The sequence below is a fragment of the Lepeophtheirus salmonis genome, chromosome 14 (assembly GCF_016086655.4).
Source record: "Lepeophtheirus salmonis chromosome 14, UVic_Lsal_1.4, whole genome shotgun sequence".
Taxonomy (NCBI): domain Eukaryota; kingdom Metazoa; phylum Arthropoda; class Copepoda; order Siphonostomatoida; family Caligidae; genus Lepeophtheirus; species Lepeophtheirus salmonis.
This window is the reverse complement of record NC_052144.2, coordinates 2502164-2574252: the sequence shown is the minus strand read 5'-3', so window position 1 is coordinate 2574252 and position 72089 is coordinate 2502164. Positions and strand designations below refer to the sequence as shown.

The 72089-nt window shown below is 31.2% G+C and overlaps 2 protein-coding genes and 1 long non-coding RNA gene across 11 annotated transcripts; 2 read left to right on the top strand and 1 right to left on the bottom strand.

Moving 5' to 3' along the window:
- Nucleotides 1-11347: 11347 nt before the first annotated feature.
- LOC121128898 (Cyclic-AMP response element binding protein A) lies at nt 11348-20444 on the top strand. Of its 9 annotated transcripts, none has more exons than XR_011783692.1 (6): nt 11514-11867; nt 14967-15180; nt 16090-16466; nt 16794-17370; nt 18015-18496; nt 18922-20444. XR_011783692.1 is itself a non-coding variant. In XM_040724489.2 (5 exons), the coding sequence occupies exons 1-5, from the start codon at nt 11742-11744 to the stop codon at nt 19356-19358; spliced, it is 1731 nt and encodes a 576-aa protein (XP_040580423.1). In that variant the 5' UTR covers nt 11348-11741; the 3' UTR covers nt 19359-20444. The 9 variants fall into 9 exon arrangements, 5 of the variants coding, with proteins under 5 accessions (XP_040580423.1, XP_040580426.1, XP_040580424.1 ...); XR_011783693.1 differs by having other exon boundaries at nt 11533-11867; nt 18370-18496; nt 18922-19869; XR_011783695.1 differs by lacking the exon at nt 11514-11867 and adding an exon at nt 13897-14259 and having other exon boundaries at nt 18922-19869.
- Nucleotides 20445-21740: 1296 nt separating this feature from the next.
- Nucleotides 21741-22836, top strand: LOC121129781 (uncharacterized). Its single transcript, XR_005868504.2, has 2 exons — nt 21741-22509; nt 22566-22836. It is a non-coding gene; the product is annotated as an uncharacterized lncRNA (long non-coding RNA).
- Nucleotides 22837-29240: 6404 nt separating this feature from the next.
- On the bottom strand, nt 29241-49936 carry LOC121129489 (protein snakeskin). Its single transcript, XM_040725214.2, has 3 exons — nt 49347-49936; nt 41986-42117; nt 29241-29850 (listed from the first exon to the last, which is right to left on the bottom strand). Exons 1-3 carry the CDS (start codon nt 49488-49490, stop codon nt 29638-29640), a joined length of 489 nt encoding a protein of 162 aa, XP_040581148.1. The 5' UTR covers nt 49491-49936; the 3' UTR covers nt 29241-29637.
- Nucleotides 49937-72089: the final 22153 nt, after the last annotated feature.

Sequence of the window (72089 nt, the reverse complement as noted above, 5' to 3'; positions counted from 1 at the left end):
GAGGATTCTATATCTTTGGTTAAAATAATATTAAAGATAAGGAATTTCCTTTTATATCTTTGACCCGGGATGATTGAGCATCCCAAAACATATATTGCAGATCCTCATCAATTATGAAAAAATAATAATTATCATAAAATCAACATTCCTTAACGAATAATCATATCCGTTCTTTGTTTGGTTCTTGGATTTCAACATAAGTTTTTTTAAATAAATAAATTATATAAATAGATAACTGTTCTTCATTAATCTCTAAGAGTCTGGAATAGAAACACTAATTGTATTCTTCAACTAATAGTTATCGTAATAAATTATTCAGACTCATCCTTTGGAGGACCCGGCAATTTTACTTTTAATTGCTGGAACATTTAATGGATTTCACATTAAGCTAGGTTTTTTTTTAGCTTCCAAATAGCCTATCTAGATATAATATGAGAAAAGAAATAGAATCGACCTGATAAACATGGTGGGCATGCACATTATAAGCGACCACTTCCGTTTTCTTTTACTTTTGATACATTTTTTCCATATCTCAGCTTTTATAATGGGTAAATACACTATCTTAAAAAAATTATATTGTATTTTTGGACGTAGAATGCTTTAAGATACATTTTGGAATGCTTAAATTCTATTTTACTATAGCAATGATGTAAAAATACCTAATTTTGAGACAAATTTCGATGTAAAAGTTACAAGTATTTTATGATAATCCCAATCTCCTAGAATCTTGATAACTGGTTATATTTGTTCATCATGAAATAGCATAACTCACTCCCCCATCATTATTTTTCTTAACTCTGACCAAATGATCTATGCAGTGTGTGTCCCATCCATGTTTCAGTCCAATTAAAGCCCAAAATACCTCTAAAGTTGACCACAAATGTCCAACGGTTATTGTCACTATGTTATTTTGAAAAAAGGTAATGTAGTCATGTTATTATTCATTGGCTACTGCTTCTTCTGAAGCTATAAAACCAGATTTTTTCAGCTCACCCATTATCTCTGTTGCTTCACATATGTCGTCCAACATGGTGATGAGGTCTCATTGTGTTTTCGGTGACTTTGTTGACCTTATACAGTCCAGATCTAGCCATCAGTTTTTCTGGGATGGGTTACTCGTTGGTACTAGAGGTCTTACCTAACAAACTATTTTATTTATTTTGAGGCATTATTCACAATTAGATCATATACCTCTTGTCCTGAATTTATTGGACCCCCATCCCCTTTGCATTTTTTTTAACAAGATATTAACGAAATTGTCGTATCTTTTTTTCTTGATGTTTCTGCGTCCATTCAGTATCTCTATGATCAAATATTTTCAATATTGCCATATTAATCTTTTCAATTACTTCTGCACGGTATCAGAGGTAAACATGAGTTCATCTTTGATTCTCATGTTTCAACAAAACGATTCGATTTTTGAGGAGATTATGCTGCTGTTCAGACTATCGGTTGGCAGATGTTCCCGTTGCTTATATGACAATTTATACATATGTCTCTTTCTTTATCCTCCCCATTCTCCCAGTATTCTATGCTACACTGTTGCTTCGCCGCTTCTACTACATCTCTGCACATCTATTTAAGAAGGAACAAGTTCTGTAGATGGAAGTTTGTTGGTCAAGTCTATATGCTTCCATTCTACATACTATTCTTTAAATATTTTCATCTTACCCTCCTGTATTTTTTTATACAATTTAAAGAAGTGCCCGTCGTGTACCTAAGTAAAAGAGTGAAGAAAACTAAAAGATAGCTAGGACTGTAGGTCTATTTGACCATCGTATCAGTCCTTAGGACTGATGAATGGTGAAAAAGATGTTACCCATTAGAAAAAAGATTGAAAATTGGAAAAAAAAGAAGACTGATTAGGAATTTGGTCCTAGGACCTATCCATTACTAATATGTTTACGTACACATGTTCACAGATAACCCCTTGTTAATTAATAACAAAGAATAATGAACCCAATAGAATAAACTTGATTTTGTACGTATACAACGGCTAAGGATATCTTGAGGGCGTTGATATCGCATACCTTTACGTAACGTCAACTGTTGACCCCCCTCCCCCGCACTTTATGATGTGCATATGCATATACAAACTAAAAAATCAAGGAAAAACAAAGTAGATAAAATATATATATGCTGTGTACAAGTTGCGATCTTGTAAAAGTTACAGATTGTACAAGTTACAAACAAAAAATAAGATGAATAATTTTAGATAAAGGATTTACAGTACTTTGGATGAGGATTTTGCAATAATTGGATATTCCATGGTTGATCCATATATTAATGGCGTAGTTTTTGACAATATCATTACAAATTACTAAAATATAAGTATTGTAAGGCACCTCATAAAGTTTAAATGCCCACAGTTATATTACTGATAAATACATAATAAAATAGTATCAACGGTTAGTTGGTAAATAGAATGCTCAATGTTGCAATTAATTAATATGCCTATGCACTGTAGGGAAACCCAAACAATTTTAAGACGAAAAAGTTTCAACTTGTACAATTTGTTTATACAAGTTGCAACTTGTATAAACAACCACAGTTGATGAGAACTTATGCGATAACAAACTCATTGAAATATTTTGTCGCTCTATGAATTATGATGTGTACTTACATTATATATTTTTTAGAGAGAGTCAATAAACGATAACCTGTTTTCCCAACATCTATCGTCTTTGATCCAATGAGTTTCAATTAGTTTATATTAATAACTTTATAAAAAAATGCAATGAGTAAGACATACATGCAATTGAATTTAATGGTTTATGTGCATGAGTCTATTTGAATTAATTTTGCATTACTTTTATTTTGCCTACATACATAAGGAAGAAAAAAAAAAAAATCAATAACACAATCTAGATTCTTTCATATTATCATGTGTCAGAACAGTTGATCAGTCGACCACTCCTGTGAGGATGATGACTATACGTTCTTACATCATTTTTAACTCTCTTTGTTGGCATCCCTCCTGTTCTTCTCAATATAATATACCATATTTTCCACTTACTTTAGGGACGTATAAGGAATGATTAACGGTATTTCTTTTTTGATACATTAAAAAAACATACTTACATTGTAGATAGATAAAAAGTCTTTGATTACCCATCAATCATTGAGCACAAATGATAACAGAATTCTATGTAGGAATGATACAGATTTTTATGTGGCCGATACGGATCATTGTGGGGTAGTAAGAAAAAATTAATTGTTCAATTCTATTTTTCAAATTAACTATTGAGAATCCAGTGTAAATGTTTAATGATAAAAAAAAAAGCGAAAATAGAAATATTTTAGCCATCCCATAATTTTTCTGAACAGAGTAGCAAAGCAGATTCCAACATTTTCATAAGTTACATTTGATTTTAAACAACTTTTTTTGACAATAAATGGTTACTTATTATTTTTTTTAATGAATAGATAATTATGGGAGTTAAAAGCTATGTCACTAAGGCTATAACCCAAGTATCCAAACAAGGCCCACATAATCAATATTTATACAAAGGAACAGTCTATGTAATAATTGTTTTTTGTGTATTTTTTTTTACCCCTAGAGACGACGAAATGCCATCAATATAAATTTTAAACTAACAAACAACCTCTATGATCTTTAACTTCTTCATTGATTATGTATTAACAAGGTGAATTCTGCGATGGGAAGAAAAAAATTGCATACGTAATGAGGGAATATGATATCTTAATGCCATCCGTGGTATCATAAGTAGCGATATCTAACAGAGAAAAAATATTTCACATAGCCAATGAATCTACTCATGCTAACAGGGGGGTTTTTCCACATGGTTTACAACTTTAAATGAGAGACATCTTAAATTTCATACTGGGTTGTCCATGGAAATTCAATAATTAATTAAGATTGAGTGATTGAAATTAATCCAAATTTTGATATTTTAAAGCAAAAACAATCATTACAAAACAAAACAAACTTGATCTCACTAGCTTACGTACAAGTAGAGAAAATGACACCTGAACCTGATCGATGAATTTCCATTCGCGCACTCCTAGAAGTTGTGCATCTCCAGGACTACCGTCTACGGCATCATTAAGTCCAAAACGTTTGAGAGGAAGAAGAACTCTGTCAAAAATGGCAAACTGGACCCAGAGGATTTAAAGAAAACAGTCAAGCCTAACCCCCCTCAAGTCATGAGGGTGCATCCAAGAGATTTTGGGGTTTCACATCAGACTGTCCCAGAGCATTATAAAGAAAATGGGTGGAAAGAGCCTTGTGAGGATGAAGAGGCCACTGTGACACCAACAATAAACGAAAACCATCTCCTCTGTTACAAAACTCTTTTGAACACTTTTTTGACACTTTGTGCCCCCTACTTATGCCTTGAAAGCTACTGTCAGCAAGAACTGAGACACCATGACAGAAGACTACAACCGCAGTGGGTATCGGCCCTTAGACCACCTGGAAACCATTATTGCCAATAAGGGCTACTACATTAATGATTAGGACAGCTCAGGCACACATTTATTTATAGTATTAATTTTGATGAAATTATATTGTTAATTAAAAAAATTATGTCTTGTTGAAGTTTAAAATCAAATTGTTTTTTTTTTAATGGACCATTGGTATATATAGCTAGAAGAATGAGCACCTATATAGGTGCCTGGAAGCCATCATTACTGCTAAGGGTGATTATGAGAGCTCAGACACACATATACAGGTATAAATATAGGTTAATATATATCAGTTGATTTGCTTTTAACATTTTTCTCATTAAGGAAATAAATCCTACAACACAATAATAGTTTCATTTTTCTAAAAAAAATTAGATCAGAAAGGTAATAAGATTGTTTCTAGTCCGTTAGTGGTTGCACTGATAATATTTTCATCGCAAAAATAAAAGTACTACTGTAGGAGATGATAGTTTTATTTACAGGACATATTCATTATTATACAATATATATAGACACACAGTATATCATCAGACATCATCAAATATATTCGTCTTAGGGGATGTGGCATACCATTCTAAATCACAAGTAATTTTTTTAGAGAGTTTGATTTAATCCAAAAAAGTCGAGTCTGAAATAACTTTTTTTTGTCAGGTTGCAATTTATCCAAAATAATGTACTTTTTTTCAGGAGAAATTTTGAATGAATTTTTGTTTTTAGTACAAGTTTTGACACTTTTGACAAAAAGGATAAAATTTGAGGTTTTTGACAGGATGTTTTGGATTTTTTTGTTTTTGTTTTCAGCAGATAATCCCTATCCTTATGAACAATGTACCGGGAGCAAATCTCCCCTCTTTAAACCGAGACCGACTAGAGTCCAAGAAGTCGTGAGACAGAGTCCTCAGCTCGTCTTCAGTTACAATTATCAATACTAATCATTCGAAATAAAGTCGGGTGAACAGTAGGATGTCCTCTTTTTAAAACTTTTCCGAAGCGTCCGGGAACTTTTTTTATATAAAATTAATTATGGTTGCTGTTTTTCGTAGGATAAGTAAATTTTCATTTGACTTAAAATAAAATTTAAATTCAAAATTAATAATAATTTTCTATCCAAATTTATTAATTAAGTAAAGCTCTTTCCATCCCCTTTTTGATAGCTCTCTTTGTAGCCTCTTTAGTGGCAATAAAGGCTTCCGAGCTTTAGTTAAAGACCTGACACCCGCTGTCTATGTATTACTCTGTCGCCACGTTCCAGTGCTGGCTGAAAGTGGCTTTGAGGGTTTGAATCAGGGCCGTAGGGGGAAGACAAAAGTGAAAAAGAAGAGTTCATTAGACTCATTCAAAAGAGTCTTGCAACTGAAGAGATGAGTTTCTTTCATTGCTAGTGTCAAAAGTGGCTTCTACACCAAAACAAGGCTCATCCCACACACTTTGTTCATAGCTTTCTAGACAGTCTGGTGTGAAACGCGGATATCTCTTACATGTGCCCTCATGGACTTGAGGGGATTGGCCTGGGCTGTTTTCTTCAACACCACTAGGTCCAATTTGGCCTTTTGAACAGAGCCCTGCTTCCTTTCCAATGTTTTAGACTTGCTGATTGCGTAGACGATTCTCCTGGAGACACCTAACTTCTTGGAGTGCGCAAATGGATTTTTTTTCGATCACTATCAAGTGTCATTTTCTCTACTTAAACGTAAGATGGTGAACTCAGGTTTGTTTTGTTTTGTAAGTAATTTTGTATGCTTTTATATATAGAAATATGAGTTAATTCCAATCACATAGCCTTCATTATTATAGAATTAGTAAGTGTTCAGATTTCAATGGACCACAGGGTAGCACATGCACAGGAACTCCTCTATTGTAGATCCTCAATTCTACTCTGAGTTCAACAGGAACTTATACTTATAGGTAGAGTTGTATAAAATATGTCCTTACCCCGTGATCAATTTTTTTTCTAGTTGGCAATTTGAAGAGGGATTTTTTTATTTTCCAAAGTTACTGTAATTATTATATAACTTTTGAAAAAAAGAACATCTAAGTATAAAGTTATCACTAGCGCGTACGCTCATGAAAGACGGAGAGTAACAACGATGATTTGTTAGGGGATTGTAAATGTAAGTCGTTGTTCGTATTCAAGATCGTCATTGGAATAATTCCTACTTTACTAGATATGGAATAAGATCTGTATTTAATTTCCTTGATATCATAGCTTCTTGCAGCTTATATAATAAAATGTCATACTTAGCAAAGTTGCTCTTCTCCCCAGCATTCTTCAAATTGTCAGAATTATCTTGTTAAGTTTCCACATACCAAAAAATGCTTAGGATTTACAACTCTAACGATTAGTCATCCTACACACAGAGTCTCCATTACTCCACAATTTACTCAAAATTTAAATTTTCAACAAAACATTTACATATTTTTGATTTTGATTGAGTCCTTCAAACTTGATTCGAATTGGGATTCCAAAGTAGCTACTTAATGAGAACTATGACTATGAGTCCCCCTAGCTCTCTTCAAATGAAAACAAAAATTGTATTTGATGTGTTGAATTCGTAAAAATACATATGAAGGAGCGTTTTTACCCAGTTTTATATAAAATGTACATATCTATAGACCTTAAATAGAAATTTCATCGTCAGATGTTGAAACTAAACATATGCATAGCTGTCGTAGATAATACTTACAATGCATATTATCTTCAATAAGTTTGCAAAGCGGATTGCAATTCATTTTTCTACAAACTGGGAGCATGGGTATTAGACTGGTTCTTAGAATGTGTGTTGTTGTTTTTTTTACAAATGATGGAGGAACATAGTCCCAAGATGTTCTTTGGGGTATAAAATGAAAAATATATCATGTTTGATCCATATTAATCAATGTTTAGAACTTGAGCATAGCTATTAAGATTGTACATTTCTCAACGATAGGAAAAAATAGTAGATACAAGTAAAAAAATGCAGCAATTTATATTATATAATTATATTAGAGGAATAAACAATCTTTCAAAAGTTTTCATGTAGGCTTTCCTTAAAGAACTATTTCTTGTAAAAAAAGAACAAATAAATATCACTGTACCGCGTATAGTGTGCGCTCTTTTTGACATTTATGTATAACATAAGATAAAAACTTTCAAAATAAATAAAAAGTACATATTTGTAGTAAACTAGATAACAGTACTTCTTCATTAATTAATTATGATAAAAAACTGCGTACTATAAGCGGAAAAGCAATATATTATTTGTCTTTTTTTTTTTTACAAGAAACAATTATTTTAAGAAAAAACTATTTAGCAACTTTTGAAGGATTATTTGTTCATCTCAATTAATTATTTTTTATAAATTGCTGTATAAATCACTTATACTGACTATTTTTATGGGTAAGAATGATATTATTTTCTATATATAAAATTGCGAAATTTATAATTTCAAAGTCTATACACAAGTTTTAAACATTGATCACTATAATGTCTCATCTATAAACATCTGTAAGAGAATGTGTGTGCGTGTCGATGTCTTTTATACGTTCCAACACCATTTAACCTAGGAGGCTGAAATTTTTGCACGGGTCCCTTTTGTTAGCTTCAAACAGCTAAAACGGGGTCATATAAGGGGGGCTTATGTTATACCCAAAACACAAAAACTGTTTTTTTGCAGCTCAAGAATACTGAATAGAGGGTTGAATTATTTATCAAAAAGAGATTGACGTTTCAAAAAACAACTATACGAATAACTACGTTTCTTAAATTTATTCAAAGACAAAAAAGTTATGGGCAAAAAAGAAATCAGTGAAAATTGCAATTTCGTTTATTTCAGGTGCAAAAAAAAAAAAAACTTCCAATGAAATATGGGAAAAGTAAATAGAATAGTTTGTAAAACAGTTTCTGGAGATTCTTTTGCATATAAATTTTTCAATATAAGTAGATGTTTAACCGAAATATATGTCCTTTTCTAAATAATTTTTAAATTTTTTTCATTTTTTTCTACTTTTTCATCTAACGTCAATATTCAATTTTTTTTTTAAATAAATGCCACAAAACGATACATTTTGGAACATAAAATATTGGATTCTAAACTTTCATAAATAATTTTTAATTTCCGGAACATTATGTTACATCATCTTTGCAATATTTGTAAAAATGAACCAGTTATCGAGGGTTATTTTTTCGAGAAACATTATTGTTCTCGAACTTATAAATTAAGTAATTTAATATTTTAATAACTTAATAAACTTATAAAAAATAGCTTTTTTATTTTTGCAAACATGAAAAAAAATATTGGTAGGTTTGTGTTTCTTTTACAATCCCAATAAACGTTATTAAAATTTTTTTGCAAAATTATTGGAAAAAAGTTTTTTTTTTTATATTCATAATAATAATATTAGGGCTACAAGAGGCAATAATAAGAATTTATTTTTTTATGGGAAAAGGGGGGCTGCAGGACGAAAATTTTTGGGTTATCTTACTATACGGATTGATATAGTGTCAAAAATCTAAGATAATTAGAACTATCAGGATCTTTTTCGACAAAAACGAAACATTCACATTATAATTAATCGTATATATAATGAAGTATTTTCTGAATATTTTTTTAATTTTCTCAATTAATTTGACCATTTTCAATTTGATTTCCCTTTAACTCCTTGGACCGAGCAACACCGGATAAACCTTTGTTACTATTATATATTTCTTAATTTTTTACCAAAAGGAACAGTTTTGGACTGTGTTTCCCAACAATTCCGAGAAAACCCATTTTAAGTACTAGTCCAAGGGATATACATGGTATTTTATTTACTCTCTAAATATTCTGTATGTGCAGATTGTAATTAGCAGTTTTACTACGAAATGAAGCTCATTTTTACCCATATGGATGGAAAGAAGAAAAAGGTTTCTCTTTCTCCCCCCCCCCAACCCCTCCTTCATTCATCCATTCATTCCTAGAATTGCATGTATTACCTAACTTAAGAGATCTAACTTTCCTCTCTCTCTTCCACATTTTATACTTTCATGAATGCCTTTTCCTTGGTAGTACGTGACGACTCATGATGACGCAAAATGATGCAACAGGAGTTGCTTTCTCCAACTCTCGTCATCATTTTATAAATGGTTTTATTGCCAAACAAAAAAAGAAAATAAGAGTTCTCTTCCTACAGGAACACTCTTTTTACATCATTGTCTTTGTATGACGCAAGCAGCTAACAAAAAATAGGGAGGGGGGGAAGTATTTTTTTTCATAACATATTGTTCGGAGCTCTCACACCGAAACCATAGTGGTTTTTTTAGACTAAGTATAACAGAGAGTTGTAATGTAACTTGAGTATTGTTGATGTTAGCCACTTTGGGATCCTAAAACACCAAGTATAATGGAAACCCTTTTTTCATGAAATATTGGATATCAAAAAGGAACCAAAAAATAAAAAGACTTGAACCTTTACCTTCTATATAAAATCTATCGCTCTATTTTCTTACATCTTGGTACTCTATTATTTCAATATTATAGGTGGAAATCAACTATTTTAATGGAATGAATTTGGTAATTTTTCGCTAAAAATATCCTTCTTTTCTCGTCCCTAATTGATCAATTAAAAATTATTAATGATACAAATCATTTCATCTATAGGGATTTTAAGTACATATTACCTTGATTATATTCAAATATATTTTTCTAATCTTAAAGCTATTTGATATAGTTTAATCAAGCTTGAATTGGTTTGTTGTTCACTTTTTGAAGTTGAAACATCAATTGAGGGCACCCAAAATGACGTTTCCTTCAATACGTCATAAATTGCGTTATTATATAAAAGAAAACAGAGGGCTGAATGAAAATAGTCAAGGAATTACAGTATTACTTTTTTTCTGTAAGTTCATGAAACGTCGGGTTCCTTAATAGTTAAGCCGATTTTCAAATTCACATGAAATATAACTCAATTTAAAATTACAGGAGGACCTAAATCTATTATTTTCTTGTTCAACCAAAAAAATAAAGACAAGAATCCAAGCAAGGTTATAGATGCATTTGACTAATTTCAAAATAGTAAACCCACTCCCTGCCGGACTCTGATGCTGAATATGGTCACCCTAGATTTCAACTCATTCCCTTAATTCCATCCCCTCTTATAATAATTTAGAATTACAAACATACATCTGCTGAAATTCTATCAAAAATTCCCCATGTAGCGCCCCCCCCCCTTTTTTTTCTCTACTGCCAGATGTGTCGTACTTGTACTCTTTGATTTAACCCTGACATTGTCGATGGACCGATACAGAATAATAATACAATCATATCGTATAAATGTCACTAATAAACAATAATATGCACCCTAATAGTTGATTTTATTAACAAAAATTATACTCTGATGAAATCACTTTGTTCGTTTAACTATATGGGAGTGATTTTGTAATAATATTGGGCTAATTTTTGACAACACTTTGATCCATACTGTAATATATTGCAAATGATGATTTAAAAAACATCAGACATTGCAACATACTTACTTCGTGGAGTTCTTTATCTCCCCTTCTTATAAAATAATGAGAAAGGAGGGGCTCCTCTACTCCTGCTGCTCAAAGTCACAAATAAATTATGATTACTATAATTCCGGTAGCAGGCCTACTAGGGATTTGATGAGTAGAACATTCTACAATTAATTATTACCTCTTATTTAGGTATGTAAATCATACGTTATAATATGTACACAATAGTAGTAAAGTGAAGCAGCATTTTCTTTTTCTAATTAGCAATATTCTGGACTCAAGTTAAGTACGTAGAGTTAAAAATGGGTGGAGAAAGAATAGGAAGGAAAGGAGAGAGAGAGAGAGAGAGACAGGGAATCCCAAAATGAGGCAAGGAGTTTTTTGGTTGGTATCCTTTAACATGACGTTGCGTACGTGCAAAAGAGTGAGTGAGTGAGTGAGTGAGTGAGTATTAAAGAAGAGGAGGATCGTAGAAAAAGGGAGGCGAGTAGCTGCTAACTGCTAAGAGATGGAAAGAGGGAGAAAAAAAAGAGAGAGAGAGAGAGAAAGATGTAAGTGAGTGAGTGTGCGCGCCTCCTGCTGATGATAACGGGCGTGCTTTATAAGATTTGAACCCGGTTTACTGTGAGATCCCTCACTTCATATTTAGTCATAATTAAAGTCAATTCCCTTTGCATGTTCCTCTGGTTTCATGAAGTAGTTGTAACTAGAAGTAGTAGTGAGTTATTAGAGGATCATCACCTACCTACTCGAATCCGAACCGAACCGAACTGAACCTCATCCCATTTTAGTACTTTTAGTCTTCTTTTATAATACTAAAAAAGACACTCTCTAAACACACAACATGAGTTCATTTTTGAGTGAGAAAAAGGACATATTAAGTTCGTCTCTCCTGGAGTGCGGCCTCTTGGGATCTTCGAATCGATACTTTCCGGATCACGGGATCAAATCCCCAGAGAATCCATTCATGGTAAGACAATCTGTGTCCAAAATATGCCCAATTTTGAGAGATCATAATTAATAGAGAATAAATTCATTATTGACTATTATTCGTATTGGTGATGGGCTGCGGCGGGAACTTAGGACTCAAATGTCGTATGACACTCGTCTACAATGATGTCTCAGCATTATTTGGACTCCTTCCTTTCTTTTGGTAGCAGCATTGAGCCCAGAAACGCCAATAGGAACCTGATTTGACATTTGATGGAATTCTTGCCATCCTGGGTTTGTGGGACCCAGTAGAACGAGCGCCCTTCTATCTCATAGAGATTAATATCTCCAAGAATAAGAAGCCTTAACAAACACAGCTAAAAAACATTCATGTTGTCGTTTTCAAAAAACAATCCCATCTCACTGTAGGAGAGAGAGAGAGAGAGGCCATAATATTAATACAGATATATTTTCCCGTCACAAATGAGGAAGTGACTCCATTTATCGATCTTGATCATGTATATACCACAACCTTACTTCTATAATAAACATCTATGCTTATTTACTAACGAAATTATTTTCGATTTCGTTCAAACCACGGTTTTTCTTTAGCAAAAAGTTCATAATTAGTAGGGGGAAAAACCAATTGGGAATAACCCCACTTCAAGATAAATATGAATGTAGTTGTCCATATTTAGACTATATATTTAGTAGTAATATGTTTATTAAATATACATATATATCAAAAAGTTGTCAAACGAGTTTCTTTCCTACTAATCAAATCAAAAATTTCCTTGAGTTCACTTTATATATATAACATTATGTCTTAAGAGTGTTACATTTTGTGTATATTTACACAAATATTTGGTGAGGTATATCTATTGTTAATGAAGTATACCACACTCCCCCACCCCTCCTCTAAGCCCCAATGGATCATATTGTAACCTAATGATTTATGCTAAAAAATAATATAATAAAATTCGCAGTATGTGAGTATATGTAATATTTGTCCCCCACGCTGATCGATCTACATTTTATAGTATCTTTAAATTACTTTTGATTAGTGCAGTTGGAGGACGTTTTGTTTTTCCTTGCGAATAAAATGCAAGTATAATAGTGTATCTTACTCTCTCGGTTGAGGTTTTTAAAAGATGGAATTTATAATAGAAATAATTTGAATCAGTATTGCTGTGCTTATTTTTATAAAATATGTCTTCTATTATTCTGTATAATAATTTGTCTAAGAAATTCGTCTTCTTGTCTTTCCCCTTCTTTAGCTTTGATAAGTAAGAGGGGGAAGGGAGGCTGTTGAAGCAACAAGTGGTGTTGTTGTTGACATGGAGGAAAGATGAAAAACAGAGAGAGAATAGGGGTTGGTGGGTCCGTCCTTCTCCCCTTCTCTTCGTTGGATCTTGTTATTTACACCCATAATTTTCTTGTTGTTTTTGTAAAACCTTTTCGTTATTATTTATTTAGGTTCATTACTAATATGTAATTGTTGTTATTGGTTGTGTTTTTCTCATTAATATTATTAAATACCCTTGACCAATGATGTTTTTTATTAATAAACTTGCCACACCCTTTGGTACTGATGGCATTGATCTGTATAAACGGTATCATTTGTATATATATAAGGACTTTTTAAGAGTTTAATATGCATTTATATATATTTTTCTCAGATATAACTCACTCCTGCTTTGATTTTGGCTTTAAAGCAGGAGGAGAGTAAGTAAGAGAAAATTGTATATAATATATCTACCTGGTGAATGTATGTATGCTTAGTTTTAACTTATAAAATAATTATATATATATATTGTATGAGAGAAGGAATTAATGTTTGAGGAAGGAAGGGAAAAATGCCGGCACCTGTGGTGATGGAGTGGTGGTGGTTGGTGCATTGCTAGTACCATGAAGGCGAGCCTTCATCCTACCTGGGGCTCACCCGGCGAACAGTAGAAGTAGTAGTAGAGCCTTCTTCTTAATAATCCTTCTTTCCTACTCTGTGTGAATAATTCTTTTTTTTTTTATTCCTCGCCCGCCCCTGAGCTTAAGGTTAAGGTTATTCCGACATTTACTTTTGGAATTTGGAGAAAGAACCTCAGTTTTCGATCATCACTCTCTTGAGGCTGTGTATTCTTGGGCCTCTTTCCATCTCACTTTGTTCAATATTTATTATTTGAGACAGGAATATACAGACCAAGTTAAAATTTAAGGGTAGGACCCAATAATCCTGCTTCATTATTACATCTTCCTGTCGTCCCAAGAAGAGTTTGTGATTACTACATGGTGTTGTTGTTACTGTTCTATTGTTGTTACTACTTTTCATCGATCACCGAAAAGAAATTCATATTTGAATTTTAACTTGGAAAAAAAAAATGTTGATCATTAATGATATGAGTCCTTTTTAAACCTCCGTTATGGACTTATTTAAGGTATTGAGAAATATAATATACTTTCATTCATTAAAAAAAAGAGAAATTTATGTTTTCCAAAGACGTCGTCGTGATATTATTAATATTTCCTTATCTTCTTATTTAAACTGAGTGTGTGACAAAATTTTGCGTATTTTTTTCTAACGAATCCTTTTTCAGCCTGCTGGTATATATTGTACAGCAGAGTACAGTCTTTTTATGTTCAATAAGTGTTTTTGGAGAATATATATGTATGTAGGTATATTGATATAGATGAGGGAGGAAGCAATGTAGCTTACTTATCACTCAGGCAGGAGGAACGACGAGAAAGGAGAGAAGGAAGTCTGTCGATATACTGAAATAAAAAAATGTGATTAACCATATGCTATTTTAAGAGAGTCCCTTTAAACGCGACTATGCGATTACACTGTTAGTTAGTTAGTCCGTGTATGTGATTGTTCTACTCTGCTCTGCTCTACTCTTTTCTTCATTAATTTATAATTTTTATTATTAATATTCAATATTTCCGTGGTGTCATATTTTTTCCCCTCTTATCATCATCAGTATTTTAGCTATCGCTAGCATTGAGGAAGAAGAGAGGAGATAAATATAGGAGGCATGAACTTCTATAGGCCTTTTTATGTGGTAGTAGTTCTTAACATATTATTTATTATTTCATTACATCTATATTTATCTTTATAATTGAATCATGTTTGCTTCTCTTCCAGGAATCCTGGGACCGAGAAACGGATGCACTTCTCGACTCTATTCTCACCGGCTCTGACGACAAACTCGTTCTCTCACTGGATGGAAGCGGTCCGTTCAGCGATACGAGCTCCGACTCTGGATGCAATCTTCTTTCCCCTTCCAACTATGAGATCCCATGTGTATCCAGTCCGGAACGACCCTCTTCCATTGATTTCATTGGATATTTGTCAAACGGTGAGTCTTTACTTTTACCTAAACTACTGCATGAGAAAGGGATCTTTTGAATCCGTAAACATCATGATGATTCGTATATGTATATAAATTTTCCCTTTTTTTTTTTCTTATTCACTGAGTATCACGTTTCAATCCTAAGGCACTTTTATGATTTGTATTATTATTTTTCATACTCTGTGAGTGCCTTTACGAATAAAACTCTAGTATACAATAATACAACTATTCGTTTTGTACGGAGAGAAAAAGAACTATATAGTACAGATTATATATGCTTATACACTTAATAAAGGTGATTTCGAGAAAAGAAAAAAATGTATTTGGAATGAAATTCAAATGAAGGGGGGCCTCTTTGGTAAATAGTATCAAAAAATATATATTTGTGAAAATATGTTGAATATATTTCTTTCTTTCTGCTATTACATACATACATCTGTACATATCATATCCCAGTCTATTAGTATGTAGTTTGAATTCTATAATTATATACATACACTAACACATATATCAATATAGAGATAAATGTATATAGTTTGTTAGTTAAAAACAAACTCAGATTAATATGGGATATATTTGATGTGTACAGATGATAAACAACTGTTTTATTTTTTTAGTAGCAGATATCGTATATACTTATACTACATCTATCTAATATCCATCTCTCTCTGTACTCCCTCTCTCTCTCTCTTTATATCAAATCTGATTTGATATTTTAATAATAATTAGTAATAAGTGTTAGAGTAACAGCATGTGTGTAACATTTATCTATCTAGTATATATATATACATTTTGACGTAAGGAGATAAAGATGAGCAATTGATGAATACTACTCTAAAAAACTAATTTAATAATTATGTACATATAATCATATGTATGGATGGTTGTATATATTAACGATTCAATATTTTTCAGACGAAGATGAACAACCCCTTCATGCCGTGGATCCCATTTCTATATCCTCTCCTATTGTAGAAGAGCGGATAAGTGTGACAAACACGGATGAAGAAGATGAGGAGATTGATATTAAGCCCATCATTCCATTAAGTAGCATTAGTTGTTTGGCCTCATCAGTATTCCCTAATAGTAGTAGTAGTAGTAATAGCAGCTCCTCAAACAACAGCAGCAGGAGTCACACAACGATATCTTCTTCAAGTCTTGTAAGTAGTCCAAAAAAGCCGGTGAATACACCTCTTAGAACACCGGTTAACGGAGTGTCTAGTACTACTACTCCTTTACAAGCCGGAGGTACTACAACCATACTATTGCCAGTCATCAAGTCGGTTCGACAGGTAAATTTTTTTATTAGTACAACATATTTCTTCTGTTGTTACTTGATGTCTTAAAAAGAAGCTTTAAAAGAAGAAACCTCTTTTTCTTTTTTAAAGCGTCTGGTTTTTTTTTTTTTTTTTTTTGGTTTTTATTCTTGTAACTATGTTGTAGTAGACAAAATAATATTTTTTTATTAGAAAAATTTCACATTTTTTTAATGTCTAGGAACTCTTTTCGATTTTTTTAAAATGTAGGAACACACTAACTAACCAAACATGTATTCAATATCCACTACAGATTATATATTATAATCCTCATTAAAACAATCCCATTTCTCTTTTCCTCAGACTGTCAATTTAAATAAAAATTCAACAAAACGGAGACGAGCTTCTCTATCATCCAACGACTCTGGACATGATGATTCTCAGGGTAATAACACAACAATTGTTCATGGGCATTCCGGAGGAGACAGTAGCTCCTCTTCATCCTCCCCTCCTGTTGCAAAGCAAGGGAAATATTTAGCACTAGAGCTCACAGCTGAGGAACAACGCCTCTGCGAAAGAGAGGGTATCAAGCTCCCATCCCATTATCCTCTGAGTCGAGAAGAAGAGAAAAATCTCAAACGGATTCGTAGGAAAATCCGCAACAAGGAATCCGCTCAACATTCGCGACGGCGGAAAAAGGAGTATGTTGACTCCATGGAGGATCGAGTCCGCATTTGTACTGAAGAAAATGAAGAACTTAAATCCAAGATTCAGCTCTTGGAAACACAGAATAAAACCCTAGCTTCTCAGCTTCGTAGACTCCATCAAATCATAGTCAGTGGTGGAGGATTTAATAAACAAAACCAAACGTCTACAGCCTTAATGGTCTTACTTCTTTCCACGGCCCTTTTTCTCATCCCTGGGTTTCAAAATAAGACCGGTGAGTTGAGTGATGAATTATAGTTTATAGAATAGTTGTAGTTGAAAGTATTATTTTTATTATATTTCTCTTCCCTTACTCCTCCTTTCCTCCATCACCACCCAACCCAATGCTCTTGATTCTTTTGACAATGTTGTTGTCCATTGACAATAAACGAATCAAAATGCTTTTTATTAGTCAGAAGTATGTAGTCGAGTGTTTATTAAACTTTCATTTTTCTTATTAACAACCCTTATTATTTTCCTTGCTCCTCCTCCCCTCCACACCTACATACATATACTTACTTAACTAATTAGTAATTACACCACCACTACTACTACTACCACCACCACCACCTAATTCAATCAATCAGTCAATCAAAAAATAAGTTCTATGCTCACATATTCACAGTTGTTTCATTTGCCATTACCTGAAATATTTTTATCAATTTTTAGCTTCATTTATTCGAAGCATGTATATTGAATATGCATATTATATATGCTCAAACTTTGGGGGATGCTATATGTGTATATATATATATACTTATAGTAAAAGGGGTAAAGGGGAGGGAGGGGGGAAGTCCCCCAAAAAGTAAAAAAAAAAAAAAAAAACACACATCAACAAACTTAGTTCATGCTTTTTTGAATTGAAGTATTCTTTTTCAGGTACTGGTAAATTGAAACCTTGACAAAATATGGTGTCCAGTTTGGGAAAAATGAAAAAAATATGAAATCCCTCTCTAGCGAGCGGACACATACCTTGTTGTTGCTGTTGTTGTTGTTGTGGTTGTTGCTGTTCTAATTGTTGTTGTGTTAAAAACTTTATAAGAAAAAAATAATGAAAGAAAAACCACAAAAAAAAAAAAATTATGGTACATCAATTATATCCCTTTGATTTAATCAGTATATATATTTGATGTAGTAAAATTGATTACTCTTATTGATAATAATAAGCACCCAAGGGATATGCGGAATATGAGAGGCAAATTATTATTATTATTATATTACTATTATGAATTAGCCAGTTGACTAGTCAAAAAAAGAAAGAAAAGTGTGTCTTATCTCTCTCACTCTACCAAAGTCATCTTTAAAAGAAAGAAAAAATATATACATATAAAAAAACATTTTGCCAATTTGTGAATTGAAAAGTAAGAATTTTTTTTTCCTTTTTTTTTGTTCAGAGTGGTTTATTTTGGTGTGTTTTCATTACATATACGAGAAATACAAAAAAAAAAAAAAATTAATAATAAATTTCACAATATCTGTGTGTACATACATATCAGCTTATGTATGCATATACTATACATACAATATAAATTTGTTCGTCCATAACCCATTTTTTGTCGACTTTTTTTTTCTTATTTCCTCTATACTTACTTTTTTATTTAAATATTGTTGATTGTACGAATGTCTTGAATAATAATGATTAATTAATTAATATTTATACAGTCTACTCATGACGTGTATAAGTATCAGTGCCTATCATTCTATACCTAATTATATTATAATAACATATTACTATAAAAAACTACGCAATTATGGACAAAAAAATATCCTTACCTATTACTTGCAGAGGCCAAAACAGAGCTGGAACTCCCATCATCCGTTAAAGTATCCTCCGCTTCTTCAGGATCGTCTGAAGGTCATTCCAGATCCTTGCTTCAATTTGCGCCTTCTTCTATCAAAACAGAATATGCTTCGGAGCCAGAAGCTCCTCTGTCGTCAACATCTTCGTCTGGAGGCGTTGTTGTAGGACGACTCGGGAGAAATAAGATGGGCGGCAGTGCTCATTTCGATCATGATTATCTAAGTTCACAAAAAGTGAATAATTATATCGAAGATGACGCTCCTCCACGAGGATATGGGCCGAGTATATATGCGTCCTCATCCTCGGTAGGGAATGCGAAACAAGGTATCAAGCCCAGTTTGGAGGACCGGAGGCTGAATGTGAACATTAGTCATGGAGCTGTACGAACCGTATTACTTCACGTGCCTAAGGATATTAAATAAATTTGCTGGAGCAGGTGTGTTATGTGACTTTGTGCAACAATTAGAGACTACTACTACATACAATCCCACAATTGGCACGGATGTGGTGTATGTCTGATCCCGTACGATGGTGATCAAGAGAGGCACAAAAAAAAAAAAAAAAAAAGAGACTCTCATTCAGTACAGTTTATTTACATACAATTCATAATATTATTGTGGTGTGTAAGAACTCTTAACTAAGTAGTTATGTACGATTAGACATTGCCTATATTCCATACGGACAATATGCATTTGGTGTGTGCATTCATCTGCTCCTCCTTCCCAAGTGCAACTCTGTTGATGGCTAAATGCATATGAAGAAGAAGGCTCCTACTCTCGTGTTGTACAATTATATATATTGTCTGTATACATACATATAAAATCTGTGTGGACTTCTAAATAAGTTTGTTGTTTTTAAAAAAAATTTCTTTGCAATTTCTATATTATATATTTAAAAAAATTAAATCATGGTTCGATTTAAAAAAAAAAAAAATATTTTGTTTCTTTAAATAAAAAATGTAAATAAAACCTGTCCTTCAAATAAGTAAAAAAAATCATCTTAAAAATCATCACTTAGCCCGAATTTTTTTGCTATTATATAAATGTATATGAACAATCCGCAACCAACAACCTCCCCTCCCAACTCCCTACCCCTAAACTACATATTATAATTAGAACAATATTACCGTGTGTCCGTTCTCAAACCGTTTGTGTATTATCATTATTTAAAATTATGTTTAGTACTTATTTATTATTGAATCAGTTTTTGTTTTTTTTGGAACTAGTATAATAATAGAAAAAATATGATATAATTGCATGGATACGTATCCTCCTCAAGTGTGTGTTGTGTTTTTATAATAATTATGCAGTTTACAAAAATTATATATATTTAAAAAAAAAAAAAAAAAAAAAAATATTGGACTTGTAAAAGAACCACCTGAATTATGAAGCTTATTTTTTTTTCTTTCAATTTGTCTATTTGTTCTGATTTTATTATAACTATTCATTAATTATAATCATACGTCATAAGTATATACTATATACCCAAATATAAAAAAAAATACTTGATATATATGTATATAATTAGCCCATTCGTTGTGCCGTTTTTTATAAGACATGGATCAAGGGCTTGGTATTTTATTAGTACTATGAAAATTTACATTTTATTCTCTTGTCCTTCTGTCGATTATTACAATAATCGACAGTAATTGTATCGACAAATTGTAATACGTTCAGTGATTCTCAAACTGTGAACCATGACGGTTCTGTAATGTCTGTATTGTAGTAAATGTGTTTAATTCAACTAGCATTGATTATATTACAGTAATATCTTGAGATACGACCCGGGTTCTGAGCTAAAATTCATATTTTTAGTAATTATAGGGAGATTTTAATTTATAAATTGCTTAAAGGTTCCGTCCATGAACGAATTTAACTTTTTATGCTATGGTTTTAGTATTTGGATACGAAATCAAAGGAACCTAAGTGAAATGTGACCATTCATGAATTGGTGAGATGGAGTAGAAAAAGTTTGAGAGCCACTACCAATGTTGATTTTCCATATTTTGTAATGTCTCGATTTAATAACGTTAATTAGTTCAATTTAAACTTTTAGCTTTAGTCCAAACCAATTCCGTATCTACGGATGGCATCAGGGGGTCATGTCCTTCCAAAAAGATCATTTTGCTCCCCTGTAACTAAAATCTAGGTATAAATAATGATTAAAGTCCTGAGTAGAATGTTCCTGTTAAAAAAAAGAAACCGTAAATAAACATGGTAAATTTTAAGAATGTTTACGGCGAGATCCTTTAACCGTCAGCTGTCATAAGGGAGGAGAAGGAAATAAACACGGACAAGACTGACTCCGATGTCGATCCCCAATTCTACTCTGAGGCCAACAAGGACTTACAATTATAACTCCGCAACAAATCCCAGGGTTACACTCCGTCTTTAATGAGTATTCACGATCTGTTCAATCAGGCTGTGAATATAATTGAATTTATTTAGGAAAGGAAGTTCACTACTCAGGAAATAAATAATAATGACAACTGGTAAGGAAAAGAAAATTCATTCTTCTGACTACCAATTTAAAAAAAACCGGGCCAGTCAAAAAATACACTGGATTTTAATCACTGCGTATAAACATAATTTATATTTTATGCTACTAAAACAGTAGGATTATGGGCAAATTCTGAATTCTTGTGCTTAACAATCTTTTATTTTTACTAATACTGTAAAGTGTAATAATAACATAAATTTTTTATAAAGTATCTCTTTTAAAAAAGAAAAATCAAATCAAATCTTGAGCTTTTATACATATATAAAAAAATTTCTTGGAAATTTCAAGAATAAATGAACATAAATGTCATCTGCAGATAGTCAATCTGCAAAAAAATAAATCGTAATCACAGCCCTAGTCCCTCGTAGACTTTGTAATCACGCTCTTTGGATCTATAGGTCTGAACAATTCCACCTTACTAATATCATTCAATGGTGAATGATCAGTATGGATTAGTTGACTGCAAAACACCTACTGATTCCATTTCCCATAGGTTAGGCCCCCTTTGTATTTAAAAACTAAAAAAAGGTTGCAAGGAGTCGATTCAAGTCACCTCTAACTATTCACGTCTTGTATTTATTCAATTTACACGCCGTTAAAACTTTAAACCACGGTTTTACCTCGCTATCATACAAATACGTATACATGACGATTGTCGATGTTTATGTTTCTTTTGCTCCTATCAGTTCTCTAAACGTTGATTAAGTGAATTCGTTCTTGTTAAGCTGTGAACAATTATTGAATAATAATTCCATATTTTGGAAGAATTGTCCCGACTGCCTATTGATTTTGGGCCCTTATTTCTGTTTCTTTTGAAAGAAAAGGCTGGGAAATACAATAAAGGTAACAACGTGTTAGGCTGCTACAAATAACAAGCGGGACGTACTACATAATTTGACTTCACTTAATGTCTACGGTAGTGCGTGTTAGCTGTCCATGTTTATTTATATTAAAACATCCATCCTCCTCATCTTCTCTTCGTTTCGGGACATAAGGGAAATGAAATGGAAATCTTATTCAGTGTTAACTATTTAACCTTGTCATCCTCAATTCTAGAATGCATTCCAAGACCAAGTATAGTCAATCTATATGTATTGTAATTACTTATTTTATTGACTGTCATTTGTTAGGATGGCTATCAATTATCATAAGCCTTCTTCATCAATTAGAAGATACTAGATAGAAACTCCTTGGCGAATTGTGGAATTGAATCTATCAAAAGATCATATTACTTCCTCACTCCCGTCATTAAACAACAAGTCATTCTGATAATGTGGAACATAATTACATATAGTGATCATGAATAATTATTTGTAAACATTCCTTCTGTTTCATTCCAGTTTTAATTCATAACGAGTGTTTTAGGTGTAAGGAGTCATAAATAAATTCAATTACCGACTATGTACAAGGATTTTTTGAAGCAAACATTTTTAGGATTAAAAGCCAAAAAGGTGCCCGTACCCCTGTTCTAGAAGAACATACTTCATAAAAAATTGTTGTTACTTTTCGATGTTCTGAAGGAAGGGACTCCAACACCGGGACTTGGGATATGTGCTTGTAGAAGAGGATATCCCTGTATTTCAATTTAAAACTCCTGACAATTTTCTCAACCATGAAAACTGGGGATACATAAACAAATACTATGTACAATTCTTCTATATATATAAGGAGTTCAATGTTCCCATATCATACACGTTACTAAAAACTTCATTGAGTACCTTCTCTGTTTTGGTTTTGATATATTGTTCAACAATAAAATTTATTTTTCTTTGAAAATTATCTTCTTTATTATCTTCCCTGGTATTTGTTGTAAACTTTTTAAGCTTTGATTCAAGTAAGTTTCCTAAATGATTAAGAATTTCAATTTTCTCAGATTGACAAATTTGTTTGACTTTGTTTTTGGTTATAGTTGTGTTATGATTACACAGCGTAAATTTTGATTTATAAAATATTTGAAGAGGTTGATACATTTGGGTAACTTTTCAAACTAAAACAAAAAAGTATACTATCTCTGTTTGTTATAAGATGAGTATCAGACCACAAGCAATTTAAAGAAAAAATATCTAATAAGGATGCTATTTTATTTGTTTCAAAATAAGTCAATTTTGCTTTTAGTGGACGACTCTTATCATTTTGAAATCTATAAAGATTATAGGAAATAACATTAGCAGCCCAAAAAGACCTATGAACGTTTGTATTAGCTTGAAATAACTTTCTTTTTACCGTGTAACCAAACTTGAAGTAGTAGTTTTCGGAACTGGACTTGTTTTAAGTTGTATTGCTTGAACAACCTCAAATATAGGTGGAAGTGCATCTTTCTTTATGATACGGCGAGAGAACATCTGTTTGTTCAAATTTAAAGTTTTTACCTCTAAAATGTTTCCTATATAATCTTAAATTTTTAGTCAGTTCATAATATTTCATTTAAGTTAATAATAGAAGCTTTTAATTTTGATACATTTTTTCAGAGTTATCATAAATATAATTGAAAGAGAAATAAGTAAATAGTAATCGCTAAAAAATCATAAAATTAGATGATATGGGCTCAATTCAATTATGAAGGAGAGTTTCATTTTTCATAGGTAGCCTTTGACAAAAAATATTGTCTTTCTTTGGATTGCCGGAGTAACATAAATCATAATCTACACTTGGAGAACAACATAGAACAGGCATTGTTGTTAATTAATTATGAATACTGAATTCCGATCCAATAATAATTAAATACACAATTTTATTTCCTTTCAGTGTCAATAATTCTTCTTTTCTACTGTTAGCTAGCTAGGAGATAGTAATGTTTTTCCATCCACAACAGTAGTCAGTAAATATCAGTAGTAAGTTCCCCTTTTTTTATGTCCAGTTAAGGGTTCATATTTAAAGTATATTTAACCTGGAGTTTTTTTTTTTTTTTTTAATATAAATATGATTCAACCTTTTGACCTCCTCAGTCCTCTTGTTGTGTTCTAGGCTCCTCTTAATTTGTCTTCTCTTTCTCCTCCCAAAAATGAGCTATAAGGTCAAAAAAGGTAAAAAAAATAAATGACTCAAATTTGAAGGTGAAAGTTTTGTTCCTCTTTCAATATACACGTACATAGGTAGGTTGAAGAAATACATATTTGACAAGCTGTACCCTGTTTTACTTAGGTATATACAGGTTGTATCTATCAAGGTCCTTCATGCTCCAATGTAGTTCCTCATTCAATACTATCATCATCTCTCCCTAAAAATACACTGTCTAATGAAATGGAATGTTTATAGGATTAGTATGTAATATTAAATGGCAAAAAACGTACCTATTGATCAGAGGATATTTTTATGGCGGATTAAAGGACCGTGGAGAAATGAAAGCCACAGTTTTGATGATATTTGCAATGCATATGTCTGATTAACGCTACTTTTTAGTTGGATAATTACTTCCCACTTTTTTGATTCGTATATATTAGTGTTTGGTTTATGATTTTTAGGGTACTGAATTAATTCGGTCCTTTAAAGAAGTTCGGTCTGGTTCGTTCTCATTTCAAATTCAGTCTATCCCAAATCTATAGATAAAATTGTTGATAACATCATGTGTGTTATAAAATTGTGAATATCGGTACAATAAGTTTAAATGTTATACATAAATCATGGTAGGGGAGAAAATCGGTCTATAGATTGAGGCCGAAAAAAATCCGTGTATACATTGTGTATGAAAAAATTTGCAAACAGTTAAATTTTGATCTACGGTCTGTAATGAAATATTGTTTCTTATTGCTCTAGAAAAAATATCACTTAAGATCGAACGGAAACAAAAATTATGTCTTGGACCGAGTCTCAAAACTAGTAATTCACTGTTTCACTGTTGATAGACACTTGTAGTCTCGTATGAATTTCAAGCCGAACAATTATATATTCAACCAAAAATTTGGGGGGAAATTGTCTCTTGATTTAGGAACCACTGTTGATCAACTGTTACTTCATGATTGGGAATATAATATTTCGAATACATTTGTCAAGTCTCTTTGATCGTTTTGAAGAATAGAAGAAAGTTTTGCCTAAATGCTATCAAACGTGCTAATTGTACACAAACAAAAGGCTCAATAGTTTATCAAGTAATATAATGAACTATTTCTTACTATGTGAGGTATGTAAAAATTAAACTAATGGATTGTTTCAAAAGGATGTCACTGTACTCTATATTTTGATTTTTTGACCTTAAATTATTTGTTTTAGGCTCATTTTGTGAATAATGTTTCTGAGGAAGTATCCAGAAGGGCGGTGGAGTTTGGTACATAATGCAATTATATCATAATATTGGAAAATTCTAAAATATAAAAAAAATATATCGTTTAACAGAAACTTTTTATTGGGGAATAAACGTTCCACATGTATTCAAACGTTCATTTGCCAAGAGGAATTAATCTATTTGACTCCTTGCCTAAATCTTCCTGTTTCTGTGGAAAGAGTTTATAGATGAGTTATGACTGACTCTCATTCACATTTAAATGTTAAGTTCGAAAAAGTTCAGTCCTCAGAATCTCTCTTTTGTGACTAACGACGGACTCACAAAGATAACGAAGAGCTCACATCGTTTTGAATAAGGATTTTTCAAGAGAATATAGTCAATTCATGAAATACTTCTGAACCCTTAGTAACGGATGATTAACATAAATAGAGTTCTTTGCATCACAATTATTTCGAGTAGCCTTGAGGAAAGTAACGAACATTTCTTCTCATGAAAGTCAAGATAATTTTTATTTAGGATTAATTACTTTCTGCCACTTAAATAAAGGCAACGACAACAAACGAACATCTATCAAGACTTTTTCTTCATACAATTTATAGATCATCTAAATACTATGTTTATCAAAGACCTGCAATGAAAGAAAATATTTATTTTTTAATCATTGATCGTAAATTTCAAAGAATTTTTGAATGATATACTCTTGACTCATACTTTGTATTAATTTGACTATTATTTTTTTCTTTATAAAATGAGAATATTTAATACATAATATTTTTTGAATTAAGTCAGAATTGCAATGATTTATTTTAGAATCTATAGGTTGTTGTTAATTTCAAATTAGTTAATTTAAATTTATTCAATCGTTTTTTTAATATTAACAAAAGATTAGGGAGAATGATATCGACGTTATTTTTTATTTCCGCAATATGCATACAATTTCAAAATTTAGGAAGATGAAGTGCATCAGAAAGTGAGGATGAAGATTCCAATAGTTCTTGAAATATTTGATTACAAATGGATAGGATCATTTTTGAACGTAAGATGGATGGTGACAATGATAATTTAGATGACAACAGTCCTTACATATATATCAATATAATTTTCTTAGGACAAAAATACAACATATTTTTCGTTACCATTGTATATTCCTGAAAATCGTCAACTCTCTATTTATATAATCATTAATGTAAGTCGTGTGTATTTTTTAGTTTGCCCGTTCTTTTTTTTTTTAATCGGATATCTGAAGAATGAATTTTCTTTTCCTTAGCAGTTGTCATAATTATTTAATTCCTGAGTAGTGAACTTCTTTTCCTTATAGATTCAGTTATATTCAAAATCTGATTGAGCATTCATTTGTGCTCATAAAAACTGACAGTAACCTTGAGAATTGGGCGTGGAGTTATAATTGTAAATCCTTGTTGGACTCCGAGTAGAATTTGGGTTCAACATCGGAGTAATTCTTGCCAATTTCGTTGTTTATTTTTGTCTCCCCCTCCTCCCTTTTCTCAGCTGATTGTAGCCGATCTCCTCCAAAACTGTATCCGGAAAAAGTAATATAAACAAAAACAAGACTCTAAGCAAGTGATGTGCCAACTTGATTTGAATTCGCTACATATTTATGTTGTTGTTGTTGATTTTTTATCTGTCCACTCATTCCTTCGAGTTCTTTAGATTTATGTAGCTAAGGAAAAGTAATATTCTAATTTGATATTACAGCTAAGAAGCCAACTTCCAAAGTTCACAGTGTGTCAAAAATAACCCCTTGGTAGTTCCAGTGTCACATGAGGAGATTTAAATGTAGAATAATACTGAAAAACCGTTTCAATTTTCGAAAAGAGACGAGGTATACCAGGTCAACCGTTATGAATTACGCATCTCGATTATGCAAATTTTGAGAGGGTTAGAGTTATTTTTTACATTATTCCGATGAACACTATTGTAAAACACATAAATAGCTGTCAATTGCAAAGACAACATATTCATAGTCGCCATCATGTGCACACAGTATTAGAAGTGGTATTGTCCCCGAAGGCCATATGGTAGCAGACCATGGCCTCAAAGAAGACAATCTGATTGTTTCCATGTTGTTAAATGTCGAAAAGAGCTTCCAGGAGCAGGTAGGAAACCCTCGGTGTCTCTCAATTGTCAATTCTGAGTGCGGATTTATTGACTTAAGCATGTTCTCTGGGTTTCAATTAATATAATTAATAGGATCCTGGCGTGGACTTCAATACTTTTTGTGTTAAAATGGGTTTATAATATCAGTTGGTACGGTATAAAGCAAGGAAACTTTATATGTAGACTACACACTCTACTTTTCTCTTCCTTTTTGACAAACTAAAGGCCACTTTCTCTATTAGTAAAATAGTCATGAAATGATAAGAGGGTATTTAATAGGATATGAGTAAACTAAAAAATACTTACACACAAGGTGGTGTGACGGTCTGTGGCTCGGAAGTGGAGCATAGATTTTTCACAGCACCCTCTATGTGAGTAATATACCTAAATTATAATTTTAATGGTCTCGTCGTCACCTTTATTATGTCACACAATTTTTTTTTTCAAATATAAACAGAAAAAAAGCCCAAAATCATCTTGTAGTTAGCCAAATAAGTCAATCACCCCAAATGCTATTTACCTCTTAAGTACTCCCAGAATATATTGTCATGTTATTTCTCCATTATATTACAATCCTACTTAGTATTTCATTCGATACTGTATTATAATACTGCTAAGTAATATTTCATCAAAAGCGTGGTCATACAATTGTATTTGTATATGATTTATACGAGAAGGAAAAAACATGCTCTTTTTCAACTAAGTGTTCACTCTTTCCCTTGAGTCCTCTAGTCATTACCATTACGATATCCAAATACACGACAATAATTAATTCACCATTTTCCTTTATAAAAAATAAACAACTATTTAAGGTTATTAGAAATACAAGGTTAGACCATCATGTAATCGGGCTTGCTAGAGATTTCAATCTGGTTTATTGTACCGACAGCTGGGTAAGACAGGCGGATTTTGATAAAACACGCTACCACTTATAGTCTATGACATCCCTATCGCTAGAATTTTCAATTTAATATATCGTGCCGACTGCTGGGGAAGAAAAATAGATTTTGACAAAACATGCAACCTCTCATCTACTATGACGTGAATGTTAAAAGCGCGGTGGAAGTGAAACATCAGTCGTACACACATTATGGTATAACCTTGTATTTCTATTAACCTTGCAATTATTCCTAGAAAATTTGGTTTTTTAGTCCCGTATGATAGCAAATTTCTACAATGTTCTCTAGAGAAGTAGCGTTCGACTTACGAAGCATTGTTAAGGATCTACGTACATGAATACATATTCTACTAAAGGTGAAATATTATTCTAAAATATTGCAAAGGCTCTTTTTTTGATGAGTGTAATAAAACTAGTTATCAGAGAAGCTAAATTAATTATCTCTTTTTCACAACAACATTTTTTAAGGAGAGTTATATTTCATTTGTAGGAAAAGATACGTATAAACGACATGTTGTAGTTTGAAAAAAAATTAAAATTGACAAAAAAATAACACTATTTAAGATCATATTATTATTAGAAGTTGATATTTCAAATATTTCGATAATTTTGGACATTTATCTCGGCGTTACCTTGCTTGTAATACGCAACCTTTTCTCCAAAAAGAAAAAGAAATCCAAAATCTCTTGGTAGTATTAAGCCAATTCTTGCCAACTTGGATTTATTTGTCAATAATTGTTTACAGCTTAGAATAAACTAATTAATTTTCAACCAATTAACGTTCAGAATAAAGGTTAGAGAAAAAGAAGCAGAAACATTGAGAGCACACAGCAAGATACAATGTATTTTGGTTGTGAGTGCAAGGTAACACGGATTATTATGTACAATTAGAGATCGTACATTAACGATTATGTGACGAATAATGGAAATATGTATGTGGGAAAGGGAGGGAAAAGGAATGATATTCTCAGTAGGGCTCTCTCTTGAGTCGATTCCGCGTCACCCATGCAAATACGAAATCACAAAAGTAAATAATGGATCCAAGGATACAAAGGGAACCAAGGGCAATTCCAGCTCCAAAATCCCTTGTGTAATCGTCCGTTGCATCATATGATGCCCAATTCCTTAATGTCTCAACCCCTGTTCCCATAAGGAGAGCGCAAATCAGACAATTCCAAAACTGTAACAGACAAAATTATAGTATTTAGTAGAAGTTTTACATACAATGATAGGTTGTGTGACACATGGATTTAGTATATATATATTATTTTGCATAATTAGAAAACATATATTATGTTTGGGTGGGAGAGGAATTTTCACAATTTAACGTATCTTTTCGATATGTGTACAGAATCTTTCATTCCAAAAGGTATGGATTAAAAAGTTGAAGTTAATCATTAGAACTTACAATGAGAGATTCCCTTTCCCTTTAAGAGTAACTATTTACAATCCAGGTATGTAATATAAGGTTATATGAGGAAAAATAAGAACATTTATAATAATATCTAAGTAAGTAGGTATGTATACAAAAAGAAAAAAGATAATTTCATGGCCACGAAGGACTTTTGTAGTGGTGCATTATACATGTATATGTATAATGCAAGCTTATACTTACATTATATTATATTATATATATTTCTATCATCCTTGGAAAAATTATTCCTCAAAAAATTATATTTACAAAAAAACAAATGATTTATAGGGAGTAGATATTTTATACCATATACATTTAACCTTTCCTCCGAAAAGTGTTTGAAATTTATGTTAAAAAACCTCACCAAGACAAAAAAACCCTATGTATTTTTTCGTCAATTGTTGATTCTTTGTCTCACTGGATAAGTCATTATTGCTTTTTCATAGTTATTTTCACATTGATAAATAAACGAAGTTTATGAATTAAGTTAATAAAATATACATTCTTTGATTAATATATACTGATGCTCCGTTTCCGAAATCGCAGGAAAACAATTTAGTGTTGCTCCCTTGTAGTTGTATATACTTATTGGCCATCTCATTATTTCTATGAAGAAATTTTGGCTATCGTATACTAATAGAAATGCAGAACAACGCTCATCTGCATTTATATATATATTTATATAATAGAGTTTGTGTGTGTCCTTTATGGAAGCCCACAGCGTTTGGTCTAGGAGGCTGAAATTTTGCATGGGTTCATCATTTGAATTTGGTCAGGCTAAAAGAGGGGTGCCGTTTTTTTTAAATCTTTTTTTTTTCATCAAATGTTAATGATCCATTGTTAAGAAGAAATGCCACAAAACGATGCATTTAAAACTAAATATTACATTAAAGTATTAGTCCAAAACTAATTTTGTAATTTCCTTTGCAAATTTCGATTCGGCCATTTTTCGAAAAAATACAAGATGAACATCATATTTCGACAAATTTTTTCATGCATTTATGTTGGTATGTTATTTGAAGTTTATAACTCATTTAAAAAAAAAAATCATAATAATATATATATATTATAATACTCGCCCGCACAGAAGAGGTCAAAATATTGGGAAAAATAGCATTGACCATTGTCAATGTGATTGCCCGCTCCCTCCTTGGCCCATACAACGCTGAATAACCCTTTGCTAGTAATAAAATATTACAAAGCAAATTTAAATACAGTATCGAATAAAATACTGGAAGTGTAATTCACTTTCAAAATTGTGGATAAATAATGGGGGTCAATGATAGTCTGAGACTTCTTAAAAGACAAATAGCAGTCGGTAGGATTTACTTATTTGTCTAACTACCAGATGATTTCCCCCTTTTTTCTGTTTCTTTTCGGAGGAAAGGCTGCATGCTACATTAAAGGTAAAGACGTGATATACGAGCGTACACAAATTATATGTACAATTTTAAATAAAAATATGTCAAACTTTATTCAATTATAGAACTTTATTATTTATGGAACAAAATACTATATGTATATAGAGTCAAAATTATACCTATATTGTTTCTAAGTATTTATAGGTAGACCTGAAAGGTATAATATGAAAATCACTTTTTAAAAGGATCATGTATCTTCATGGAAATACAATTTCAAAATACATTTATATATATATATATAAAAAGAAAGAAAATCTTTGAGATGGAGGACCTGCAGCATCTCCCCCGCCCCCTCCCCCAAATATATAGAAAATAATTCTTCAATTTTTTTTTTCCAAAAAATTAATTTTCTGTGATTAGCTATTGATTTTTGAATTTTTTTCTGAATAGCTGGGGATTTTTGAATTTTTTGTAAATATATGTGAATTTTTTTCAAAAATTTAATTTTTGAAATTATTTTTTCGAAATATTGCATTTTTTGGGAAAAATTTGTTATTTTAAATTTCATTTTGAAATTATTTTTTCAAAATATTGAATTTTTTGTAAACGGCTTTTAATTTTAAATTTTGTTTTTCCAAAAAAACTTAAAATTTGAAAAATAATTTTGAAATTTTTTTTTCGAAAAAAACTTATTTTGGGAAATTTTTTATAATAATAATTGATTTTTGGAATTATTTTTAAAAAAATCCAAAAACCAAGCTCTCCCAAAAATGTAATCCTGCGGACACCCCTGAACCTTTCCTCCTCAAAGAGAAAGTCCCAAAATCAGTGGGCAGTATTTAGCCAATTCTTCCGAACTATTTAATTATGAATATTCAATAACTGTAGGGAATTGTTCACATCATATCAAAGGGCATATGAAGAGGGCAAACTAAAAAGAATAATTTAGCTTCAAGGTGATGTAACCGTCACCGGTAATTTCATTCACAGTAAATTTATTCACTGTCTTTTCGTTCCTAGAAATTTTATTCCCAATAAAAGCTTGTCAATTTGTTCCCGGACATTCCATTCCCTAGTTAGTAGCTTTCATGTATATAGGGAGGCCTGGCCAGTTAGCACTGGAGAACACTGATGACTTGGGATGGAGGGGACACCGAGATGAAGGATTTATGGTGTTTATGAATTAGAAATGACGTCATTATGATTCCTTAATAGTGAGTAGGAATGGCATCCTGTTCCGTGGAATTGTTCAATGCTTGGACCTAAAAGTAAATCCCCGCGATCATCAATCCCAACTCTTTCTCCCTCTCATCTTTTTCATCATACCTATTTTTCTCTTCTCACAGTCCACGTAAATAATAAGCAAGTTTGCATTGGCTCCTCTCTCCCTTCTCCAGGATCACTAACTCTTAACCATATTATGTTCAGCTCTGTATGACGTTACTAAATACCCATCTTTAAAGTGGGAATTAAATTTCTGAGGATGAATTTAACAGGAAATGATACTACTTGGAATGAAAAGACTGGGAATGATTTTACTAGGAATGAAATGACCTAGTATCGGTTCAACAGCTTGTCGATAAAAACTAGTTATTTAATGTAAATGGTGCATGCTACAAGTGTTACCCCCTCTTCCAGACACTACTATTCTAATTAAAAAAAAGTTAAGTATCATCAGAACATGAATATTATACATGAGCTCTATTCATTAAATTTAAATATATCAAAAATAACACAGAAATATTATTTGAGTATATGGAGATACTAATTTTAAATCTAGCTATGCTTTTCATTTGCTTAGATCAATCTTCTTTAATTAAAGATAGAAATACTTTCTTTAAGAATTAGGACAAAAGAAGAGATACAAGATACTTTATCCTCAACAGGATATTTGATATTTACGAGTATGATGATGGGATGAAAATTTATGCTAAGAAGAGAACCATACCAAGCTAAGCTTCATACGAGAGTTGAAACTATGACGGGATCCATTCACTTTCAGATTCAGATATAAAGCTCTCGATGTGAAATATATATGAAGTAAGATTTGTTAATTACAAATACGTACTGAAACAATTTGAATTTATTACCATGAAACTAAAATATATAAAAACAGCGCATTTAAACATTTGAATCACTCTAAGAGAGACAGATTTGACATTTAGATGTCCTTTTAATTAGACTGTTGCTATGGCCTTCGATCATTCAGATCGAAAGAAGTGGACTTCTATGTTCACCAAGAGATTGAACCAAATGAAGATAAAGGAAGCCGAATGATGATATAACTTGATCATTCATCTCAAGACATGTTTGAATTCAGATTTGGAATTCCATGAAGGACGGTAGAGAAAAAATTCATCCGAAGAAGACTACCAGACCTCATAAGGGATTAGGGAGGACTCCTTCCTTGGGAATGAGATACAAAGATCAAAACAATTAAGAGATCCATTCTCGATGAGTAGATAATTTTAAAATTTATAATGTCAGTAATATTTTATTTGAATTTGTTCAAAGCACAGTATTATATTATGAATTATGAAATTACTTATAATTATTCATAACGGAACATGACGAATTGTAAACAATATTAAAATGGAATCACTAACAAAATACATATTTTTTAAATAGATCTTTTTTTAAGTTAAACATTGAATATTTTTGTATATAAGCTATAATATTCCTATCACTAAGAATGATCTATAAATAATAAGGATTTAAAGAAAAATGGTCGTTTTTCATCATATTTTTTTTTATAGTTTTATTTTCATACTTTTAATTAGGTGATTGTCGAAAGGGTAAAAATGACTCTAAACGATAACAGTCTAGAATTAATATTATCTCAGATATTTCATAATTCGGAAAACTGAGATGAGTTTTGGATTCTGTGCTTAAAGATAAATTCAATTATTGGCTTCAATTCATTAGTACAAAAGTGACGTCATATTATACCTTTTTTGTCGGCTGATACCCTTGGTGAAGAAGTAAGAACAAAAAAATAGTTACTTAATTTAAAGGAAAATATATGAATATCCCTCTACAAATAATACCGGGTGGTCCATTGAAATTTGAACATTAACATATTTCACAAATTAATGAAGTGATTGAAATTAATTCATATTCCGATAATAATATTCCGAATAATTAGTTACAAAACAAAACAGACTTGAGCTCTCTAGTTGAGTACAAGTCGAGAAAATTACTCTTGGACGTAATCGAAAAATTTCCATTCGCGCACTCAAAGAAGGTGGGCGTCTCACGAATCACCGTCTACACCATAAGCAAGTCTGAAACGTAGGAGATGAAGAAAAGCTATATCAAGAGGCCAAATTGGACCCAGAGGAGTTAAAAAGAAAATAAACAACAGCCCAGACGAATCCGCTCTTGTAAGAGATATTGGGGTTTCACACCACACTGTTCTGAGAGCTATAAAAAAAGCAGGTGAAAAGAGCTTTGTGAGGGCGCCGAGGTTCCTTTTAAACCAACATGGAAAGAAATCCATCTCCTCCGTTGGAAATTCTTGTCAATAAGTTTTGAATGAGTCATTTGAACTTCTTTTTAACACTTTTGACCCCTACAGCCCAGAGCCCTATAAGTAGAGTTACGTGACCGGGCTATCCGCTTTGACGATAGCTGACTTCCTCATGTGTTTGAGTCACGGTCCGAAACATTCAAAATTTAATACTATATTTTAGGTGAAGAACTCTATAAAGGTGATATTTTTGGTTAAAATACCCTAGTATGCCTTCTTGTCGTGCGGCGTGGATAACAGAAATCGTTTTTGAGCTGAGGGGATGATACTTTTTCATTTCTAAAAATCCTAAAAATGAAATGAAATCTTTGGAAACCATAATATAATTCTCGTGTTCTAAACATTTTGAAGAAATAAGGAATTTCAACTCTCAAGAAATTCCATCATTGTTTAAACATCTAAAACCTAAAGTTCCAAGGCTCACCAAAAACTCCATCAAACCCATTTTCATTCGGGAGAACAATGCTGATGCTAAGAAAATTGATTAAATAAGGAAATCTCAAGCAACTTTTTTATTTCGAATTTCAGGTAAAAAAAGATCTTCACAATTTCAGGATCATACATACTTTACTCCTAAAATTGGAACCTCCTACTTCTGAAAGTAGAGAAATATACTTAGTGGACATTAATCTAATTTCATCAACAATATTTTTTTTTGAAGTTACTTTATCGTTAGAAAATAAATTGTAGAAATAAAGAAGTAAAACATCTAAAGAAGTCAATACCAAAATCCAAATCCAAAGAAGTAGAAATTGAAGTTGAAGGAGAAAGATGTCTAAATTTGGGACGCAGAATTAAAGTTTAAGTCTTTAAAAATGTGCCTCTCTTCGGTATTTAATTCAAACCATATAAAATTTTTAAGTTGCAAGTCTTTACATTCAAAAATCCGCCTTTGGTCTAATAAAACCATCGATAATTCGTTTCAGTTACGATTTGTTGAGTAACTATATGTTATCCAATTAATCTATTACACCAAGAAATGTTTGTACCAATTTGCAAAAATAGACACTTAATTGAAATCTTATGTAAATCAATTCAAAAAATTGTAAACTCAATAACTGAAGTAGCGGTTCCATTAATTAAGTCGTCTATAAATGTCACCAAATGTAATAAAATTTTATTTTTTACTCTGTCTGTTAGTATAAGTATGCACATACATTTACGAATGCAAACTGCGATTATCAAAGGAAATAGAGTAGCTTCTTTTACTTTCGGAATACGAAAAAAGTGAATGCGAAATTAAGTAAGTTAAAGAAATTATTCCATTTTTTCATAATAATTAAGCTCAATAAAATTACTTTTTTTAGTATTCATTTATTGTATTAAGTTCTTTTTGAGCCATTTTATATCTGTCACAAGGGGAACTGAAATCTGGTGACGTAACTCTTCTTATAGGGCTTTCCTACAGCCCTGATACCAACCTTCTCGACCACACCTTTTGTGTGCATGCTTGGATGAAAGCCTGCAGTGTCCGTCATCAAGCAAAGAGGCCTTCAAAGTCACTGTCAGTGAGCAGAGGGACGCCATGACAGAGGAGTACATCCGAAGTGAGTACAATACGGCCTGGAAGCAATCATTGCCACAAAGGGAGGCTACATTAATGATTAAAAGAGCTGAGACACACGTCTAATTATAGTATTAATTTTGTTTAAATTATTTTGTTATATAATCAATTATATCTTGTTGAAGTAAAAAATTCAAAGTGTTCAGATTTTTATGGACCTCTCGGTATAACCTAATTATACTCCCATGGTATTGGGGTACAAGGATACATTCATACTGACATAACATTCCCTTATTAAACTTTGTAAGTGTAGAATTATATCTTTTATGCATCTATGAGATAATAATCATTCGTAATTGTATATATACATATGTGTACTTTGCATATTAGGAACATTGTGAAGAGCGTATGTAACTTACAAATGGGCATTTAGGGCACAAAAAATATTGAGATAGATTTTTACGTCATCATCAGTATAAGTGGAGTGAATTAATTGTTTTTCATACTATGGAAGAAGTCAATCAATTCATTAATGTCGAAAGTAACAGTGCTTTAATGCTGCAAGATGGCGTATATAACCTGAGTCTGGTAAACGAACAGCTAAGTTAACAATGTTCATAGGGCACATTCTTAACTTTATTGTATTTTACGGCTTTTTTTAAAAATAAGCCCAAATCACTTCGTAGTGAGCAAATTAGTCCCAACCGTGCTACTATTATTAAATAGATAATTATAAGAAATGGTACTAAAACAAATTCGAAATGGACAATCAACACTCAGAATTCTAACATGGTCAAAAGAAGCAGAAACATTGACACTGATCACCAAATACAGTGTGCCTTTAGTTTACATGTCACAATGAAATGAAGAATGAAATATGTTGACTGATAAAGAAAGGCTTTTTGGTCTTCTTACGTACAATCCCAATGTTGCTCCTTAGAAATCGGTGAAATATAATGGATTCGTATTATTGCTAATCTTGCAGACTGGGATTATCTCCCAATTTTGCAACACATAATAATTAATAATGATAACCACACATTTGATCAAACATTGTAATAAGCAAAGACACAAAAACAGCAATGATTTTAGTCCTGAGTTCGTAGAAATGGAAAGAAAAAAAAGGAAAAACTGTACTCTTCTCCTTTAAGATGTTCTTGGCCTAACAAACAAATTATAAAGTAAACAGTATTCATACTCTATTAATGAATAGTTTTTGGAGAGGGACATTTACTGGGAGGTGTACCTGGAAGTCATTTTTGAAGTATGTACAAAATGTGGAACTCAATTTACAATTTGCACAACTGAAGATTTCCTTTACAAGTATTTAGCGTAGGCTGCTGGATATTGACATAATTTAATTTAGCTTGAAAAGCCCTTAGTCACTATTTCTTAAGAGCACCTCAACTCTTCATTTTTTCATGCAAGAAACGACAAAAATTTTATGAAAACTAATATTAATAATAAGTTTTCTATTGAAAAATAAGAAAATGTACAAATAAGGCTGTCTGCAAAGGGTGTTTTAGTTTATTTGCGTATGGGTCTGGATTAGATTAGTATGATTGAAATAATAAAATAATTTATAATGTATTTAAAGTCTCATTCCATTCCTATTGATAAACTAATCGGATTAATCCTTCAAAGGTGTTGTATGTCACACTTAAAGTTTACAAAAATCCCTGGTTACAAATATGTCATTTAGATCCAATAGGTAGAATTAGTGTTGTTCTATCCTTATTATCCTAGAGATTATTCATAAATCTGGCCCTATTCAGTCCTACTTATAGCTAAGAAATTGACCCTTCGTTACGACATTGAGGAATTTTTTTTAATTATTTCGTGATGTACTCTAATAAATTATATAACAAAATGAAAATGTAATATGTGCATTTTGTATTTATTATGAATAAGTAATGAGGGTCTAAAAAAGAGTGTCGTTTTTCATCATTTTCAACCTGAAAACAGAAATATTTCGAGTTCAGAACAAGAAATAGAATCAATAAAAACACTTTCACATAAGTTTGATTAATTTTACTGTTAATTTGGGGATTGTTATACGGATACAAAATAACTCGGAACGGTAATTGTCCCGAATTACTATAATCCCAGATATTTCAAAATTCAGATGACTGAGAGAAAAACTGAGATGAGTTTTGGACTCTACCCTCAAAGATAAATTCCCTTTTTGGCTTGAATTCATTTGTACATAATGAGTGTTTTCCTGCGTTATTTACTCCCTTTCACAACATTAATAAAATTGTAAGGATTACCACGTTAATTTTTGGCTATTTTTATTTTTACATACCGGCAGTACATATTTTTGTCTACTTATCGGTTCTCTTCCTCTTATCAGTGTTTTGAACCTTGATTGGTTGAACTCTAATGAGTTTGTGTAACGCAGTGAACAATTCTCAACTATTATTTAATAATAAGTCCACAGCTCTTGGTAGTTGGCTAATTACAGACTGATTTTTTGTCCTTTTTTTTAATGCTTCTTATTAGTAAGGAAAGTTGATAGATGCAATAAAGGTGGCAACGTCAAAGGTATTTGTTTACTTGTATGACGTCATGAATTATTGTTCTTCTAGTAGGTACGTATAGAACGTAGTGATATCATCCTTCTAAGGGTCAACCTTTTTGACAATCGAATGTTATGTGAATTAATCCCTAAATCTGATATTAAGTACTAATTTAACTATTTTTAAATCGATTGGAGGAGGTTTTTTATGCTTAAGCTTGAAATGTATTCTTTTTGTCTTAATATCAACAATAAAATGCCTCCGAGATAATTTTTTATCCTTTCTGCTACGTTATTGAAAACGCTTTATATGTATTTCAAGGTTCGAATTACATTTTGTCAAGCTGAACTAAAAATGATCTACAAATATGTCTATCCTAGGCAAAAAGATACAATATCTTGGTTTTTATGAAGGTAAAAAAAACTTTCAAAAAAAAAAGAGAAAAAAAAATAACAATAATTCACATATCATAAAGAACAAAAAACTTTCTATTTGCAAAACAAATATTTCAAAGATCTTTAGTTATTTTCAACTAAGATTAGGTTCAACTTAGCGAAAATAATACAATATAGTAGAGAACAGCAATAAAAGGATCAATAAACCATTTTCCAATCCTGATATTTTTCAAAGACAAAAGGATTAGTTCAGATCTTATATGAGATTTTGCAATAATTTTTTTTGGTCAAGAAAATGAAGCATCAATGAATAATGCGTGCATAGTAGCAATTAGGAGCTATCGTGAAAAATAGCTTTTTTTAAAGTAATTTGCGTAAAACTAGGTAATATGATTTTTTTTTTAATTCTTATATTTTCATTTCTTGGGTAAGGTCATTTATTTAGGTCCAGCTCAATTAGAAACGGCTATTTGATGATCTATGAAAGGGAAATAAAAGTTACTCAACAAAATAATTTTATAGCTCAGATATTAAGAGACTTTTAAGATCATATAGATTTTTAGGATTACATACCATTGTTAATTATATCTCTCAACCTTTCCCTTGGACAGGGAAAAAAATTATTTAAATTTAAATTGTAGTTAGCGTATTCTTACCAAATTTTGGACGAACCTATATTTAATGGTAGGAAATTGTTCATAACATAACATCCCCTAATTTGTGTGCAACCAATGAACGTTTCAATAATCAATAAGAGCAAGGAAAGAAGAAAATCGATAGCTGACAAAAATATATCTAATAGTTACTGATGTTTTAGAGATATTATTGTGGGATATCAATTTAGTCAAATAATTTATTTTGACCATTTATGTATTAATTTTTGAGTTGTTTAAATAAGTGATGGATTTTAAAACTATTTGTGGCATGTCAACAACAAAACAGTTTTGAACGAAAATTAGAGGTTTCAAATATATTTTTTTTCTTCCTAAACTGAAAATATTTAGTATATCACCGCAAACAAACCTCAAACTTGCCCTTATGGGAAAGAATGAAAATCGCCTTTTATACATAAAAAAAGTTGTCAAATACTAAGCTATCACAGCCCCTTCTTCCTTCACGCCCTGAACAAAAATCATGTGGTAACCCATAGCGACATTTTTGTTTTATATTTTTATCAGAAAAAGTATCGAAAAGTATTGAAATACCGATAACAAAACGGTACGAAATATTAGTATTTATAAAATCACTACAAGATTATTGATTCCATTATTTATTAGAACTATAATGTAAAGAAAGGAATAGACCAACATTTGAGCAATACTGCTATTATGTTTCTTTTCGTCGATAATAGTATTTTGTTCAAAAGAGAAAAAAATTTAATCACTTTTTTGTATAAATAAAAGACAATTAGTTGAGAAGTGCGGCATTGATCAAAGCCACAAGTGCCTAGTCATATTGATCTACGTGGCTCTAGTATTTATGTCCTTGATAATTAATATTAAAATTTAAAATGGACATTATATGTTTCACAATACTTGCCAACCAAGTGTTTTGCAATTTGAGAAAACACTTGTAAGTATTTAAAATATGAATGGAAGTAATAAGTCTGATAAAAAATGAATGTTTTTAGTGCACAATCTGGATCGTAAATTCTTAAAAGTCAGTTTTAAATATTATTTAATTCACTTTTGGCATTGCATATATATGAAAGAAAAACTTTTCTGAACCAATGACGAGTAGTTGAGCTATTTGGAAAAATACATCAAAACCTTGTGTGATTATCTTATAGATGTACAATTTGAAAACTGAAATTAACAAATGTCTATGAGTACTTTAATCTTTTACAAATTGATTACAAATACTGCTTTGATATCGGAGTGAGCTTTGTTTTTTGGTTTTTAATATGGATAGGTATTTTTTTAAACTATAGTTCCTTTGGGTTTGTTCATGTCAACAAAGAGTCGAAATTAAGACAAGAACAACCCTCACGTTTAAAAACTACAACATCAGGACAATTTTGGAAGAGAAGCATTGAGCACACTTGACTTTAAAATATGATCTTGACTTTATTTGACCACGTAATAGAGTCCTTGTGTGTGATACATATCTTGAATAAAATGGCCTTACATTTTGTAGTTGCCTCAGGCCTTGTTCACGTTAAAACACGACCTTGTTCATCAAAAAATGAGCAAACATACCAGATTACAAACGTTATCTACTTTTGGTGAGTCAGTACTTATGCATAGAGTCAGATCCTATTAAACCTGAGGTCTCAAATCTAAAATAAATCGAAGGGCCTCATTTTGAGATAGCACTGTATCTTCTTTTTAACAAAATATAGTAAACTTAGGCTTTTTCAGTATTTGTAATAGCGTTTGTCACGTTTGAACTTAACATTAAATGCAGGATTCATCAATGTTCTGTTATATATTATAGTCGATCAACTCAGTTGTTTTATATGTGGACTCTAATCATTAATAAAATTTACTCATCAAAAGACCTAAAACATGTTATTCCATCATAGGGTAATAATTATTGAAAACATATACATAGTTACTAATTAATCCCCTTATAAATATACATATAAAATTACCGTCTCAAGAAACAATCTTTGGATATGATAGCGTCCATCCAGGATGTAGCTTGCTAGTAGAGAGGATGAGACGAGAATTCCCGTCATAAGTGCTCCATTTCCTAAATTTTCCACATCCATTCCCGGATCTCCCTAGCAGAGTGTTAAAAGAAAATATAAACATAAGAAAATATTCATCATGATCTAATGTATTTACATCATAATCGTTTCAAAGGTGGTTAGATCATTACATTAAATAAAAATAATATTCGTTTGTCATCATGGAAAATTGTAGAATGACGATGCAGATAAGAATACTCTTTCTTTAAATTATGAAAAAGTAAATGTATGACTGAGGGAAAGATTGCTTTTGAGGTCAACACACATTATCTGGTTAAGAGGAGTCATATATACCTACAATATATTGAACCAAGGACTACTATATAAATGGATTGGATACATAATTGAGTCAGATGTTGTGTGTAGCACATTTACTCCATCGCTTATAATGTTGGATCGGACCTAGGACTGATTTCCTCATCAGTCTTCCCCCCCCCTCCCCATTTCAGTTTCCCCATTTTCAAAATTAAGAAATCTATAGCTGTTTACAAAAACTTAAATTTCGAATATTGAATTTTCAAAAATCCAAAGCTAATCTCAAATAATTAAATTTCTCGGATAAAAAACTCAAAAATCCAAAGCTATTGACAAAAAATTAAACTTTTTAGAAAGTTTTTTTAAAAATCCACAGCTTTTTGCACAATTAAATTTTTTGAAGAAAAATTTCAAACGTTAAATCTTCTACTATAAAGCAAAAGTTTCTTAACTTGGGGGGAAGGGGTCTATACCCCTCCAGCCTCTCCCTGCGGACGCCTCTGCATAACCAAATAAACAAGGAATGCCACAAAATTAGGTGTAAGACCTCGAAATATCCCAGGAGAGAACTTTTAGTACAATAGCCAATCGAAAAAACTCCTGTTGTTAAAATTCCTACCTAAAGATTAAAGGTTCCATAATTACAATATGGTAAAATTAGGTTTTTGAGCTGTTTATAGATACATTTACATATAATAAGTATTTAAAAACCATTATAATAAGTCAAGGACTTGCTAGCAATGCAAGTCATTTATGTTTATCAAGTTATGTGTGTACCTTTTTACAAATTTCCATTCTATGGAATCGGGTTCAAGGCGTCTTGTAGATGATATTATTATTCGTAGCCAAAAGGTTAAACACTTATGATTGTACATATCTGTAATGTACAAATATGTGAAAATTTCCCTTCAAATGCTTATTACTTACATCATTTCCTTTGGTAATGGGTTTAATCCATTACTTGAGTTTGGAAAATGGATTCATAACGAACTTTTACTTCTAGTAAAAACAACAATATGGCATAGTATTAATAACACAGGGAAACTTGAGGTGGGGGGGGATGTATACAAATGACTTGAAGATAATAGTCGAATTTATCTATGAGCGCAGAGTTCAAAACTGATCTAAGTTTTTCTGAAATATCTTGAATTAGAGTAATTTGGCACTAATACTGTTCAGAGTCACTTTTAAGGGATCTCATTTTGGAATATCAAAATTCTCTACTCATTGCTAATGGATCGCTTTGTTGTTTCGATCCTGGTATCTCATTCCCATAGAAGGAGTCCATTCTACTCTCTTATGAAGTCTTGTTATTTTCCTCGGATGAACTCTCTCCTTCCGTCTACTCTCATGGAATTTGGAATCTGAATTCGAACATCTTTTGAGATGGATGATCAAGATAGAAGTGATAACCTTGATTTTCCTTTTACGTTATGAAATTGCCATTAAAATCGGAAGATATATAATGATAATGTTGACTATTTGCTAGTCTACCCCCAATAAAAAGTGGGATCACATAAAAAAATACAAGATGGAACAAAATCCTTGGAGATAAATTTTTTTTAATACATCTTTTTTTTTTGAAATTATAAATTGAATATTTTTCTATATCATAAGCTATGTATTATATTCCTCATTACTATGTATTATGAATAAGATACAAAGGTCTAAAAAACAGTGTCGTTTTTCATTACTTTTTCAGCCTAAAAATGGAAATATATCGAGCTCAAAGTAAGATAATAAAAGCACTTTAAGATTCTTTGATGATTGTTTTACGGGTAAAATATGACAAATTACTATAATCCCATATATTTCAGAATTCAGGTGACTGAGAGACAAACTGAGATCAGTTTTGGATTCTGCGTTCAAAGATAAATTTGGCTTGAATTTATTTGTACAAACTGAGTATTCCCTTGTGTAATTACTACTAAAAAAAGCTTCCGTTTATCCGAAACAGAGGCGCAGAAGAACTTCAAAGGAAGCAAAGAATTCTAATATTAGAACATTCTCATGCTAAAACACATGGGCCATCAAATAAGGAAGATTATCCTAATCACAAAGCTCAAAACCTATTCTCATCAGACATTTTTGTACAAGAAGTCAAAAGATATCAAAAAAAGGTGGTACCTGTAAATGATACAGTAGTATATTACTTTTATCATGTTTATTATTTTAGGCTCAGTTTTGTCGCAAAACCTATATTGAAGGGTTCTTGAATGACGCTCAATTAAGATGTTTATCCAAGAAAGGAAATAACTCTAAAATCAATTAGTCAAGTCCAACAGGTAAAAAAACACTAAAATTAAGGTAAACAAATAAATAGAATGAATGAATTTACGATTCTTTTATGCATTATTTTGAAGCTATGCCTTTCTTATGAATTTGTAATGGTGTATGACACTTTTCAGATTTGCTTGTGGTTCGTCAGGGTATGAATCTCTTCTTGATCAAGGATTTTCTTTACCCTCGCTGAGGGGACTCCACAGGAAAACCTAAGGCATTTCATTTGAAAGTGGTATTTTGAATGATGTTTTTGACGTTTAAAATAACAACCTTGAGTGAAAAAGACAAAAATTGTGTACTATTGATGGATGAAATGGTCATCAAAAAGTCTAAAGACTAGTATTTCTAATGTTACTCTTCCAGAGCATACAGACGAATATGCGACACATGTTCTTGTGATCATACTCGCTGGAATTACAAGTAGATGTTTGCAAGTTGTTGGTTATTTCTTTACACCAGATTAAGTTAATGGGTATATACTGGGAAAAATTACAAGGGTGTCGTCAAAAGAGCTTTTGCAATTAGTCTACGTAAAAGATCAATTACTGCCGATATGGGCCCATCAAACCAGGCAATATTCCGTTGTTTGAGAGTTAATTTTGGAAGAAAATGAAATTGTCAACTTTGTCCCTTATCCAGCAAATCCTAGGAAATTTTATACTTTCTTTATGATGTTCCTCATCTTTTAAAAAATCCCTTGAGTCCTTTAGTGTCTACCATAGGTAACGATGACCCCCCCTACGTAGTAGCGTTGAGACTCGGTCCTACTCCGATCCGAAGTTTTTGTGATTACTTATCACTTCGTTATCTTTATTGTATCACTCAACCTTTTATGCGAAAAGAAACACGAAAAAAAGTCTCAAAACCTGTTGGTAGGTAACACCGGCGCCAGAATGTATTTACGAATTGGGGGATGGGATATTAAATAATGGTGACATCATCAGGGAAGCTTGTATTGCTTCTTTTTTTTTTTTTTGGGGGAGGGGGATGCTTTTGTATTTTTTTGACAATTTCGTCAAAATTTTTAAAAAATTGCCAAATTTTGAGAAATATTAATTTTTCGAAAAGACGAAAAACTTTTTTTAAATATAATTTTCGGGATGAGACTAAATTGGAACGAAGAACTTTTTTTTTCTTCTTCAAATCAACGGCAAGTTGAAATATTTTTTCCCAAAATTATGATATTTAAAATTTTTTATATTGTAATTATTATAAAATTTATACAAAAGTTGGGGGGGGGGTGCAAAGGCCCCTTGGCACATATGGTTCTGACACCACTGGTATTGATCTATTTCTGGGCCATTTTGTATGAATTACTGATTTTTTATTTTTGAGAAGTGTTCACAACTTAACAAGAGCTAATTATAATCCAACAAATCAACGTTCACAACACAGATTAAGAAGCAGAAACATTGACAGCTGACTAGTTTTTGTATTTTTTGTTGTGAACTGTTATGTCAGTTGAATATATAATTTTATGAATATAAAAATCAATAACTGAGTATGGAAAGACAGGAATTCTAAATAAAGGTCCTTGATCCATATCAATTAGTATAACAATCAAAATCATACGGATTAATACTCTGTTAAAGTTCATAAAACGTAGAGTGAGCTGTTTCAAATCATACAAGAGTCAATTTATGAAAACAACTTAATTGGAAATACATTCTATCTTTGTTTATTTCAAGAAGTCAGTCGTGGATCTCAGATTTTGTCGATCTCACTTTATGAATACATTTGCTTTATGAAATAACTGGCAAGTAAAAAATTCTGAGCTTTCTTTCGCTTTATTTATATTATCCGATTTAGATGGTTCCAAACGATTTTCTGGCTAATCCTCCATTCCTGGGCAATTGAATATGATCTCACATACCGGTCCAAGGGGAGGATTTCCATTATTTCATCGACATTTTCGACGTCCATATTACCAAAAATGAATCATTGGAACCACAGGTTTTTGTTGCATTCGATACTGTATCGAGTCCATAAACATCACAACTTTTATTCGCCGCCTGCTCCACTTTTTCACCTTGGTCGAAATGATACTGAATAGTGTATCGAAACACAAAATTGTAAATGAACTTTTTAAGTGTACCTTCAGGTATACTTGAACCTTTTTTTTATTTTATTTTGATAATGCATTAATCGTGAGATATATCTCCCTCAAGACATCAAGTAAAAAACGCTCAGAACTTTTTACTAAGCCTAATACATTTAAATTCATATGACTTCATTGGTTCGATGTTTAAAATTTGGATACACATAACAGTTTATCCACATATATTATCGGTCTAGATCGAGTTTTAGATGAGACCGATCAAAATTGTAAAGTGTAAGAACATTTGGAAATATGCATTTTATCTTTTTTATACGTAGATATTATATCCAAAAAATAAACACCACATAAAAGTTTACTAAAACTGCACTTAAAATAGAAAAAATGTATCGGTACCTTAACATAATTAATCATTGATAGATTTTATTTTTTAAGGCTATGTTGGGGCCGAATTAAGTTTGATAATTCAAATCAAGATTGACAACTATAGTTAACTTTCTTGGGTATCTCAATACATCCCAAAAGTTTGATTTCAAACTCCATAGTTGTCCAAAATATGTCAATGAAATATCTGCCGATATGCATACATTTTCTGTACAAGTTGCAATCAAAAAATGAGATGAATAACTTTAAATGAAGGATTTACAGTACTTAGGATGAGGATCATTGAGTATTCCATCGATAATTGAATTATTAATGGCATAATTTTTGACCAATTTTAATAAAATTTCAAAAAATATAAGTATTCTGTAGCACATTATAAATTTCAAAGGCCCACAGATATATTACCCATAAATAGGTAGTTTCAATAGATCAAAATAAAATGATAATATCAATGTATAGTTGTTTAGTAAAATGCCCAATTTTCTAATTAAATTATGCATTTTACGACGAAGAAATTGTAAAATGTGTTCATCCAAGTTGCAACTCATACACACATCACAACATAAGTTGTGAAAAAAATAGGTTTGGAAAAAAGTAGTTTCGTATTTCCCGCTCTTTTTTTAACGAAGTATATCTTGTTTATTGTTAGTGACATCGGATCATACTATATAGTGTTGTAAAGGCGTGAATGTATACGACAAACACTTTTGTGTATTCCGCATGGGCGGTTCAGTTGGGAATCACCGTGCATCGAGTATGGAGGTCTCAAAGGAAGAAATTTGTTATATTTTACATTTCATTACCTGAAAGGGAAAAACACGTCGAAAGGGAGCAAGAAAATTTGGAATATATAAGGTTCAGATACTATTTCGGTTCGTGTTGCACAACAGGGCTTCAAGCGATTTTTCCCGCTCAATTCTTCCCTCTACTGTGAAGAACATAGCTGTTTGAATCTAGCGATCGAACAGAAGCGGCCAGCATTGGTGAATGAGAGACAACAAGACATCATCAAGACAACACCAGCCACACACATCTTTGATGACGTGCCAGAAGATCCAAGAGCTTGGATGGGAAGTTCTTATGCATACGTCCTAAAGTCTGGACCTGGCACCAAGTGACTAAAACCTGTTCTTGTCTATGGCCAACTTGCTTAAGAATACAAATTTGGGCTAAATAGAGGCCTGTGAAAATTGGTTGTCCGAGTTTTTTTGTTAATAGGGACAAAGGCTTCTGCGGGTAGGGCATTATGAAGTTAGATTCTTGTTGTAAACAAGTTATCGACCAGAAAAAAGCATACTTGGCTTAAATAAAATAATCGTAACAGTTCTTATAAAGCATTAAAATAAAGCGAAAAATACGAAATTACTTTTCCTCAACCTATTATATTCGACATAAATCGTTTTTTTTTAAATTTTGATTCCAATACTTATTAATATATATTAAAAAAAGATATTTTGAGATTAAGAAATCAATAATCCCTTAGAAAGTAATGCAATAAGCTCCTTTACAAGGCAAATATACATAGATTACATATTGTCTAATGATTTAATGAAGGGCTGAATAGGCAAGTTTCTAATGGAATATGGGATATTTTTATCACGATGATCCCCGTCACACAGTTAATTTACTGTTTATATGATTCCTTGACGACTTATTATATGCATTGAATGTCGAGACGTATTCAGTTAATACCATGCATCACAAATGAAATATAACTACATAATGTTGAATCCTTTCATATGTAGTTAAATACAGAGTTACATTGTAATCATAAAAGTTTATCCGATTAGTATGAATTAAAGTAAATTTTCCATGATTAGAATCATTTGATTAATCTTTTTGAGGATATCATTGACAATTTCAAATTAAATTCCCGTGATTCCATCTTTGGATATTCATCATTATGATTACATTTGTATTAAAACATAAAAACTTGAGTCTTAAAATGTGTTTAAAAACTACATTTAGGCATAACAATGTAAAAAATGGTAATTCAAGTCGTAAATGTAATGAAATTTTGACATAAATATGGGCATTAAGACACAAATTTGTATGTTTTATACATCAAGATTCTATTGATTGGGTAGGTAACGTATGGTATTATATATATAGTCTTGGAATGCTGAAATTGATGGAAGGATTAATTACAATTTTTATATTAATAAGAACCCTGAGTTAGTTTAAATCAAACATCTTATTCTATAAGTAATTGAATCCATAAATATGGGTCTTAAATTAGGGGAGTCATGTTATTACTACATGGAATATATCACTTGCCACTCACTGGAGCCATTTTTACAGATGTTGTTCCGAAGAAAAGATAGAGTCCATAGTCCCCGAAACGATGTAGTAGAACTGTGATAAACATAATTAAAATCTCTAGGATCTTGAATATCCCAGACACAGAAAGAACCTCTTCGAATTGCATTTTTGTTATTATTTATTGTTGAGTTATTGTTTTTTTTTGCCTCTCTCAATCAATCCAAATCACACTGGGTAATTTCTATTACATATAGAGCAAAGTAAATGATCCCCTTATTCAATATGGCGTTCATTTCTTATCAATACTTTTGTTTTTAATTCTTATCTCTTCATTCTTACTACCAAAGTCAACAAAGATATACTTATAAGTAGCTAATGAGTAATACATTTATAACGAATAATGACACATATGGGACTTGATCTCAGAGAAAAATGTATAATCCGAATGAAAGCTATTAAATATTAACCATAAGAATAAGGTCCGTATATTAAAGTAGCACATGATCCATGTTCAATCCCATAAATCCAGTTGATTACTTTCTTGAAAATACAATAACTCATACTTAGTGATTATATTTTGTAAGAGCACAAGGAAAAGGTGGGAGCGTGACTAACGGTATTAATTAGTCTATTAAATAATGAATAAAAAAGAAAAAAGAGCACATCCTCAAACCTTTATTCCTTTTCCAATTGCTAAACTGTATTTTTTCTCTACAAAAATCCCATCAAATACATGTAACACAAGTGTACATAAATAAAATTCAAAATTGCAATTCTATTTTTATATAAGTTTCCTTTTTTTCATTTTCTAACGGTCTTATTCTTTTTTTATATATTAGCCTAGCTGCTGAAATATGATTTTTTCTCATTACACTGTATATTTTTTAACAAATTTTTTCACGTGACATAAAGTAATGTTGAAAGTATATATAGGGGGAAAAACAACTCTATACTTTGAAAACCAGTTGGTATTACCCTTGTAGGACAAGGATTTTTTTGTCTACTCACAACCTCAACTTTCAAAAGAAAAGGAATTATTCGATAATAACTTCTACTAGCGATCTGAAGTTTTGGCATGCTAAGGTACCTTCGAACAAGTGAACATATACTTAACACTTTTGAATTAATAAATACGAAGAGTAGCTGAAAAAAAGTAGCTTTAGAGGAAATACAAAGTATCTTTGTTTATTATAAAAAGAAAGGCATGCATAGCCAGATTACGGATGTATTGTGTGCCTCAGGAAGAATGTATCGGTTTGAATTTATAACATAAGGTATTTATCCCAAAGTGTCTGTACGGCAGTATGTCCGCACACGACATACATTCGCCTAATATAAAGATTATGAACTCTGAGAGTAGGGATATTTTTCTTTAGTGTCTCATTCATTCAAAAATTTTGGTTTACCGAATCACAAATATTTAATGAGATCTACTTCCCAAAGTTTGGTTTTTGTTATATTAGTGATCTCGTCATCGTTACCACTTTCCAAAGGTATTTATTTCAATCCGCCCAAGTCTTGGTCTTTTTTTGTCTCTAGTACATAGATTAACACAACGATTAATCTCTAGGCTATTTATATAAATGTTGTTAACACAAGTATGTAAAAGGATACTTCTTGATAGGAAAACATTCCCCCCTAGACTTCAGAAGTAAATATAACAAAAATTTTTTTGTTATTGATTAATTTTTCTCCATACCTGCCGTGAGGAGAGAGATTAAAGTCATTTTTCACTCCATTGCATGCATTCCACATACTCAACCGTCTAAACATTGGTTGTCCATCCCCTCCCCCTTTGAGTAATTTTCAACCATTTAAATTTAAAATATTGCAGAAATTCACCAAATACTTCATCTAGACATTCCATTTAAACCTACATCATGAGCTTGATTAGGAGAAATCAAGGCAAATGTTTCACTTAATATAACTTCAATTTGAAATAATTGTTCGTAAATAAATAATAAAATGTTGAACGTGATACTTGTTGTATCAATTATTTTTTTATTTTTAAATATTTTCATAGAAGCTTATTAAAAAACTTATAACAAATAATACTACGTTACAAATTTCATTAAAACTAAAAATCAACATATACTATAAAGATGAGTATTTTATTGGATTGCACAAAATTTATTAGTTAAAAAAACGGTATTTAAAATTATAAAATTGTTTCATTAAACAAATAAATTATGTTATCCCTTTTGGTTTTGGATTACTGACGTCAGAAAATCTAATGTAGTCAGAGAAAGTTTCAATATATTAAATCTCAAATTTGGTTAATAAAACCTAAAGCTGCTGAATGAGCCCTTTTTTAAATTCAACATTAGATGGTTTCATATATTCTAAAACTTACCAAAACTTGTCAATATTTTTTGTTTATTTTAATTTTATCCCATTGCTTATATCTGAAACCGTTCAGTTCTGAAATTCGTGGACTTTCTGTTAGTAGAAGAAAATTGCAAAAAATAGCAACATAATAATAACACTCAATAACCGGCTCTTTTTTTGTAAATATTGCAAAAATTATGTTATTAAATGTTCTGGAAATTGAAAATACTATAATGTGTTAATGTTGAGGTTAATAATGCATCGTTTTGGGGCATTTCTTCTTAAAAATTACTTTTGATGAAAAAAAGGGGGGAAAAGTTGTTTTTTGAGACGCCATTCACTTATTGATTTATAACTCAGCCCCATAACTAGTCTTCTTGAGCTCCAAAAAACAATTTTTGTGTTTTGGGTATACCGAGTCAACCTTTATTATTTAATCATGTCTATTATAAAATTTTTTTGAAGTTCAAAGTCATTATTTTCCAATGAACAATGTTGTAGAACACATAGTTAGTTGTCGATTGCTAAGAAAAACATTGTCTTATTATCTAACATGAATAGACAGTACGAGAAGGTCCCTGAAGGCCAATGGGGAGTAGATTGGGGCCTCGAGTAAGACAATTTACAACTTCCCCATGCATTGAAGACCTTTAAATCATTTAAAAAAAAAAAAAAAAAAAGAGACTCTTAACCTCTCAAAATTTGCGTAATAGAGAGGAGCAAATAATAACGGTTGTCCCTGTAGAATAATCCCTCATTTATATGACCTCCCAAAAATAAGCAGCTCCGTCTTAGCCTGATCAAGGTCAAAAGAGGAACACATGTAATTCAGCCTCCTAGGCCCAACGGTGTGAACACACAAACTCTATTATATATATATACACCCTTGTAGGTAGTCACAAAAAATAATTTTTAAAAGCTGGCAACTTTATCGAATGTATAATTTATGATGTAGTGATTAACATTGAAACTAACTCAGATACGGATTTTTTTTAGTCTTTCAATTTTTTTCTGACCGATCTGTACCTATGTCCACGTCTAAACTGTAGCCAGAAAACGTGGATTGAGCACAAAAACTTTCCTTCAAATATATCATTTTTAGGATCAATCTAAACCAAATTTTATAATCATATTAGTCCATACCGACTTTTTCGGACTTACTAAAACTATAAGTGTCTCAGACTGGTCTAGTATTTCTAGTCGAAAACCAAACACTATTAGTTAGACAACCATTGGGCCATACCTTCTTAAATGTAACTGCCTAAATACATGGCATAAACGATGTTATTAAAAGTTTAATTGCATTGAATGTTATTAATGCATTCTTTCTATTTTTAGAAATGGTATTTAGGATTGATTGCGCTTTTTTTAAAGAATAAGAATTAGGGTATGTCTGTATAGACATAAAATTATCTTCTAAGGAGATGTGGATCTTTAAAAACTAATTCTTTAATGAACTGTTAAAATCTACATTTCATAATAGTTTCCTAGTTACCAATTCTCTGTGTCGTCTGTTTAATATCCATCTTATTCTCCTGGACTGTCAATGACATATTCTTAAGTTTGTAAACATATTTTTACAATGTAAAAGGATGCAACAGGTAGTTGGAATATATTTACTTAATTGATGAATTAGCTTTCGACATCATTATCATAAAATGACATCCATATTTATATTTATTTTTCTCACAATGGTACATCAATCACCACTATATATTATTTCTATAACTGTTGATCTTCCCCTATTATCTTTGTTCGGAACGTTGGTTTGTTGAACTCTAATTTGTTCGTGTTAGGCATTAATTATCCCTACTTTAAATGAAAAATAAATACTTTGGACGATTAAGAAATGTGCACTCGTAGGAGAAATAGGAAAGGTCGTGGACTCGGGTTTGAAGGACCTAGGTGCATTGTATGTAAATTTTATTATCCGAAAAGAGCTTAAAGTTCTCAGATCTTTAAAAAAATCCGAGGGATTTTTTTAATCGTAAAAGATTATGTTGATTAGTGCTTGGATTGACATCTTTATAAAAAGTTCCATCGTGCAAGTCTTTACTTTTATTGTTATCATGTAACCTTTCTCCGAAAAGAAACAAAAGAAAAGCTTAAAATTTTTCCAAACTATGGAATTTTTATTCAATGGTTGTTGATAATTGCTAAGAGTTTAAAAGGAACTAATTCTAAATTTCAGACGGCGTTACCTGATTTACAAAAAAACCAACTATGGATTTAGTTGTCAGCTGTCCATAATTCTTCTACTTTACCCCTAATCAGTGTTCTTAATATTGATGGTTGTATTTGAATTCGTTCTTATTAAGAATTGAACAATTATCAACTGTTTTTTAACAATAATTTCATAGTTGATAGAATTGGCTAACTAACAACTGATTTTGAGTCTTTTTTCTGTTTATTTTCGGAAGAGAGGTTGAGAGACACGTATAAGTAACGACGTGTTCAATGTTTATTTAACAATAGTTTTCTAATAAATGAGGTTCTATGAGATAGTAATTACATTGGGCTATTCATTGTTTATGAATCAGTAATATGTGAAAAAATTAACCGTAATTCGGATGCTATTTTATTAAGGACTGACCTGTTCTATCTTTACTGGGGGGACGTACAAAACATTCATTAATGTCATTTGGTGTCATACTTTTGGACTTATTAATTCAAGAGATTAAGAACCATTATAAAAGGAATATATATCTTTGAATCCATGTCGAGATTAGAAATAGCAGATGATGGATTAAGTATGTAAATTATGAGATGTGTATCAGGTATCAGTAATTTTAATTTAACCAATCAACTTTAAGAACATTGATTTGGAGAAAATATATATAAATATCAACAGCTGACAACAAAATAAGCTTTATATTTTTGTGTTAGGGAAGTAACATTGTGCCCGTGACTATTTCACATAGTATTACATCGCTGTAACAAAAACAAAATGTAACATTGGTAGATTGACCAAATAAAGCCATTAGAAAAAGAAAATATACAGCTGACAATAGAATAGAATAGCATTCAACTGGTTCGAACTTATTGAATTCATTGTTTTAATTTACATTATTTCAAATTGTCTTCGAAGTCTACGTACATTGAGGGCCCGTGAATAGAACACATTGAGCTCAAAAAAATAATTTTGCTCGAGTGCTTAGTTCACTTAGCCGTACTATTTATTTTTCAGAGTTATTTTGTCTTTTATACTACTGAGTATGGACATAAATAACAAAAATGTTATACGGAAATCTTTTTATAGAATATTCTCATATATTAATCAATCAATTCAAAAATATCAATAATATAATTTTATGTATACAACAACCTTAATTGAGTCCATAATTATTTTTGATAATTACAAGAAATGTATAAGATCCTATAAGGAAAAAAACAAAAAAAAAACAACACATCATATTGTCAAACAATGAAACAAAAATTTCGTTATGCTTACTTTGACAAAATTTCTTTAGAATTTATAAGCTTTATCAAAACCATTATATTACAGTATTTTCTTAAAAACAAATAAGATTATAAGATTTGCCAAATTTTAATATTATTATTAAATTATTTTAATTACATAATATAATTTTTTTTTTTTCAAAAATAATCCACGATATCGGTGTATTCAATAATTGCATACTGATTTAAAATTCTCCCTAAATATTTTTGTTACTTAAATATTTCGTTATTCCATAGCAAGTATCGGAGCTTCTTCCACTAAGTAAATTAAATCAGCTGAGTTGGTAAAATATAACTAATAACTCATATAGTTATTAGGTCTAGAAATTCAGGATTGGTCTTGAGAAGAAGATCCCACATTAGTCATTAGTCCCACCATTAAAAAAAATTAATTAAACTATTTATTTATTTTCGATCACTTTAATAATATCTTGTCAAACATATTAAATATAGTTATTTGTTCTGACGATGCTTTAGTGCTTTCAGGGTGCCGAAAAATTTAACCCTCAGTTAGTGAACTAGTATATTATACACCCTGAGATTTAGGCTTTGTATTTCTATTAAATCTACATTTTATCGCAAATACTTTTGGGTATTGAAAAATCCATAGTTGTTCATTTTTTTATTTTTTTTCCAAAAAAACCATCAGTTTACAACTGAGTTTCTAAAACTTCTCCTGCCAGAGTTATATATATATATTTTTTGTGCATTCAAAGGATCTTACATAAATCCATAAGATATTGTGTTAATGAAGTGTTCTATATATTTTTGATTAACCAATGGCTTTCCAGGATATACTCTTACATACGGGGGGAATATAAGTTTTAGACATCTTTATTTTTTAATTATACGCCAATGATTTGATGACATGGTCAAATGACAGAAACAACTGTTACAGATAAATAACTTGAAAAGATTGACCCATTCTTCATCAATAACAGACATATCGAGGTCTTCCAAATTTGAGTATTGGCTTGATATAACCAAGTACAAATTAGTCGAGAGGGTTTAGATCTGGACTGGAAGGCCCTGCATTGGCTTGTTTTAAAATGGAAATTCTGCTTTCAGTTACCTTGTCATTGATTATTATTGAGCTCCTTTTTGTTTAAAGAATGCGTTCTTTGCATTTGAAAAATTGGGCTTGAACGAGGGAAGAACTACAGGTTCTAAAAAAATAAAATGTAATCATTCTTCTTCGCACAGAAGATTTTTTCTTTTTTTATTAAAACTCGTGTCCAACCAATGAGGGGGCAACTATTAAGCCACTTTGGAACAATCTACTGATCCTAAGGGATATTTTTTTTTTTGATGAGGTCAAGATTAGATCGTTTTGCCTCTTGAATATTTGTTCAAGATCCTACTTTTTCTCATCCGAAAACAATATTGACCCTCTCCTTGTTCAAAATTCCAATAAATTTTCACATCTTTCAAAACGATTAGTCTGTGCATCATCTGTGAGTTCTGACCATAGCAAAACTTGAGAGAACCCGTCCTTTGGTCATAATAGATTTTTCGAATCATCGAACTCCTTGACAATCTAATCTCCTTGGCTATTTCAATTGATCTGTAGGGGTTTCTGTAAATTTAAGCTTCAACTTCTGGACGTTCCCACGATTACAAACTGACTTTGAATGCCCCCTAATAAACATTGTCATCAATGCTTGCAATCTCTTGAGTGTTTTTGATATTATATTTTATGGAACTAAGTCTTATTGAAGGCCCCAGAATCTGGAATATTTGAAGGTTTAATTTATCATCATGATATAGATTTTGGACTGTTTGTCTTAAGGAGAGTATCACGTCTGATAAAATTGACGGGGATGACCTTTTTTGTATATCGGAGGAGGTGGATTGGACCCAGATTGCAGATTGGAAATTTTGTTACAAAAATATTACACCTCAAAGGATGGAATTTTAATACTTTTGTACACCCCTTCATGGATGTAGTCTACATAACACCAGATACTATAATCCAGGTGGATTCAGATTTGGTGATCGGGAATGCCAAGAGTACTTGTCCCAGAATTTAAAATTTTATCCTAACCATTCTTGATCAATCTTGACTGTCAGGGTTAGAGATCTATTTTGTTGAAAGACAAACTCTTACTGGCCTTGGACAGCAATATTTGATCGCAATAGTTACTTTTAGGAACATTCCAGTGCCTAGCAAGGTAGTAATCTTTCGCCTTCCTTGTTTTTGCGACATGATAATAAACTCAGATTTTTTTAACTTAAAGGAAAAATGAGACTCGGGGATCTCTGTTGGAGAGGATAATAATCAAGCAGTTGTAGTATAAGCCGATTTATTAAGCTTTAAAAATTGTCGAAAAACTTTTGCAAAATCCGGTTCATGTTATTGGAATTAAATAAACTTTAAAATAACGATTCACTTCCAGTTATGAGCTACTGCTGTTCTTCATGTTGGCAAAAAGGTACGAGTCATCAGTTTACTTGTATTGATTCTCATGGGCTGGTTTTATCGTAACTGGGGGCTAAAATAAGAATAAAATACAGGCTCCATATATTCTACGTAAAAAAAGCAAAGTATTCCAAGCACAAACCCTTTTTTTGAGTTGTTGGTCTTAGATGGTAAAGTTATCTGCAATCTTTAGGATAAAATTACTCTAAATATATTTATATTTATAATATTTTATAGAAATTCAGAATACTTCAGAATAGGATTAGTAATAACCATTTAAAACTATAATTAATATCTTTCATATAATATTTTTTGAGACAATAAAAGTCAGTATTTTAGCAAAATTAAAACAAAGGAAAATTCAATCGAGTGTCAGGAGTAAAAATATTTTTTTTTAGAACTGAAACATTGAATGGTATTTTCTAACAGTACGTATTAACTTTTTATCGCTAGCCATTTATCAATTTCCAAATTTATTACACCCCCAAAACAGCTCTAACCTAATGTATATGAAGATCATTCCTGTGAATCAAGGGCCTCTAGGAAGAGTTGCCTACATTTCTACCAAAGTGCAAACATTTTATCAATTACCTATAAGTCAATATTTGCCCTATGATAAAGTATGATTCATGAATTTTAAAATTAGAGGTCAATGTATAGATTGTATAATAGATTTCAGGGCAATCTCTGAGGTTCACAGATAACCCTCAATTGTATATGTATTCCCACCTTAAAAGGGTTAGTTATTTTTTCCCCAGTAAAGAAAAATAAATTTAATAGTGTGTAAGTTATTTTAAAGTGCAAATGGGATATCTGAACTAAGTCTGCCACAGAGAATTGGAGGTTCTGAGGAAATGAGTCCTATTGAAAAAGCTGCCATTTTAGAGGAGCAGGAGGGTATTGGAAAAGTCAAAAATGAATACTTTGTGTTTAGAACTAAAAAATGTAAAGATTTAATGAAATCAAGTCGAGAAGAAGTAGAAGTAATAGATTGGACATGGACCACGCCTATAGGGAAAATATACAATCTGAGGAAAGACTGGAAATTGGTACTGAGAAGAAGATGAATATCAACGCCAACAAAGATGACTTCGGCCAAGAAGAACAGAAAATAAAAAGAATATTGGAGATGTCCAGAGAATGATTCAAAGAAGAGGTATAAAGATACCAAGACACTAAGATAGGGGACGTTAAATTTAGCAAGCTTTAAGACTTGTGTGTCTTTTATATTTGCATTCTTATTTAATGATTGTTTTGTCCTTCTCGGTTATTATTTTTAATTTTAATCATGTGACCACAAAGGTTCCCCTTTTTTTTATTTTTTTATCATGCGAAAAATGAAATTGAAAATGATTTCTGCTAATGTTAATTCTATTTTACATATCAAAAAACGAGAACTAGTTACAGGGTATTTCTTGACTTTTAGACCTGATGTAATTTCTATTAGTAATACAAGTCAGGGGGGATATTTTGGAAAGTTTTCCATCTGAGTATAATACGTTTCTAATTTCTACTCGAAGAGTAGGGAGAAACCATCACCATGGTATTCATCTATTGGAATGACAGAAAAATAATAATTATATCTATATATGGTCCAAATAAAGACTCATTTCTACGACTCTCTTTACTTTAAGGTCTTGGATGAAACTGGCCTGGAATCTGATAAAATTATTTTACTTGATGATTTCAATATGGTTATTGATCATCATGAAAGAGATACAAGACACTACAGGTAAGAAACAAAACAAGTTCACAATGAAAAAGCTCAAACAATAATCGATATAGCTCCCAAATTCCATACACCCCCCTGAACATACGTTTTTTGTAAGAAACAAAAATCAGGTTAAAAAAAGTTAAGGAATCGATTATGTTTTTTTCATAAGACTATAAGCAGATGAAACAATAGACTTAGAATTGAAAAATGTAATGGAAGAAGTCATTTTTTTGATTTTAGTTTAGATCATAGAAACACAAGATGCATAATAATGGAGAGCCAATGAGGACCTCCAAAATATCAGTTTTACATGTAATATGGGCACACATGATAGATCAGGTATGTCAAATATTCCGAGAGAGCAAATTATTTTAGAACGCGTCAATAAATTTGAAAATAGTGGAATGTCAAAAAAGGCCATTAAAGCTCTATTAGACGGGAATACGGAAAATCATTGGAGATTACTGTTGGTAGTGCAGGATGAAACAAATAGATGTTTTCTGCATGGGCTTATATTGTAATGCTAACTTAATGGACATGCAAGGGGAGGGGGAAGGACGGGTTCAGTTCCGGCTTATCTGAAATTACAAACTCAATGGTGACAGCTTTAGACGTCGACGTGTCAGTTGAGGAAATAGAAAAGGATATCAAATCGTACAACAAAAAGAATAAGGCTCCTAGGTCTGATGGCTTCCCATACGAATTCCATGTTAAATATTTCACCAAGTTATCACTTATACTGATGGAGGTAAGCCAATAGTATTGGGAGGTTTGATCAACATATAACTCTGGAAAATCAGACATTAATTCCAAAAAACAGCCCCAAATATATCGATAATCTCAGACCCCTGACAATGCTGAACACAGCCTACAAAATATTTTGTGGAATTTTAGGTACAAGAGTGCAGAGAACTCTACCATCCATTATCAAACACTCACTAAAAATGTTTGTGCATGGATGACGAAATTATGTATTTCTATACTTAGTTAAAAGGTGTGCGAAATTGAATTGAATTTTTTTAAGGAAATAACGAAGATGTACCAACAAAAAGTATTTTAAGGTTATTTGTTTTGTGCTTAAACCAAAAAAGTGTTTGCGTCAGGTACTCAAATGAAGTCACAAACTAGAGTACATTTACTTACTTTTCAGCTACTATCTGTAATGGCTTATTCATATTTTTTTATAAGCATTTTTTCAGTGGAAAATATAATGTATCCAACTTTTTTTAAGTAAAATTCTCTTTCAAAGGGTTAATTACGATTAAATGATCCATCATGACGACTAAGGTATGGAAAGAGAAGGTAAAATCATAATAATTATTTGAAAGGGATTTGTATGTAGATAATTTACATAATTTTTAAACATTTAAAAAATAATTGCCATAGGCAAATCAAGAATGTTGAACAAAATATATATAAACAAATGGGTTGCGTAGTAGAGACCATTAATCAATTTCATAAGGTCTATTGAGGCGTAGTTTCATCTTTGTTCCATACGTAGTGATGCATAAAAAATGTTCTGCCAGTATATATAAAGCCACAATCAACGTCATACTCCTCCTGTCAATTGCAAGAATGTTTAGGAGGCGAGCAGCATACCTGTATTGACGCTTAATTAGACCAGCGGCAAACAATAGAGAATTTTACTCCGAGTCCAATAAGGAATTACACTGGTGATGGGACAATTTAAAAAAATCCCGATGCAAATGGGATTCTAGTAAAAATTCCCGATGCCGATTCTTTAATATTTTGAAATAATATTTAAAAAATACCATCTTGCTATCATGGGCGTCCACAGGATTATATTTTGGTAGTGGTAGTGGAGGGCCCAAAAAAAAATATCCTTTCGATAGAAATTTGAAAAATTGAATTATCAAATATACAAATTGATAATTCTGAATTTTCAAAAATTCAGAATTATTTAGAAAAAATTAAATTAAAAATTTTTTTGAAAAAAAAAAAAAAAATCAAACATTAAATTTTTAGGTGAAGTTTTTTTTTTTTAAAATACATGATTATTAACAGATAATGACGGACAAAAATTTGAAAAATTAAATTTAGAATATTGAACTTTTTTTTGGAAAAAAAATTGAAAAATTGAATTAAATTTCAAATATTAAATTTTCTATTAAGAAGGAAAACTTCCTAAATTTGGGGGGGGAGGGGGTTTTTTTTTTTTTTCATAACTTAGAAAAGTAATAAATAGTTACATAACTTTAATAAATAAGAATCGGAATCTCAAATTAAACATTATTTTCCTAAACAAGGGCGTCCACAGAATAATATTTTGGTGGAAGTAGGAGGGGTCAATTTTTTATTTTTTTGGACTTTTTTTTGAGAAAAAAAATATAAATATAAAATTCTTTTGGGAAAAAATTTCAAATATTAAATATTTTGAAAAACAATTCAAATATTCAAATTTCTATTAAGAAGCTAAACTTCCTCAATTTTTTTTTTTTTTTTTTTTTGGGGGGATATTTTTTTTCCTCACTTAGAAAAGTAATTAATAGTTAAATACCAGTAGTAAATAGGAATCAGAATCGCAAATTAAAAATTATTTTCCCCATGGTGATTCCGATTCCAGAAAAAAGACACGATTCATCTGACTCCCGATTCCTATTAATCGTGCCATCACTAATAATTACCGAGCAAGCCCTCGTTACCATTCTCCATCTTTGGTAAGCACACCCCCAAGTTTTTACTTTATTCTTAGACGTTTCATTCCCAAAAATTAGATAATATTGATACAACTTTGGAAAATAAAAAAGTTTGTTTCGATTCCCGACTAGAAAAAACCACTCCCGCATTCCAGGACATATTTTATGCACTTCAGTTCATACGACATACACGCACACCATTGCTTTTTCAATGCATTTCATTTTGGTGGCTTCTTTTTATTGAGTTTCCGATATATAATATTCAATAATGTTATTCTACTGCATTAAAAAATACATTTTATTTTTTGTTAGCTATTGATAATTCTACTATTCATCCCAAAACAATCTTACTTGCATCAAAAGGCCCAAAATCATATAGACAGAATAGAATCATTAGACAGTTATTTCCAACTATGGGACTATTCTATCTTTAAAACTAGGGTAATAAATGCTTCGAAATATTTTATTAAAAACGTAGCTATACATATGTATTTCTATATGATGGACAACATTTATTCATATTATTCATGATTAGATGTCCAATACATCTGTATATGTATGTTCACGCCGAAGGATTAGCAAGAAATTGTATTCCTGTCCAGTTGAAAACGGAGCAGAAGTATATAATAACTTATTAGCTAATTCGTTTATTTATCAAAAAGAATAAATTATGAAATAGCCATGACGTATCAAGTCAGAAGAGTGAATCGACAGCTGGTAACAAAATAAATAAAGTATTTTTGTTTTAGCGAGGTAACGCCATTCATTCTTCTTCTTCTCTCTCTTAACTCTCTTTTTTCCCAATAGATGGCGAGAAAGTCAGATTTTAGATCTGTGGCCGGAAGACTTTTGAATTGACAATATTTTTTAAATATATGTATACATTTTTCAAAAAGATACATAAAAGTAAGCGTCAGAATGCCTTTATGGAATAAGAAAATCGTTTACTTTGACACTATGCATGTATATATAAAGATATGAACATAAATATATTGATTAATATGATGGTTGGCCATCAATAAATATATTGAAAAGAAAAAACAAATAACATCTCATTAGATTATAAACAATGACGATTACTATTCGATGGTAATGTAGGTTTGAAATGCGCCATACACATTAAATGCAAACGTTTATTAAATTTAACAATTCATTGGAGTGATTGATTCGTGCTTTACTGTTATACCTGTTAGTTTTGTTGATTCATCACTTGTTTTTGTCAAAAAAAATCAATTGTATATTTACTCATTAGTTTGTGAGTTTTTTTATATGTGCAAATTTTTATTTTTATGACGAAAGAGAAATATAAGTTTAAAATTGACTTTTTTACAACTTTTAACAAGTTTTATGTACATAGTTACAAAACTTTTTATACTTGTATATAAATACTAAGAAATTTTTAGAATCCTCATCAATTCACAATATTAATTACTTTAGGTTTGAGTTAATTTTGCTACAAATATTCTGGCCTCTTGGAAATTACTTTTAAAATATACTATTCCCTCTATCGATTGAGTTTCTTACATTTTTTTAAAGCCTCAACTATGATTATGACTATGAGTATGGTGCCACTAATCAGTGAGTCCTTTCGAAATACACTCTCATGATCTTGGATTAATGAATATTTGCTCCCAAGTCTGTAACAAATAATTTTTTAGAAAAATTATAAAATACAAAATTTGACCAATAAAATTTAAAAAAGTAATTGAAGACCAAAGTTGTGAATAAACTTTTTTTTTTTGGAATATATATATTTTTTGAAAGGTTTTAAAGTTTAAATTCTTGGGAAGAGACAAAATTTGAGGGAATGTTCTATTTTTTTGTATAGAAAAGATGGTTTGAATTTTTTTTTTTTTGACATTTCAAATTTTCTAAAATAGAAGATAACTTTTTTACGCATTTCGACAAATAAATATATTTTTATTTTACTGAATAGAGAAAATTGTTAATATTCAAAGTTGTGAAAACAAAAAAAGATAATTTATTTTTTATTTTCTATCAACTCAACAACAACCTTTTAGTGAGGATCAGGTAGGATATGTCACTTATTATTTTCGTCAGTCCATGAGTAGGACTGATGACTGTAGTCACGTCCATTTCAGTCTCGGTTCAGTCTATTTCATTAATGCATATAACTCCTACATACTTATTAAGTTCGGTCCTTGATGAAGTCAGTCAATTTTATTTATTCTTTCTTTCAATCAGTACTTCCAGCCCTAAAGACAAAGGTCCTAAGATTGGACCAACGCAATACTAATAGAGCCCTTTCTACTACTTGCACTCCTGTAGTGACGGTGTTTGCTAACTATTTTGTCCTTACAAAAACCAAGGTTAATGGAAATAAAGGATCCCACAAGAAACATATACCCATATTCAAAGTTATTATAAATCTTGAAAATCATAATTTCATACTAATTAGGAATACTAACTTTGTCCTCACGAAAAACTTGTCTCAAATCTGTCAAAAAGGTAAAAATATTTTAAATAAGACAAAATACGGAGTTCTCGAAAACAAGATGTAATACTAAAAAACTAATTAACGATTCATAATAAGCGTTTCAAGTGCTAGTTGAATTAAATATGGACCCGAAAATGTTAAGAATAAAAAATCTGGTTGACTTTGAAAATTGATATAAATTCCGGTAAATTGATGAATGTGATCGCTGACAGCATCGCCGTAGCGTCTGGTTCAACTGCCCATCGTGTTATCAATGAAGCCCCACGGTACCACAGCCATGCACATTGCAAGGGACATCTTCTAATCTCGTCACACAGGGAGAAAAGTATCACCCAAACCAAGGCTTTGATCAAACTAAAACAGAAGCCTCCCGTGAAATATCTTGTCTGGTTCTTCTCAGTAGAGAACAACTTTAGTCAAACCCAGAAGCATCACTCGAGGAACAATAGATGATTAGCAAAAAGTCTTTATAACTTCCCTAGGATCATGAACGCCAATTACCCTCAGCAAATTATGGTTCTTGGCGTTGTTAGCAGCGTTATGCCAACCTCTATCTTCAAGGATTCCCTGAATGTCAACACCAAGATCTACATCAGTATTCTGCACACCAAAGTCTTACCCTGGATTTGCATGAAAGGCCTATCTTGTATCTGGAAGCAAGACGGGGTATCCCGTCACACCGAACTTCTTGATTCTGAGAATGCGTTGCACGTCTTGCCGAGTTAATGCCCTCCTAACTCGCCGGAATTGAATTCATTAAAAAATATTTTGTCTGGGGCAATATTGAACAGATTTCCAATGAAGGTTCCTATAGAACCACAAGATCCCTGGGAGCTGGAATAAGGATAACATTTTGAATTTACTCAATGGGACAATCAGATAGGCAGTGGGACATATTCGAGGTGTTGTGAACGTGTGATCCGAGCTAACGGCAATTTTATTGATTGATTGTCAAATTTATATAAAATCGGTTAAGAAATAAGTGAACTAGTATATTATACACCCTGAGATTTAGGCTTTGTATTTCTATTAAATCTACATTTTATCGCAAATACTTTTGAGTATTGAAAAATCCACAGTTGTTTATTTTTTAATTTTTTTTCCAAAAAAACCATCAGTCTACAACTGAGTTTCTAAAACTTCTCCTGCCAGAGTTATATATATATATTTTTGTGCATTCAAAGGATCTTACATAAATCCATAAGATATTGTGTTAATAAAGTGTTCTATATTTTTTTGATTAACCAATGGCTTTCCAGGATATACTCGTACATACGGGGCGAATATAAGTTTTAGACATCTTTATTTTTTAATTATACGCCAATGATTTGATCACATGGTCAAATGACAGAAACAACTGTTACAGATAAATAACTTGGAAAGATTGACGCATTCTTCATCAATAATAGACTTATCGAGGTCTTCCAAATTTGAGTATTGGCTTGATATAACCAAATACAAATTAGTCAAGAGGGTTTAGATCTGGACTGGAAGGCCCTGCATTGACTTGTTTTAAAATGGAAATTCTGCTTTCAGTCACCTTGTCATTGATTATTATTGAGCTCCTTTTTGTTTAAAGATTGCGTTCTTTGCATTTGAAAAACTAAACTTATAGCAGCGTGTCACTTTTATTTCTTGGCTTGCAAACGTTTAGATGAGCCACCCTTTACATACATGATATTGCAGTTCCCCCAGTTAATTGTTTATTAACTTTAATTTACTGTAATGGTAAATAAATAAAGACCAATCCTTAGAAGTATAATAAAAATTAAAGATTGATCAACTTTAAAGAAATATTTTTAGTCGTATTTATATAATGCAGAATTATATATCAACATAAGGCATGTAGGATATTTTATCTTTTTCCTGTAAGGTCAAAAACTAAACCCTTCTTAGGCCTTCCAACTCTTGAACAGGCAATATATAATTGACCATATGAAAAACAAGTTATGTTTTCAAACATAATCGGTTACTTTTTTGATACTGTAAGTGTCACAACAGGACGTTTATAAAATTAGTTTGAGCAACTTTATGCCATATTCTTGGTGTTTCTCTGAGAAAAAAATTGAACAAAATCTTCATTATATAGACACCTTGCCCTTGCATTAAAAAACAAGTTTTTATGCTGAATGACATTACAAATTAAACTCCCAATCTTGCTCTTATTTAGAGTAAACCTTTATCCAAGGATTAGTAGATACATTGATGATTTTAGTATGGACTTGATAAGTCCTAGGACCTCATTGTTCAAGTTAAACACCTCAAACCATAGGCGATAGCAGCGTTTTTCAATTCTTGGGGCGTGTTAAAGTTCATCAAGAGGGACGTTAAACCAAAATAAATAATTTAAACAGTAACCAACAGATGAAGAAAAAGTATAGAAATTGTGGGTGTGGGCGGGGCATAAGAATAATTTAAAAGTGGAAAAGGAGAAGTTTTGTATTAATGACATCATAACTTGATGATAACATAATCAGTTATCACACAGCTTTCATATTTATTATTTTAAGTTTTTTCCTGTTCCGTCTTAAGCGATTTTTAGGAACCGATTAGGACCGACATTTTTGTCCAGATCACGATTCCGACCGTAGACCGAAATTTAATAGTGTTCAAACTGTGAATCAATTTTTCCGAGTTCAATCTATTAATCAATTTTCTCCCTTATCCTAATTTATGACTCGTACAAATATGACTTTTCCAGTACATTTATCTTTATATGAGGTCATTGTAGGTCGATGTTCACAGTTTTGAAACACAAGTGACGTCATTGACAATTCATTTATAGACTCGGTTTTGAACGAATTTTAAATAGGCCAATCAAGAGCAAATTTTTATTATGACCTATCAAGATTCATTTTTATTTTATTTGGGACTGATCCAGACTGAATCTTTTTAGAGATCGATCCAGACCAAAAGTCTTAAAAGAGGCGGATTAATTTTGTTCACTAAGTTTAGTTACATTACTCATTTACATAAATTAATATTATTATAATTTATTTTTCAACCAATGGTTTAGTTCAATCATTGGCTGTATTAATAATAAGAAATCCATAACAAATGTAACTAATTTACAATTTTAATAATATAACCTTTCAGGAAGAATAATTTGAAGATCGACGATAGTATTTAAAAATTACCCCTTAAAAACCTTGTGATGAAACCTCTCATATTGGTTATAAAGCACCTTCAATCTTCAAATTATTATGCATACATCTGTTGGATATTAAGATGGTAGCTTTGTTTAATTGTTTATTTTTTGTTTTATTAATACAACCAAAGGTTTATATAATATATCTTTGTATGAAATTTAAACAATTATATAGAAATTACAATTTATAGAAATTTAAGACCACATAAGGGAAAATTTGGAATAAGAGGATCAAACTCTACTAAGTGAAGTTAAGCATATCCTGTTCTTGTACATGGTGTTATCTCACTAGCACTAAAACGTCCTTGTATTTTATTGTCAGCTGTCGATTCCCTCACTTGATACGTCATGGCTATTTAATAATTAATTCCTTTTCATAAATAAATGAAGTAATAAGTTATGAATATACTTATGTTTCGTTTCCAAAAGGACAGTCCAGCATAATTTCTTGTTGATCCATCATAGTTGTTGTGGATATATTGGCCATTTTATTATTTCTATGAATAAATTTGGCCATCATAAACAAATACAAATGTATGAGCTACGCTGATAATAAAATATTACTAAGGATAGTTATAATGCAGTATCGAATAAAATATTATGTTGAATTTTAATATTATGAATATATGTACATATATATGTGTAACTCATTTCACAAATTACGGAAAATAATATGACAATGATAGTCTAAGAGACCTATAGATAAATAGCAGTTGATGTACTTGACTTATTTGGCTGACTACCAGATAATTTGATATCTTTTTCTGTTTCTTTTGTAGGAAAGTTGCGTGATACAATAAAACTAACAACTGATATACTCAAAAATAATGTGATTTTGTTGGATAGTGCTATTTGACGTACTAAACAACATTTAAATCGGTTAAAAAGAAGAAAAAAATAAGTGTTAATGTTCCTTGGAATAACCCAGGTACATAAGTGTACTTCTCATAAGACCAGGATCGTTAAAAACCTGTGTGTTAGTGGGCTTATATCTAAACCCTGAGATTTTATGTGTTTTGTAGATGTTAAATATATACGTTTAATTTAATGTATTTTTTCCTTGTTCCTCCCTATAACTATTTAGTTATATCTAAATTCATTTAATGGTTATCATCAAATTATTATTACAGATTTTATTTGTGATTTTCCTTGGAATATTAATGTTATTAAAAATATAAAATTAATGATAAGGGACTTGTTAATTTAAATATTAAATGATATTTCACTCTTTCTACATTTTTTTTCATGATCCTAGTCTAGTCATGATTGGCAATATCTATCATTCACTTATAAAATATTATTTCATGAGTAATCATTTGATGAATGGTTCCTACATTATTCAAGATTATATAGGAAACTGCGAATAACGATGAATACATAAATAATTGTTGTATGAAATAGAATTATGCAACAAAAGTCATGTCTTAAAATGTACCCAGGCTAAAACGCACATTTAGTATTGTTACTGAAGCCATATGAAGTAAAATTTCAGAAATTAAATTTATATAAGTCGTTTAGATTCTACACATCTAATCAATAAATAATAATTAGATACATTGAATATGAAACATGTTTAAATTCGGGGTAAACCTTCTTGCTTCTAAAATATTAACTACTCATTATAACTTGTCAAATAATCGACGTAATTATATTTAATTTCGAATTATATTTATTACTTTAAACTTTCATTTATATACATAGCTATTTCATTTCAAAACATGGTTCTAAATCGAAATTATTCTAAAGAAACGAGATTTAAAAAAAAGTATTTAGAATGTCAAACGATATTGATTATTTTCCAAGACATTACTTTGTTATATACAGAAAAAAAAATGGTTTTAGAAATAAAATGAAATTTAAAATGGCTCTCCGTTAAAGGGATCCCCGCATGAAGTCACAAAGTATTCACATTTTAGTTCGGTTTTACAAGTGATAACTTAGTTTTATTAAATTATATATAATATAGTTAGTATAGTACATATTCACACCTTTGAAAGGGCACTTTAAAAAACCTAGGTCAAATGAGTAAGTCATAGGAGATTAAACAGTTAGCTACCTACCCTTAACAACTTTGCACAAGGCAAATTCTAAAAACAATTATTAACAGTTATGAAGGTTCTTTGAATGAAAAACATTAACTAAACAATAAAATTTGCCTTTAATTTTATCATTTTTTTTATGTTAACAATTTTTATGAACACAATTCGAAAACCTATATCATATGACCTCCTGTGGCTATTTCTTAATTGATCTATACGTATCATGACAATATCTATACACATAAGAACCTTTATAAATATTTACTCATACTAACTTATTTTCCCAAACTATATATCGCAATAAAGTTTCTATAATTATGAATACCATTTGTAATATAAACTTCTTGACATTGTATTGAATAATTTCCCCTTTCATACAAAGCTGGGATTATATAGGGTTGATCTTATCTGGTGGTTATTATTTTCAATCCGGAATAACATTGTTTAAAAATAACAGAGGAGGATAATAAGACATCTTATCTCTGAACGGAGCAAGCTGACACGGTTGGAAAGAGCAAGAAGATTCTAAATTTCCTTAAGACCAGCAAAAATTCTGGTTAAGTTTTGCTCTGTTCTGATGAAAACTTTTTCAGCCATGATGCCACTTGAATAAGCAAAAGAGTTGCTACATCACAAACAAATATCCTGACAGTAACTCAGCTTAAGTGAAACCTGTCTTCAGAACGAGGCACAGACAAACTCTGCCCTCCCATTTTTGTGGAAAGGAAAGAGTAGCTGAATTTAAATGCTTACATTGAACTTCTGGATAAGAAAGTGCTACCTTGAGCCACAGAAAAAATTCGGGAAAACTTTGTTTTCACTCAAGATGGAGCTCCGCGTCATCACACAGCTAAGCCCCAGCCCTTCCTGAGAGACAATTTTCTGGACTTTTGGGTCCTCAAAATTTGACCACCCTCCTCTCTAGACATGAACCACTTGGATTACTCTGTCTATGCGTTTCCGGAGAAGAAGGTGTGCACTAGTCCTGACAAGAGTGTCTGGTCTCTAGAAGCTTCCATCAAGAAGGAGTGGAGCAAGCTCGATTTGGACTACATAGTCAAGGGCTTTAGACGTCATATTGAGGAAATGAACCCTATTTTCGGATGATTTATTAAAATAAATGTCCTCACGAAACCTCTTTTTTAAGATTCACTAATGAAAAATTGAAATTAAAAAATGTGTATCACTAGATAATATCAACCTTTTACACTCGAGTCTCTCTTAAGTCACATTAAACTCCGACTTCAGATTCGGAGACAAAAAAAAAGTAAGAATAAAAATACTCAAATTACAATAGTGTCAATATAATCTTTTTATCGGTTCATATCTTCGTAATGAGGGAATCATAAAAAAAACAAAGTTTGTGTGATTATGATTATACATATCCATGGTATTTTGTATTTCAATTATTTCTATATGATGACTTTTGAACATCATACAAAATTGATTAACCTTTGCTTATATATGAATATACTTATATATTGGTTATGTGTCTAAATTTATTTGTTAATGTAGTAATATTGATAAATTATTTCATCTTATTTTTTTACCAGTATTTTTAAGAAATATAATGTTGATAATGTATAATTCTAAAGTTGCTGAATCATGTTTTGTTATACAGACTGTACCTGTGTCTACAATAGTTAACTTTAACCTGGGTCAATTGGTATTCCGTAAAAATAATGAAAAATGGTCATGCACTTGAAAGTCTGCTACCCAACCTTCAGAAAACTAGATTGTAGTCAACCTAAACAGTTTGATACTTTGTGATGAGGTACATAACTGTTCGTTATTATAATTTATCGGTCCTTATACAAGTAAAAATCAATCCCTTGTGACGTCATTAGGTTTTTCTTATTTAAAAAAAAATATTCTATTATATGTATATAATAGAACGAATTATATACGTTTATATGTTTAATATTTTAAGGGAACATCTTATTTGGCGTAATAAAACATCGATATAATTTATGAAAAATTCCGAGGATCTATAGGACTGGTCCAAAGACTCGACAGGACAAAATAAATGAGGACCGACACAACACTTCCTGATATTGAATATTCAAAAAGTGGAAGGATTGGCCAACCAAAAACCATGGATTTGGGCTACTCGTTTTAACTGCAAATTAATGCTTATAACTATGGAGTGTAGGCAAACATTTGTTCTGATATAATAAATTACCCGGACACAAGGAAATTTAATTTAATTAAGAATTTTTCTGGTTAATAAAAAACAAAGAATAAAGACCGTAAAATTTAAAAATTTCTCGCTGCATGTTGGTATTGGCTTGTATCTTTGCACCCTTTTTTACAATCAGGTAGAGTGAGTTTGCCGGCCGATGTCAAGAACATTAAGAAATTAAAATTAATTCTGAACTCTTTTTTTGGTTTTTTAAAGGATATTTTCAGATTTAGAAAAGAAAAAATATTCGAGTTGAACTATCGCATGCTCAGCTTTCATATTATTCTAAAATATCCTTTGTCTTATTCTTTTTTAACCCTTATTACAATATCCTGTTAAAAAAATGTGTCAAAATAAATAA

What these genes read in the sequence shown, in the direction of transcription:
- LOC121128898 (XM_040724489.2), top strand. Translation starts at nt 11,742, where the DNA reads ATGAGTTCATTTTTGAGTGAGAAAAAGGACATATTAAGTTCGTCTCTC. An exon ending in CATTGGATATTTGTCAAACG is followed by an intron (nt 15,181 to 16,089) that starts GTGAGTCTTTAC and finishes AATATTTTTCAG; the next exon opens with ACGAAGATGAACAACCCCTT. An exon ending in TGGGTTTCAAAATAAGACCG is followed by an intron (nt 17,371 to 18,921) that starts GTGAGTTGAGTG and finishes TATTACTTGCAG; the next exon opens with AGGCCAAAACAGAGCTGGAA.
- LOC121129489 (XM_040725214.2), bottom strand. Translation starts at nt 49,490, where the DNA reads ATGCAATTCGAAGAGGTTCTTTCTGTGTCTGGGATATTCAAGATCCTA. An exon ending in CATCTGTAAAAATGGCTCCA is followed by an intron (nt 42,118 to 49,346) that starts GTGAGTGGCAAG and finishes ACACTCTGCTAG; the next exon opens with GGAGATCCGGGAATGGATGT. An exon ending in AAAGATTGTTTCTTGAGACG is followed by an intron (nt 29,851 to 41,985) that starts GTAATTTTATAT and finishes TGTCTGTTACAG; the next exon opens with TTTTGGAATTGTCTGATTTG.